We start from the raw sequence: 72,089 nt of genomic DNA on the forward strand, positions 1-72,089 counted from the left end.
ACGGCAAAAGAGGTTAGGATCATCAGTCTGCAGATGTTCTGCACTGAAGTACCATGACGACCAAACAAGTACATGCATATTTTCATTGGAAACTTGTTCTTTTAATTAAAGCAAGAGAGGTCATCACCTGGGCATGCGTGGAAATTGAGTCCCAAGCGACGATAACATGCTCTAAAAACCCAAAGGCTCATGGGTAGACGCTTGTTAGTAAACAGTGTCATGCTATGGCCATCCGACGCTTTCAATTTTTACACAAGCAAGGACCAGGCTTCTAGCCAGCCATCTGTCTGTCATTTTAGACAGGTACTCCACAAATTCCATTTGACAGGTAAACCTGTCTTTTTAGTAAGTTTCCTATAATATCAAAATAACCATAAATATTCAACAATATGGCTGCAGACCAGCAACTGCTATTTTTTATTTCGATATAAAGTTTCAAGAAAAGCACCAACCCTGGCACGGACTTTTTCAAATTTGGACAAAGTTCACATTTACATGCCTAGATGAGTAGATCACATAAACAATAGCATTTTAAAAGTTTGGTTGAAACCAATTCCAAGCACATGTCTAATTATAACTAAACCTATCTAATCACAGTAGCATATCAGTGGATGACAAGATACACATGTAACAAATTTTCTTAAAAATAGAAAAACAAAATATTTTTTTTTTATCTGGGCACAGAAAAAAAAAATACAGAAAAGCTTTCCAAACACCAAGAGATTTTCTCCATTAGGTGATCATTGCTTGAGCAAACGTATCCAGGTTTCTGTACATTACAGAGTGATTTTAAAGTTTTACTTTTGTAAAGTGGAAAATAGCATATCCCGATTCATACATATTAATTTATTATACATTAATATATTTGTCTTCGTGCAGGTTGTAAACTGCTATGCAGAGAGTAAATCAGTGCAGTTGTATTCATATGCAGAGTGTCAAGACAACCGTACATAACAAGACTTGTGTGATAATAGCGGTAACAATGGGAGGAATGATCTGGGTTAGTTTCAAACTGACGTGTGCGATGATGAGAAGAAATATCCCATTATTTTCTGACCTTGCATATCCTGTTTGTACCCTATTTCAGAAAACATGAATGAAATACATCATAAAAAATACAATACAGTTACCGTAGCGTGTTTACATTTGTGCAAAATATATACTTTATATAATGCTTAAATAGTTATTGATGTGTGTACTAGCATGGAATTTCACTACAACAAAAAATTAACTTTGAACATTTCCACACTGTCAATATTTTCAGTCTCTTTTCTTACTTTCAAAAATTCTAATGAAATAGGCAATCCAGCATGCAAAGTATAAAATGCGTTATTTCGGTTTCTCGCTATATTAGTATTTCTCTGAATGATGTTATCAGTTGATGTGAGAAATCTTTCATATTCGTTGAAGAGAAAACATTCATGACCTGCGTTTTTAAAGTTCTTCTCGCATTCCTCATCTTCAAGTGTTCCTATCTGATGTTTCAAGCTAAAGTTATTTTCATATTGTTGAACATGTAGAGGCTCGTCCTCAGTATTATGATGCGTTTGTACATGTCGTTTGAATGTACATGATCGAATAAAGCTCTTCTGACATTGTAAGCATTGGAATGGCTTCTTACCAGTATGTGTTACCATGTGCTTTTTTAGTTGACTTGACCAGCTAAAACTCATCTTACACAGCTGACAATGATGAGGTTTCACACCAGTATGTACTCGCATATGTTGTTTTAATGTATGCGATCGAATAAAGCTTTTCTGACATTGTAAGCACTGAAATGGATTCTTACCAGTATGTGTTACCATGTGCTCTTTTAATTGACTTGACCAGCTAAAACTCATCTTGCACAGCTGACAATGATGAGGTTTATCACCAGTATGTACTCGCATATGTTGTTTTAATGTATGCGATCGATTAAAGCTCTTCTGACATTGTAAGCACTGAAATGGATTCTTACCAGTATGTGTTACCATGTGCTCTTTTAGTTGACTTGACCAGCTAAAACTCATCTTGCACAGCTGACAATGATGAGGTTTATCACCAGTATGTACTCGCATATGTTGTTTTAATGTATGCAATCTAATAAAACACTTCTGACATTCTTGGCAATGAAATGGTTTATCTCTAGTATGTGATGTCATGTGTTCCTTCAGCAGACTTGGCCAGCTAAAACTCTTTTCACACTGTTGGCATTGAAAAGGTGTATCACCTGTGTGCAATCGCATGTGCTGGCCTAGTTGACCTGACTCTCTGAATCTCCTCTCACATAGCTGGCAATGAAAGGGTTTTTCACCTGTATGTGTTCGCATGTGTTGTTTTAGCTGATCCGACCTGCTAAAACTCTTCTTGCACTGTTGGCATTGAAAAGGTTTATCACCTGTGTGCAATTGCATGTGCTGGCCTAGTTGACCTGACTGCCTGAATCTCCTCTCACATAGCTGGCAATGAAAAGGTTTTTCACCTGTATGTGTTCGCATGTGCTGTTTTAGCTGACTTGGCAAACAAAACCTCTTGTCACATAATTGGCAATGAAATGGTGTATCACCGGTATGTGTTCGCATGTGCATTTTTAAACCACTTAACCAGCTAAATCTCTTCTCGCATAGCTGGCAATTAAAAAGTTTTTCTCCTTTATGTCTTTGTATGTGATTTTTTAGATGACTTGGTCTGGCAAAACTCTTTCCACATTGCTGGCAATGAAAAGCTTTTACGCCTTTATGTATTTGCATATGTTGTTTTAGATAACCTGGCAAGCTGAATCTCATTTCACATAGCGGGCAATGAAAAGGTCGATCACCTGTATCTTGTGGGCGTGATACAGTGGTTAGCATATTTTCCATGTTTGATCCCTGCAGACTACGGCTTCATTCTCTCATAAAAACTGGCGCTTTCACTGTAATTCTTGTTGGGTTCTTTGCTTGTTGATCTAAGTAATCAATAAATGAATTAGTGTTTCTCTAGAATGCTTGAACACTTGTACAGCTATATTTCGTACCATTGAATATTTATCCTTTAGCTAAAACTACTCTTGACTGTTTTAATCAATGTACCAATCTATTCCATCACATGTTGATACAATTAACGGGTTGTGAAGGAGTTCTATTCTTGATACAGACTTTCATCACCATCTCTATTGGCTTGTACGATTAGATCAATACGACTTTAACATCATAAACCTTCACATCATTTCTCTGGCTCGGTTTGTTTAAATTTTTCTTACAGTTCAAATTATTTTGCCTGATCCTGTAAAAAAATACACAAGTGTCCAATAAGTAAACAAGTCATTGTCAATGACGCGTCCCTGTTCCGTTCATATTTGAGTGACATATACATTCAAAGCAGATCATGACCGAAATGCACCTGCATATGTACAACACATTGTACTAAATCTGAACAAAATCCATCCATGCATGACTGAGATCTATTTGTGACATGATGTACCATGTGTGTGTCAAGTTTGAACTTGATCAATCCAGACATGTCTTGGATACAGATTCTTTAAAACAAAATGGCCGCCAGTCGACCATTTCGAACTTGATCCGGGAAAAAAAAATGATGAGCATCAAGGTCCTATTATATTTAATGTATGTACCAAATTTGAACAAAATCCGTCCATGCATAACTGAGATCCGGGTTCGGAATGGTGAAAATGTGCGATTTCAATGCATTTTCGACCTTAAAGAGGTCGCCATTTGGCTATCGTTAATGAAATCATGAAACAAATGCACATACATATTTGTGACATGATGTACCTTGTGTGTGTGAAGTTTGAACTTGATCAATCCAGACATGTCTCTGATACGGATCCAGAACTGAATTCTTTAAAACAAAATGGCCGCCAGTCGGCCATTTCGAACTTGATCCGGAAAAAAAAATAACGTGCATCAAGGTCCTATTATGTTTAATGTATGTACCAAATTTGAACAAAATCCGTCCATGCATAACTGAGATCCGGGTCCGGAATGGTGAAAATGTGCGATTTCAATGCATTTTCGGCACACACACGCCTGACAGAATGATGTAGTTTTTCACTTCCCCCGATGATTTTTTGGCGGTACCAATCAAATTGCAGGAACGTCAGATAGTGACAGCTACCAAAGAGTAGCCATTCACAGCAGAGTTTATTTCTGCCCAATGTTTATCATCTTGTTGTGAGTTTTGCTAACAATGCAAACATGGCTTTTGGTGTTGAAATAAATATTCATTGAAACTCATTGCAAAAAGGCGTGAACATTGTGAATTCGCAGTTCACTTTTGTATTGATCTTGCAGAGGAAACATGCACTATTCTGTCAGGCGTTATTAATAGGGTCTGATGTTGTTTGGCCAGCAAGGGCACCACTCACGCCTACATGTCAAGCCTGTCCTGACCTAGCCTGATCCTGATTTTATTGTTGAGTGTTGTAAACCTGATTTTTTCCCTAAGCCAATTGGGCTGCTCCTGGCATCAATGTCCAAAGACTGTCCCTATATGTTCGAGGTGGGGTGTAGTTGGGGCATAGGTATGTTATCATTGACATACATACATACACGATGTATAAGTAAATGGCCGTGTGGTTGAAACTGGGTCATGGCGTGACAGTGAGGAAGACATCATTAAACACTCACAAAATCACAATAAAACGGGGAAGTGGTTGTATATTACGGCGTAGCCAACATGGGAAATGAAAAATCGCCCAATACAAACGACATGGGTTCGAATCCCACTACATACACACTCACCGGAACAGAAGCAATCAGAAACCAGCAATCGTTTTGGCTTTCCCGTTCAATTCATCGGAACATTGAAGTAGTTAACAAAATGAACACCACTCAACGACCAACGTTGTGGCGTGGTAAACAAGCGTGCCATCGAGATAAAACAAAATTAGCTTGAAAAGGCAGTGGGTTCGAGTCCCTCTCAGAGCTAACGTAAAAACGTAAATCAAATAAACTAAAATCCCTCAAACCGTAACAGGTAAACAAAGAACGTCGCGAAAAATAATAAACCCCACGTAACTCCACCACGCAAAACTGAATGAATAAATAATAATAAAATAACTTGCGTCTTAAAAACTGGAAGACGCGTAATTTGTCCAACAGTTTCCAGATTGTGACAAGAGATAAACAAGACCCAAGTCAAGGTAAGTTTTGTTAAAGTGTCGGTGGCGTTCCCTATATTACGAAAACAATTCAGGCAACAGACGAATATCTTCTGTGGTATTGTGGAATTTATACTGTGTCTGCGGAATTGTTGATTGAGGGTCAGCAGTTAACATTTTGTTAGAAAGTTTCACAATTAAATCAAATATCCAATGATACCAGTATATTTATTTCATTATTTTAACAACTTGCAATGGTGTAAGTTGACCAAACACGAGTTCTTACACCTAAATAAGTATCAAATATTTGTCCACACATTTATTCTATCAATTTAACAACCTTGTAGAGGTGGAAATTAATTAAACGACAGGTAATTACTCACAAATATATGGTCAATATTTGTCCACACATTTATTCAATTTAACAACTTGTAATTGTGAGAATTAATCAAACGCGACTTGTCTACACCAAAATAAATTTCAAATATTTGTCCACACATTTATTTTCACAATTTAACAACTTGTAATGGTGGGAATTAATCAAACGTGACTTGTTTACATCAAAATAAGTATTAAATATTTGTTGAGACATTTATTCTCTCAATTTAACAACTTGTAATTGTGGGAATTAATCAAACGCGACTTGTCTACACCAAAATAAGTTTCAAATATTTTTCCACTCATTTATTTTCACAATTTAACAATTTGTAATGGTGGAACACAGTCCCTCTAACCCCGGTCTAGAAACGGTCATTGTATTAGGTGTGAATTGGTCTCCTTCCCTGGCAAAGGCGCATTGCGGGTGTGGGCAAAGCATTGTCACGTGATCAGTACGTGATTTGACATCGTCCGAGTTATGTATTTTTTTTACAACTTAGTTGTTTATTATAGAATTCGTACTTTTTCACATAATTTTTTAATCAGGATATCTGTATAAGGTCATATTTTAGCCGGCGAGTAGTTCTTTAATTCATCTATTTTACCAGCAACGACACATTTTCGCAACAAATTTTCATACCTTTACCCAGATATTTGTCGTTTTTGATTTTGGGGTGATTGAAATTAACTCAATTTTATTTACCATACTTCTCGGCGCGAAACCAATATTTGTCTTCGATTTTGACATTTTATAATCGAAACATATCATTAAAAATTGGTGGGCTGATTTGTTATTTGTCACACCGCATTTTATTAATGTTAAATTGAGCGACTTTTATGGATGCTTTTTAGATCGTAAATGCAAATGGCGACGTTTTGAAATGGCAATGTACTCAATTCTGTGCTAAAAAAATCATTTATATACAAACATTGAAGCATTGTTATATACTTTTACATAGAATAAAGTCATTAGTTGTTGTACAGTTGACTTGAACTGTTATGAACCCCCCAAGAATCAGAAATATCACAGGTTTTTCGATCGACTACATTAACATGAACGACGCCATTTTGACAAGAATTTTTTAGCGATGTCAGCATGTTGGCACGCGAAGTTTTTTCCTTATTAAAACGAGAACATTAACATAATTCCCGATATTAATCTTTGAATTGCAGGAACTGGATGTTTATGAGTTGGTAGGTTGGTGGTGATGCGTATCAGGGTTCAAAAAACCCAAATTTCATAGTGATAATTTTGTTTACATGTTTGTTTACGTTTTGGTTGCCCGAATTTGAAGTCAAAGTGAAGTCATACAATGAGGTATCGCTTTGCATGAGGGTAACTTTTGAAGGTATTGTAATCTGTCTGACTTCCTGACTCCCTCGGCCCGCGTGTGAACGGTTTGTTTACCCGCACTGCGGTTCGAGACAAAAGAACGCTAGTCGTTTCCAGACCGGGGATAGAGGGACTGTGGGTGGAAGTTAATTAAACGTGACTTGCCTACACCAAAATAAGTCTCAAATATATGTCCATACTTGTTTAAGCAGTTGACATCAATGCAACTTAACTGCAGACAGTGTACAACAGAGTATCAGTATTGAGCTACAATTATTAACAGGAACATGTCTTGGCATTAGGGTTAGGGTGAAGTCAGGTATGAGCAACGGAATTATTAACAGGAACGTGTCTTGGCATTAGGGTTAGGGTCAGGTCATGTATGGGCAACGGAATTATTAACAGGAACATGTCTTGGCATTAGGGTTAGGGTTAGGTCAGGTATGGGCAACGGAATTATTAACAGGAACGTGTCTTGGCATTAGGGTTAGGTCAGGTATGGGCAACGGAATTATTAACAGGAACGTGTCTTGGCATTAGGGTTAGGTCAGGTATGGGCAACGGAATTATTAACAGGAACGTGTCTTGGCATTAGGGTTAGGTCAGGTCAGGTATGGGCAACGGAATTATTAATAGGAACATGTCTTGGCATTAGGGTTAGGTCAGGTATGGGCAACGGAATTATTAACAGGAACGTGTCTTGGCATTAGGGTTAGGTCAGGTATGGGCAACGGAATTATTAACAGGAACGTGTCTTGGCATTAGGGTTAGGTCAGGTATGGGCAACTGAATTATTAATAGGAACATGTCTTGGCATTAGGGTTAGGTCAGGTCAGGTATGGACAACGGAATTATTAACAGGAACGTGTCTTGGCATTAGGGTTAGGGTCGGGTCAGGTATGGGCAACGAATTTATTAACAGGAACATGTCTTGGCATTAGGGTTAGGGTCGGGTCAGGTATGGGCAACGGAATTATTAACAGGAACGTGTCTTGGCATTAGGGTTAGGGTCGGGTCATGTATGGGCAACGGAATTATTAACAGGAACGTGTCTTGGCATTAGGGTTAGGGTCGGGTCATGTATGGGCAACGGAATTATTAACAGGAACGTGTCTTGGCATTAGGGTTAGGGTCAGGTCAGGTATGGGCAACGAATTTATTAACAGGAACATGTCTTGGCATTAGGGTTAGGGTCGGGTCATGTATGGGCAACGTAATTATTAACAGGAACGTGTCTTGGCATTAGGGTTAGGGTCAGGTCAGGTATGGGCAACGAATTTATTAACAGGAACATGTCTTGGCATTAGGGTTAGGGTCGGGTCAGGTATGGGCAACGGAATTATTAACAGGAACGTGTCTTGGCATTAGGGTTAGGGTCGGGTCATGTATGGGCAACGGAATTATTAACAGGAACGTGTCTTGGCATTAGGGTTAGGGTCAGGTCAGGTATGGACAACTGAATTATTAATAGGAACATGTCTTGGCATTAGGGTTAGGGTCAGGTCAGGTATGGGCAACTGAATTATTAATAGGAACATGTCTTGGCATTAGGGTTAGGGTCAGGTCAGGTATGGGCAATGGAATTATTAACAGGAACATGTCTTGGCATTAGGGTTAGGGTCGGGTCAGGTATGGGCAACGGAATTATTAACAGGAACATGTCTTGGCATTAGGGTTAGGGTCGGGTCAGGTATGGGCAACGGAATTATTAACAGGAACATGTCTTGGCATTAGGGTTAGGGTCGGGTCAGGTATGGGCAACGGAATTATTAACAGGAACGTGTCTTGGCATTAGGGTTAGGGTCAGGTCAGGTATGGACAACTGAATTATTAATAGGAACATGTCTTGGCATTAGGGTCAGGTCAGGTCAGGTATGGGCAACGGAATTATTAACAGGAACATGTCTTGGCATTAGGGTTAGGGTCGGGTCAGGTATGGGCAACGGAATTATTAACAGGAACTTGTCTTGGCATTAGGGTTAGGGTCGGGTCAGGTATGGGCAACGGAATTATTAACAGGAACGTGTCTTGGCATTAGGGTTAGGGTCGGGTCAGGTATGGGCAACGGAATTATTAACAGGAACATGTCTTGGCATTAGGGTTAGGGTCGGGTCAGGTATGGACAACGGAATTATTAACAGGAACGTGTCTTGGCATTAGGGTTAGGGTCGGGTCATGTATGGGCAACGGAATTATTAACAGGAACGTGTCTTGGCATTAGGGTTAGGGTCAGGTCAGGTATGGGCAACGAATTTATTAACAGGAACATGTCTTGGCATTAGGGTTAGGGTCGGGTCATGTATGGGCAACGTAATTATTAACAGGAACGTGTCTTGGCATTAGGGTTAGGGTCAGGTCAGGTATGGGCAACGAATTTATTAACAGGAACATGTCTTGGCATTAGGGTTAGGGTCGGGTCAGGTATGGGCAACGGAATTATTAACAGGAACGTGTCTTGGCATTAGGGTTAGGGTCGGGTCATGTATGGGCAACGGAATTATTAACAGGAACGTGTCTTGGCATTAGGGTTAGGGTCAGGTCAGGTATGGACAACTGAATTATTAATAGGAACATGTCTTGGCATTAGGGTTAGGGTCAGGTCAGGTATGGGCAACTGAATTATTAATAGGAACATGTCTTGGCATTAGGGTTAGGGTCAGGTCAGGTATGGGCAATGGAATTATTAACAGGAACATGTCTTGGCATTAGGGTTAGGGTCGGGTCAGGTATGGGCAACGGAATTATTAACAGGAACATGTCTTGGCATTAGGGTTAGGGTCGGGTCAGGTATGGGCAACGGAATTATTAACAGGAACATGTCTTGGCATTAGGGTTAGGGTCGGGTCAGGTATGGGCAACGGAATTATTAACAGGAACGTGTCTTGGCATTAGGGTTAGGGTCAGGTCAGGTATGGACAACTGAATTATTAATAGGAACATGTCTTGGCATTAGGGTCAGGTCAGGTCAGGTATGGGCAACGGAATTATTAACAGGAACATGTCTTGGCATTAGGGTTAGGGTCGGGTCAGGTATGGGCAACGGAATTATTAACAGGAACTTGTCTTGGCATTAGGGTTAGGGTCGGGTCAGGTATGGGCAACGGAATTATTAACAGGAACGTGTCTTGGCATTAGGGTTAGGGTCGGGTCAGGTATGGGCAACGGAATTATTAACAGGAACATGTCTTGGCATTAGGGTTAGGGTCGGGTCAGGTATGGACAACGGAATTATTAACAGGAACGTGTCTTGGCATTAGGGTTAGGGTCGGGTCATGTATGGGCAACGGAATTATTAACAGGAACGTGTCTTGGCATTAGGGTTAGGGTCAGGTCAGGTATGGACAACTGAATTATTAATAGGAACATGTCTTGGCATTAGGGTTAGGGTCAGGTCAGGTATGGGCAACGGAATTATTAACAGGAACGTGTCTTGGCATTAGGGTTAGGGTCGGGTCAGGTATGGGCAATGGAATTATTAACAGGAACGTGTCTTGGCATTAGGGTTAGGGTCAGGTCAGGTATGGACAACTGAATTATTAACAGGAACGTGTCTTGGCATTAGGGTTAGGGTCGGGTCAGGTATGGGCAACGGAATTATTAACAGGAACGTGTCTTGGCATTAGGGTTAGGGTCAGGTCAGGTATGGACAACGGAATTATTAACAGGAACGTGTCTTGGCATTAGGGTTAGGGTCGGGTCAGGTATGGGCAATGGAATTATTAACAGGAACATGTCTTGGCATTAGGGTTAGGGTCAGGTCAGGTATGGACAACTGAATTATTAACAGGAACGTGTCTTGGCATTAGGGTTAGGGTCAGGTCAGGTATGGACAACGGAATTATTAACAGGAACATGTCTTGGCATTAGGGTTAGGGTCAGGTCAGGTATGGACAACTGAATTATTAACAGGAACGTGTCTTGGCATTAGGGTTAGGGTCGGGTCAGGTATGGGCAATGGAATTATTAACAGGAACATGTCTTGGCATTAGGGTTAGGGTCAGGTCAGGTATGGACAACTGAATTATTAACAGGAACGTGTCTTGGCATTAGGGTTAGGGTCGGGTCAGGTATGGGCAATGGAATTATTAACAGGAACATGTCTTGGCATTAGGGTTAGGGTCAGGTCAGGTATGGACAACTGAATTATTAACAGGAACGTGTCTTGGCATTAGGGTTAGGGTCGGGTCAGGTATGGGCAACGCAAATGGAAAACACCAAATTGGAAAGATGTACACTAGTGATGTACACATAGTGATCAGAACTCAAAGATTGCTCAAAGATTGCAAGTTCGAATCACGGACTGGACACTCTATAAGACAAGATAAGAAAGACGTTAAAAACATAAACAGCAGCTTCAGTAATCAAGAACTCAAGAATACTACCTCGCATGGAAGCAAGTACGAACACAGATGACAGCTGACGGTCACATGCAACAACAGAAACGAAGATCATTGATCCAAATGGGTTCCAATCCTAAGGATTGCTAATTCCCCCTTTCTTACTCTTGCCCCCAAAATTAATATATCACCTCTTTTAGAGTGTATTGACCCACACATTAATGAATATTCAGAACTACTACGTCATGAATAAATTAGCATAATTTTTTAAAAATGTGCATAAAGTGTAGGTACGTCTTTTGGAGTCCTGCCCGGACAAACGCCATCGTGACTTCGAAGACGCTACCACAAATCAACCTACGATTATTTGCATATTTATGCTCAATTTATGGTTACTAGTAAAGTCATTCTCCTGTCATTCAACTCACCTGCTTTGAATTACTTCAAATCGAAACAGTACCTTGTCAACTTTTGAGCTACGACCACATACGACCAAAGAATACAAAATTCGCGATTGAAAGAAGCGCCCTCAACTGGTGACCCACACAACCGGTTTTTACTCTTTAGGTCTCATGCCACTAATTAACCAATGGCTGCTCGTAGCCCTCAATTTAAATGCCCAGCAAGAACCAATGAAATTTTTTAAATATTATTTTTCTCAGGTGCTCCCTGTTTGAGGGCGTAATCACCTGGGTCAGAGGTGAGACCAACATGTGGTCTTTTGTTTACTACTTAGCGGCTGTGTACCTGTGGGTTTATTCTGTGTGTTAATGGATGTTCTAATCTTGGTGTTTTTCCAGTGATTTCTCTTGGTGCAATCCAAATACAGTAGGTGTGTCTTGTTTACCTGAGATTTGCAAGAGTTTGAGCTGGCCAACATGTTAGTTTTTTTCATATGGTTGATTACTGGCATGTTGATTTCCCATTTTTGAGCCATATTTTCAACTTTCTTCGTCATTTTCATATAGCAATCTCGTCATATGTTAACATTGTCGTCTATGGAAATTCAATTAGTGGTATGAGCCCTTTACACAGCCGGTTCGCTGGTTCCCGGCGTCCTTTGCGAATGGCAGGTAGGTACGCCATGACACTTGAGGAACCAGCCAATCGGCAGAGTGGAGTGGTTTATCTCAACAAAGACTCAGATCGGTGTTGAGAGGGCGCCAACCTCAGTGCAGCATCATATCAAGGCCAATCGTTTCAAAACAGGGGTTTGGAGGATTGTGTTTTTCAAATATTTTTCTACTTATATGCTACAATTCATGATTTTATTCAATTGTAATATTGTGTTTGAATAATATTAGTTTTACATTTTTGGAAACAAATCTATATTTAGCATGAATTTTAGGGTTGTTCTCCTTCCCAGGATATTGGATATTCAGGAAATTTGGATAAAATTTTTATGCAAATTAAAATCATGTATTTCTACCGGGTATTTTATTGTTTGATTTATTGTTTATTGTCTTTTAGGCCACAGGCCCATATGACTATACATAACAAAAAAAACAAAAGAATACACAAGCACTGGAGAATGTACAGAAATTGTAAAATACATATATATATATAACAAAATTATTATACCGATAGTAACGAAAACTCCCTTCTAAGGTTGAATGCTTTATGTAGAAATTTACCAAGATTACGTAGTACCTTTGCTGATTTTGAGCGCATTAGACTGTAATATTTTTCTGGATTGGGAAGATGCCAAAAATACTCAGGAATTAACTGTTTTCGCATAGAGTGAAATAATGGGCAAATAAGAACAAAATGGTATTCGTCCTCTACATTAGATAAACAAAACTCGCATATTCTTTCATCAATTTCCAACCCTGTATAGCGCCCCTCTTCAATGCGCAATCTATGACTAGAACAGCGAATACGTGCTAGAGCATGTCTGTGTTTAGCCTCTGTGACTACAAAAAGATATCTTTCTGGTTCAAGCATGGTTTTAAAATTACAATATGACCTTAGTTTGGCAGTGCAACATATTTCACTGTACCAATCCTGCCTATGAATATCAATTACCCGCTGCTTGAACTGTACCAAGAACAGGTTTACATCCCCCACGCCCTGGGATATCCAAACCATACCAAAGCCGTACATATGAAGTATATTTTTAATTTCAGTGGCCCATGATGTCCTTCCATTTTTATCTATTTTATACATTAGTCTGTAAGCATGCTTTACAACCCTCCCTTCAGGAAGTTCTGTGACTCGTAACCAGTATTTTATACATTTTAACAAGGAGTTTACAAAAATGGGTAACCGCCCACATTCCCCAAGTACGGCTTCAGTACATGTTTTGTCACCAACCCCAAGAAAATGTTTACAAAATTTCAACTGTACTCTTTCAGCCTGAATATATTGCTTAAACCCCCAAATTTCTGCCCCGTACAAAAGAATTGGTAAAATTAAAGCATCGAATAGTCTGAAATAAACATCATAATTAAGTATTTCTACCGGGTATTTTAAATACCCTGTGTGTTTTTAATTTATTACCATTGTTTTAATTCTTTAATTTGGACTATTATTCGGATGTTCCTTCCATGACTGAATTTATTCATTTATTAATTTTGTTTTTAACACATTTTGAGTTTCCTATGCTATTTATGTTATGACAATTCACTGTATTTGTGCCAGAATGACCTAAGATTTATGAATATGTTTTGTCCAATGTGAGTTCTGTGATTCTGATTCAAGTGCACACTTGTAAGCAGCGTAATTGAAGCGCCACAGCCACTACGCATCGTCCTGTTCAATGTGGGACTCATAGCAACGTATACAACGCGTGAAAAATACATTGTTTGTTTATACCATGACGAAATTCGAACACGCGTTGCACGACCACAGTGCCAGTTTCAGTATTTAATTTGAACAATTATTGCCAAGTGCCGGTGTCGCTTATGGGGTGCCGTTCAGTTTGTGCTTTTATTTATATAGCGATTTTTAAGTATTTAAACCTATTATAAAACAATAACATGTAAAAATTTGTAATTTTCCGTTATTAATAAATATTGATAATTCAAATCAATTAAATATAAATAACCAGTTAACGTAATGGTTTAGTTTATAAATAATCCGATTCGCTATATAAATAAATGCACAAACGGCATCTCATAGTCACTGGTTACATGTTTTTTCCAAATTATTATTGTCATTAGCTAATTCATTGGCCAAAATTTCACAGTATGAAAGAAATGAGTTGTCAATTAAGGGTATATCATCTCACTTACACACCGATACCGGCTCAGTGTTTGCCAATCACGGTGCAAGCAGCCAATCAGCAATAGCGTTACAGTCGGTGATTTCCCGAAATAATAAAATACAAATCATGGTGTTACTGGCAACAGTCAGGATTATATATATATATATACAAACATCAATAGCAAATTATTTACCGCAAATGATAGTTTCATTGTTAACAGTCTCGGAAAATTTGTTCATCAAATTATAATGTCTAACAATATCTAAATTTTACTTTTGTTTCTTATTACTTGTACTACTAATATTTTTTTTTTTTATTTCTTTGCTCACTTATTGTTTTATTTGTTATTGATGTTTGTTACTTGTTGTTGTATGTTTATTGACCATAGATAATGTAATTCAATGCATTCTTTCGTGCCAAATAAAATACACTATACTATACTATATTTGTAACAATGCAATTCACTCTCTTTATTCACATACTTACACAATTTGAAATGATCATACATGGTTTGAGAAAGTATTGGTTGTTGGGAGAACGACCCCTTAGTAAGGTCGAGTCTTCGGCGCAAGGTTGGTGAGCAGATCTCGCCCTCCCCGTGCCAAATTCCGTGCCGCCGCCTCTGCTAAGTTACCTGTTATGAAAATAAACACGCATTACACAATAAACATATACATACCTAAATAATAAATAACTTGAATTCTCCGCACTAAAACTGATAATTCAATGATATATTACTTCCGATAACTAGTTACGGGGCAACGATGTTCCTTTCAGATTTGGTGTGTCAAACGGTACCTTTACTATAATGTTGTTGCTACAGCAACCAAAGCCGGAAATCGGGACCCAGCACGCTACGCATGCGCATAAGTGCATTCACAATGGCGGGTACTGCTATGAAAACTTGACGTGAGAGTGAGAATTTTTTGTTTCTTTTGCTGTTTTTGAATACAAGCATTACTGTTGTTGCACATGAGCTTACTGTAATATAACATTGATCCGAACTTTCGCAATTCTACGTAGAATATTGAAGATCTACGTTTTAACAAACGCCACAAAGTTGCCGAGGTCGAAGGCTGGACACTTCCCCTTTCCATCGCCTTGGAGTTGAAGGTACGCGATGACAACTAAAACAAGAACTCCGCGATCGGCGATGGACCCGCTAGCTTCGCTCCGAGAACCGACGTTTCCGACGGAGCGCACGGCACAGTCTGTGAAGAAAACACACGACCCGTCGTCTTTGACATCTGACAACTTTAAAACTCACAAAATGAAGAACTATATGAGTACGTGGACCCCAATCTTGCACAAGCCGTCGAACGACCAGGTAAGTTAGCGAGTCGGGACAACAGTACATATTTGCTTTTGTTGTCACCAAATGTCAAATGTCAAAGTGTGGAGACTGTGTTTATATCAAACACCACGATAACTAAGGCAGGGCGATTGAATTTCTCGCTGCTTTGTTGATAAAACATGGTCGTTTATTTTGATATTGGTAATCGTGAAGTTGCCGTTATATATTCACAGTGGTTGACCGTTGATGTGTGTCAATAAACACATCATTATTGCCACGTCTATAAGAACATGGGCCTGTATAGTTCAAAATAAGATGGCATTGTATCACCTGTTTGACTTGTCTTCACGCCATGTATTCTAGTTTAATATAATAATTATTTTGTTTGTAACTCCAATCTCATACTACTAGTCAATCTTATTTTCGTGGTTAGAAATAGGGGGAGGTGCATTTATTTATTTATTTTTATTTATTTATTTTGGGGGGGATCACTATTTAAATAAATAAATAGGAGCTGCATAACGTACAAATCAAATGTGGCATTACGTAACAAGTTAAACAACAAAAAATAAATCAAATGTTAGATTTAGCAACAAAAAAAACTATCTATTTGTTTATTAATTCTAATGTATGACTATGTGATTTAAATGCCAATTAATTACATATACTTTTTTTATGTTTAGATTTTTGTAGAACGAAGAGATCTTGTTGCTCATTGGGTAAGTTGAAACAACTTATGTACTAGTTTAGTTATTTTTTTTAGAATGTTGATCTAAAATTGTGCAACATTGGGGTAGCCTGACCTTGAGCAGAAGCAGTCATATTTTTATGATAGTGCTTAATCGATCCGGTAGTCAGAGTACTGAAATTGTTACAATCTGATAGCATTTGTAAACACTCATACACTGCTGTTGTCATATTTACATATTTGTATCTATTATCTACAGGAGACATTGTGTTTATTATAAAATAATTTATTACTTCAATTATTAAAATTAATTAATTGCAAGATTAATTTTCATTATTATACTTTCCTGTTATACACATTACTAATGATGTTGGTGTTTTACCGTACAATAACTGATTATTGAATGCGAGTCTACCTTTGACCTTTATGTGTGCTATTGTACTCCATTCCTTTTACCTGATATAGTAAGTCATGAGAAAATGAAATTATGGAGGAATTGGAAATAAAAAATAAGACAATTGAATAAAAAAAATTACTTAGTAAAGATAATTGAAGAACAACAATGTCTGATGGAAACAATTGCCATATTGGGAAAACAATTGCCTCAGTAAAGAGGTTACAAATTGCCCAGTGGAAATAATTAGGGAAATAAATTGTTCAATAAAGAGTATTGATTAAAAGCAAGCAGTCTTGCTACCCCAGGACTTCAAAGTAATGTTTTTAATTAAATATATTTTTTTATCATTCTAGTTTGATTTGTGGACTGACAGTCAGCGAAAAAGATTTCTAGGATATATATTCCAGCATTGTAAGAAATCTCAGCTACTTTTTGTTCAAGAATGGTTTGCTAACAAGGTACCATTAAGCAAGTCAGATTTCACTGTGGTCTTACCAAAGATTTTAGCTTTATATGTCTTCTCATTTCTTGATCCACGGAGTTTGTCAAGAGCTTCTATGGTGTGCTGGCATTGGAAGTTTCTAACAGAGCAAGTGAGTTTTGTTTTTTTAATTTCAAATTTTTAAATAGTAGTCCTTCTGCTTTTACAGTTGGATTTTTATGGGTTAATGTTGTTGGGATATGTAAATGTTTTTCATTGGTTGCTATGGTGAGCGTTTTCTTTCACATGTAAAAATATTACTTAGTGGTATGGGTTGAAAAAGTCATATGTAATCATGGATAAAAATTGTAAACATTTAAAAAAAATGATGTTTCATTTATTGAATTTCTAGCATAATAATCTATTTCTATTACGGTATATAGAATGTAGAGGTTTCTTCCATAATGCAATGCTCAGAAACTTTTGAAACTTTTTTTAGATATTTGTGTTCACTTCTGTAGGATGAATTATGGATGCCAAAGTGCGTGAAGTTTGGTTGGTTCTTACCTTACTCACCTGATAAGAATGAATATGGTGCATGGAAAAGACATTATATAGCGTGTCTTCAAACATTGGACGTAGTGCAACCATCAAAAGGGGTTTGTAATATATTATTATTTAAACATATCCTGAATATCATACAGTTTAGGCTCAGCAGTTAAAAAATTTGTCATTGTAGATAAAGGCCAAGGTATGTGAGGGGAAATCGTCTGTCCTTGTTGTTGTTGTCATTGTCGTTGACTTTGTCGTAAAACTTATTCTTGCGGTTACATCACTCAAATAGTTTTTATCATGGGACGCATTTGAGTCTTGCTGAATGTATCATTGTTTAATACTTTCAGAACTCTTTTTATGGTACACTGAGTGATGGTTTAGGAGTTTCTGGTGAAGGGAAAAAGAAGAAAAAAAGAACAGGTATGAAGTAGATCAATAAACACTGTACATTGCAAAACTATTAAATTTTTTTTGCCTCAAATTTCTGTAACTTGAAGGGTACTATTCGAGAGGGCTTAATTTGATAAAAGTTTTCCTGCCTTGAAACTATATGAAATTACACAATGATGTAATTCTGTTTGTTATTGCTAGGTTTTACCGTAAACCCTAAAAAAAGGTTTTAGGGTCTGTGGTTTTACATTATTCTCCAGTACTATATATGCAGTGATTGGTTGGCAATAACCTGTCTTTCTCACATGGTTGTATACCATTGTTCACTCAGTGCTATTATTAAATATACATGAATGTGTCCTGGTTCATAAAACATTGTTTCGACAACTATGACAAGTTACTGCTAATTCATGTTGCATATTTGTGCCCATACTACCGGTAGTTAGTAAACATGAATGTGCTGGGCTATTTGTTTTATTAGAAAACATTGTTTTTCACAGTTCCAACTGATGACAGACCACCATGGTTGAATAATGATCCAAAACCCAATGATTTAGAGAACTCCCATCGTGCTATGATGTCATCAGTGAATCCTAACGATCCAGCCCTCCCCACGTCTGCTTACCTGTATGCTGGACGATTTGGAATCAATCAAAAGGGGAGACCTAGTCAGAAATTAAGCAAGTCATGGTCTGGTGGCTTAACAGAGTTGGAATATGGAATAGAAACTAATGAGAGACGACAAAAACATAGAGCAGTTACAGTAAGTTATCTTTAAAATCTGAATGAGTTATTCATTATTTATTGAGCTTCAACAGGATAGACCCAGACAGGTGTACATTTACCAGTAGTTGTCTGGTATTCCACTACTCAAAATCTGAAAACAGACTGCTTTGTCCATACATCTGTGCATCCATCCTGAGCCATTTCTCAGACACATATACAACTGCTGGTAATTTCTGATACAAGGACATTGTATGATGTCATTCATATGCACTTCAAGTTATTTATTGATGAAAAAATGGCCAACTGGCAGGCATTTTTTCTGATAATCAGCCTATATAAATATCTAATACTGTTCACATCTCTTGAATGACTTGGTCAATTCCAATTCAAATCTCACCTGATGTCATGGTGGTAAATTGCCAAGACTTTCCGAACTTGGTGACTTCATAGTTTCAGATTTCAGATGTCAAAACACTAAATTATTTATGGTGACGTAACACTGACTTGTTGTAAATGATATCATTATATTACAATTTTGTTGCTAGGATACCATTTGATGTCTATTTTGTCAGTTACTATCTAAAGTAAACACAGCTAGATATCTTTGTATCGTGCCCTTTGGTTAATATCTGATATGACCCCAACTCAAAGATCATGTTATTGTTTAAACCCACATTCTTTTATTCCTTCACCCAACAATAAAAAAATCAAATTTGTTGTTCAATTTATTGTATTTGCTTTATTAGAATCACATCTCCAATAGAAGTGCATATAAACCAAAAAACCCATTTGTTGTATAGCGAATCATTAAAATATTACTTATTTTGATCATAGCACTGTAAGCTTGATTTACTATAAAAACTGTTTTTCTGCTAAAAATTGATATTTTAAGAGCAATCGCCATGGCAAATAGTCATGAAAATGACATATGTTGTGCAATAAGCACTGCAACAAAATATGATATTACTTGAATTTACAGATATTTGCATCTTGTGAAATTAAAACAATTAACAGTGTTAGAATAATATCACTTTTGTAAAAACTGAAAAAAATATTTTACGCATACATGCTCTAATAACTCCCAGGGAGGGATGGTGATGGGAAGGAAACACATGTAAAGTGGTAGGTGACAAAAGTAAACCCTTTCCAACTAAAACTAAATTAACTTGCAATATCAAAACCATCAATCAGCAGATATTCAAACAACGATATTTTCAAACAATGCCGAACATGCTGTAGCTCTATGAAAGTCAACTCTACTTTTACAACTTTATTCCAATTTTTGGTTTTGAACTATTGATAGTTGAAAGTATATGTGTATTTATTATTTATAAATACAATTATATATTTGAATACTGTTGACACAACAAACCCATTCCCTTGATTTTCATAAATACATATTAATTGTAAATTCAGTTGAATCAAACCAGCAAATTAACGAGCGTTGTGCCTAATAGTGCTATTTAAAATTTGGTCCAATATTATTTCATTTGCCAATAGAAATCTGTCTTTTAAATTTGAATTGTGAAATCGATAAATATTTATAAAAATCAAGGGTATGGATTTGTTGCGTCACCAGCACAAATTATGTAAGTCCATGTATTTATTTAATTATTAAATAATTATTTATTTATTCATCTATATAGAGTGGAGAGGACATTTATGGTAAAACAAAGGGTACCTTATCACATAGTATTGCTATGGAAGCATACCGTGACACTGGAGTAGCTATGGAACAGCCCTGGGAGACCCCACAGAAAAGACCTGTATCTAGAAGGTAATGTACAATGTTTTTAAACACATTGAAACCTAGTGCCTAAGCAAACAAAAGTGTTTAAAGATGTTTATAGAGGTATATGTTATGGAAAAACAATAAAAATTATATCATATCAGCATTTTAATTACCCAAATAGTAGTTCAGATTTTACAAGAACTATGTATGTGAATTACTTTATCAGAATTACACAAACAAGACCAAAATAAATGATTGCTATCTGCAGTGGTTCACTCAGAAACAGGAATTTAATCTAAAATCACTGTATGCTACTTCCAGGGACCAATTTCATTCTATCATAGTTACAAGTACATGTAGAATGTTCTGGGTGCTGTTTCACATTTGTATCTAGTTTCTTATGGTATACCCATGGCGGTGGTTATTATTGCCTCAATTTACTTATTGAAGTTTTAATTAGACCTAAAATTTGTTTAAACTTATAACTCGCTAATGTTGTTCAATATTATACTGACCGGTTGTGTTGAAGTGAAAACTGCATACAACGTATTTTGATATCTTTGGTTGCTGTAGGTATATTCTTGAATACTGTAAATCATAAATGTAAATTTTTGCTGCGAGAATTTTTTATGATTTGATGGTGTTCATGGAGATAAAATTCTCTGAAAGTTGGTGTAAGGATCCCAGTAAAATTGTCCATGATGCAAAAATTGATGATTTTCTTTGGATCCTGAAATTCTTGAAAGTTTGTCTCTCATAAAATTATGTTTACAGAACATTTAATTACAAAATGTGTTCAATATTTTATTAATTTTTAACAGGAAAGATTTATCAGGTGGATATGGTGATTATCCTCAGACACATAAATCTAAGAATGTCGCTGACTTAAGTCAGTTAAGTCAGAATTATCCCAGTCATGCTAATCCAAGGATTATCTTCATCTCATCTAGAATACCAGCATGTGAGGTAATTTACTTAAGCCTGTTGAGCTGAATTCAAATTTTGCACTACTGAGCATGTTACTGCACATATGTGCAATGTATTGTGGGAATTACATTCAAATTTTGCACTACTGAGCATGTTACTGCACATATGTGCAATGTATTGTGGGAATTACATTCAAATTTTGCACTACTGAGCATGTTACTGCACATATGTGCAATGTATTGTGGGAATTACATTCAAATTTTGCACTACTGAGCATGTTACTGCACATATATGCAATGTATTGTGCGAATTACATTCAAATTTTGCACTACTGAGCATGTTACTGCACATATGTGCAATGTATTGTGGGAATTATATTCAAATTTTGCACTACTGAGCATGTTACTGCACATATATGCAATGTATTGTGGGAATTACATTCAAATTTTGCACTACTGAGCATGTTACTGCACATATATGCAATGTATTGTGGGAATTACATTCAAATTTTGCACTACTGAGCATGTTACTGCACATATATGCAATGTATTGTGGGAATTACATTCAAATTTTGCACTACTGAGCATGTTACTGCACATATATGCAATGTATTGTGGGAATTACATTCAAATTTTGCACTACTGAGCATGTTACTGCACATATATGCAATGTATTGTGGGAATTACATTCAAATTTTGCACTACTGAGCATGTTACTGCACATATGTGCAATGTATTGTGGGAATTACATTCAAATTTTGCACTACTAAGCATGTTACTGCACATATATGCAATGTATTGTGCGAATTACATTCAAATTTTGCACTACTGAGCATGTTACTGCACATATGTGCAATGTATTGTGGGAATTATATTCAAATTTTGCACTACTGAGCATGTTACTGCACATATATGCAATGTATTGTGGGAATTACATTCAAATTTTGCACTACTGAGCATGTTACTGCACATATATGCAATGTATTGTGGGAATTACATTCAAATTTTGCACTACTGAGCATGTTACTGCACAAATATGCAATGTATTGTGGGAATTATATTCAAATTTTGCACTACTGAGCATGTTACTGCACATATATGCAATGTATTGTGGGAATTACATTCAAATTTTGCACTACTGAGCATGTTACTGCACATATGTGCAATGTATTGTGGGAATTACATTCAAATTTTGCACTACTAAGCATGTTACTGCACATATATGCAATGTATTGTGGGAATTACATTCAAATTTTGCACTACTAAGCATGTTACTGCACATATATGCAATGTATTGTGGGAATTACATTCAAATTTTGCACTACTGAGCATGTTACTGCACATATATGCAATGTATTGTGGGAATTACATTCAAATTTTGCACTACTGAGCATGTTACTGCACATATGTGCAATGTATTGTGGGAATTACATTCAAATTTTGCACTACTGAGCATGTTACTGCACATATATGCAATGTATTGTGGGAATTACATTCAAATTTTGCACTACTGAGCATGTTACTGCATATATATGCAATGTATTGTGGGAATTACATTCAAATTTTGCACTACTGAGCATGTTACTGCACATATATACAATGTATTGTGGGAATTACATTCAAATTTTGCACTACTGAGCATGTTACTGCACATATGCAATGTATTGTGGGAATTATATTCAAATTTTGCACTACTAAGCATGTTACTGCATATATATATGCAATGTATTGTGGGAATTACATTCAAATTTTGTACTACTGAGCATGTTACTGCACATATATGCAATGTATTGTGGGAATTACATTCAAATTTTGCATTACTGAGCATGTTACTGGATATATATGCAATGTATTGTGGGAATTATATTCAAATTTTGCACTACTAAGCATGTTACTGCATATATATGCAATGTATTGTGGGAATTACATTTAAATTTTGCACTACTAAGCATGTTACTGCATATATATGCAATGTATTGTGGGAATTATATTCAAATTTTGCACTACTAAGCATGTTACTGCATATATATGCAATGTATTGTGGGAATTATATTCAAACTTTGCACTACTGAGCATGTTACTGCACATATATGCAATGTATTGTGGGAATTACATTCAAATTTTGCACTACTGAGCATGTTACTGCACATATATGCAATGTATTGTGGGAATTACATTCAAATTTTGCACTACTGAGCATGTTACTACACATATATGCAATGTATTGTGGCAATTACATTCAAATTTTGCACTACTGAGCATGTTACTGCACATATATGCAATGTATTGTGGAAATTACATTCAAATTTTGCACTACTGAGCATGTTACTGCACATATATGCAATGTATTGTGGGAAATACATTATGGGTGATAACCTCCCATTGTATATGATGGAAAAATAATATCACCCTGATACTCACTAAATTATTGTATATGTAAATTTTTTGAAATGATTTCACAATGTTAGATTTCATATCAATAATAATACCAAGCAAAATTTTGAGATATGAATAAATAATTTCACCATGGAAACCAGTGTAAAAATGACAATTTTGACCATTTTTCATACTATTACAGACTCTTGTATCTCAAAAAATCTACTGATGACCCCAATTTTTTTTTTCATTTTCTGTGTTCTGATGGTATGAACTAATAATAACAAAAGTATGATGATGACGTTCAATCTTGAACTACATGGCTTATTGTAGTTATTGCACTCATATAGTAGTTATAGTTTGTTTTTTTGAAAGGTTGAGCAGCTGTACCTTCCCCATAGGCTTCAATTCTGATTCTAATAAGTGTTCTGATTCTGGAAACACCAAAGAGTTTCAGGTTATTATAAATATCAGCAATCAGCAATTGGTTCTGTAACTTACCCCACCTACATTTCCTCTAGATTACTTGTGTATTACCGGTATAACATTTTAAAACATAAACCGATCTGTTTCCAAACATGAAGGTGTCTCTTTCATGCAGAGTGTTTTTGTTTCCTAGATTGTATTGGATGCTGTATTATTTGGTGTTATACCAATAGTGTATGAATTTGAAGGCACTACCCTGGAATCTTTATTAGAGAGATTGGAAAGTGTACTGGCTGGTAGACATGCACGGTGAGTACTGTAAAATCTGTATTAGAACCTGTGGCTTCTATTAAAATTGTACAATGCTACAGAGAGGATGTGGCTTTTATTAGAGCATCAACACATATGAGAAATGGTGTTTGGTTCTTAATTGTTCAAAATAAATGAATGCAACTTATATTAGGGATGCAGCTTCTAATACAGATTTTACGGTAATATAAATAAAAAATATAGAAAAAGAAAATATTGAAATACCTAATCATAAATCATCATGTTGGTCTTAGCTTGACAGCACCTCTGTTTCATGTACAGACTTTGTTTAATGGGTGATAGATGTTCACAGAAAATGCATTCAACTTATTGGAGAGGCCTGTGTACTGCAACTCTTGTGATTGTCAAAATCAACTGTTGAGAATTAACCACATAATATTTGTTTTCTATAATTTTGAGAATGTATGCCCATATTAACAATATTAACAAAAATACATAAAAAAATGTGCAATCACAATTTTGGCAGGAAAATTGAGAACAACAAATTATTTGTGACTTTGCCATTCAAAGGATTAATGAAATATGCAATAATAGATCATAAATATTAACTTCACATTGTATTGTATTTTTTTTTTCATAGGAGTATTGGTTTATTTGTTGATGGATCTCCTGGGGAAGTTAAATTAGTCCAGTATTTTAAGACTAATCTCAAAACATTGGAAAATGATGAGATACGAAAGTTTTGGGAAACACTGTGTTGTCATGTATTACCAGCTGGCGTAGGTGGACATGTGGATATATTTCTACCTCTTGCGGCTAGTGGTATGTATACTATTAAATCTATGCCTTTATAGCAATTTTCACCTTATATGGCTTGACAATTAAAAAAAAAAAATTGGCTTATATTTCAAATAAAGACCACCTGCATATAGTGACTACTTTTAGGCAGTCTCAAGGCATAACATATATGAACAACCTATGTACATATCTTTTGTGACCAGTCTATGAGCAATATTTTTGCAGATTCTTCTTTATTTAGAGAAATTAATCTTTCATTCATAAAAACAACTTTTTATTTTAATTTTATATTTTTAGTCAAACCTATTTAATTTTAATATTGATCAATTCAACTAAAAGTTGCTGTAACAGTACCATCTCATTATTTTCAGAACAAATGTGTCATATGTATGAGATAAAAAAATAATCAAACCTCTATATAAAAGACCACTTGTCTATACACACTTTTAAGGGTGGTTGCTAAACGTATGTGGTTTGACTGTACTTATTACACATTACATACTCATGTACATGTCTAGTTTTTCCTGCAATCCAACACATAGAACTGTATAAAACTAAAACATGCACTTACAGATTTTCTAAACAAATTCTTTATGCAGTACTAGTACCGAATTCTGCCGTAAATTCGCCCATCCGAAAAATCGCCAATTTCAAGGCTGGTGGGCATTTATTTCTGGTTCAAAACATTGAAAAATTACCATAGCTCATTTAAATATGTTAATGTTATTGAACGCAATGCGGAAGATATTTCCGATGTTGTAGTACGATCTTTTGGCTTGGATTTTGATGGTAAAATGGCATGATTTTTTTTTTAACAGCTCATTGTCGAAGCAAAGCTCACCCATTCAGGCTAGTCACAATAAATATACTCTTGAATAAAAACTTAGTGGACTATTTTAGGCGTCAGGAACAATTAAAATGTCCGAAAAAATTACGTCAAAATATTTAAAAAAACAACTTCTATAACTGCCAAAAAATCGGCAAATTTACGGCAGAATCCGGTATACTGGAAGTGGTAGTTGGTAATCAGAGTCCTTTATGCAATTTACATATCTAACAACATTTTCAATGCTAACTGATATTATTGGTATTATTTCAGAGAGTGGAATGGAATTATTATTGCAGCTAGGAATATTAACAGGACTACAGTTTTCATCACCTACAGCTATAGTAGGATCTACTTATGCACACTGTAAGTTGAACACAGTTTATGTACTTATCTGTTGAGTCTGTCTAAAGACTGTACATACCTATATATCTGCAAATATCCCACTTAAAGGCTTCATTTGTCAAAGATTCAGGAATTGCTTTTTATTTTTTTAGGCGCAAATAAACATTTTGCTTCTGTCATTATGCTCATCATTTTGAAACATGTTTGTTGCCGTTTCCTGTACCATTGTAGTGCGCCACATGTAGAATGGGAAAATGTTTGTTTTCTGCTTCAGAGGATGTTTTCCATATAATGACGTTTATAATGCATGTCATTCACATGCCGTTGTATTGATAAGAGTGATATTGATTTAGTTCCATGTTTTTAGACTTTTTGTTACAAAACATGATAGACTGTCTGTATTCTTCTGCATCTAAGCTTTCAGAATATATATAAATTGTCATAGATACTTTCCAAGTATTTCTTTAAATGTGGTTGATGTACATTAGTTCATTATTCTAACCAGCTCAAAGTTTCATGACATTCTTATGAAAAATGGGTCTTCTTTTGTTACCATGTGCGTAATTGTTTGTAGTGGACAGTGAATGGTTGTTTTCACCCGATGGTATCACTCCACCAGCTCTGTACTTCAATGCTGACCAGTTAAAGGCTTGGATTAACACCGCAAATCTGGTCCAAGAAGCAATCAATGTGACAAAAAGAAGAGTTAAGTCTTATTTTGAGAAAGAACAGAAAGACTTGGCTGCTAAGGTTACGGGTAAGAATCAATTTCATCACATGTTAAAGTTGGTATTTGGAAACTCTTTCAATTTTGAGTGTAAACTTAGCCAAAAATACAATCTGAAAGTTAAAAACCTATAGTATTGTGCCATTTATCCACTAATGTTATTTATCATTTTCACTTCAATAAATCTCATCATACATTGCTGTTTTGAGTTCTGCTTCACACTAAACCCAGAAAAAGTATTTGATGTTTCTAGTCATCACATGCATCATTAAAGTTGTTTTGTTTTGTTTTATCTCAATTTTCCAAAAAAATAATAAAATCACAATTTTTAGTTAAAAAACAAATTAACCAGAAACTTTGTACCAGATTCGGCGGATACCCTGCCCTGGACGATCTTATGGAGGATTTGATTTTTTTTTAGAAAAATGTGGAGCAAAAGATCGCCCGGGCGATGTTATAGTAGATATTACGAAGCCCATCTTGTCCGGAAAAATAACCCTGCACTGATAAAAATGGTCTCAGAAAATGTTTAGAAAAATGATGTTTCGCATTGACCAAATATAATCATGCAAAGTATAAATTCAAAGTGTTTTAATACATTGGTGAGAGATTGCATTACGTGAACAAGAAGGAAAAGCAAGCCAAAGTCGAAACAGGGTGCAACCTTTTTCTTTCGTGCTCCGCGCATCGGTCGAGTAAAATTGTTATTATATCTGACGATACTGTAATCACATAACATGTCTGCAACTCTGGCTTTCAATATATCAACATCGTTTACTTGGTGCGCTGCTTTTTAAATGACGCAAATTTGTTTACAATATTGTACCGGCTCTGAATATTTCAACTTTGTAATGCTTTCATAATAATTACGCAAACTCAAGTAATTCATATTACAGACTTTATAATGCGTTGCACTCGTAATAATTACGCAAACATAAACATGGGCGCATTTAAATCATAGTAGTCAGGTGTCTTGTGATTCATCGATGTTCCCAATGGTGAAATATTTTATTCGAAATGAAGTGAATATGTAATATAATAAACTCTGGGCAGCGCACTTCGATCGCATTATTCACGTACATTTCGACTGAACTCTACTAACCACGAACGCGAGGAGTTTGCTGAAAGGGAACGCCTTTTTTGGACATAAAAATACACGTCAAATACAAGATTATGTGTGCAAAGTTAGATTTCTAGAACGTACACGACCGCTTAACTCTGTGTTTTTCAATAATCATGTCGCATGTGAAACGTAGGAGACATTTTAGTTCGCCAATTTCCTGTTTACCGATCTTGAACTTTTTGTCAGGAATGCGATACAGACAAAGATTAAACATTAACGATACCTACCGTTGTCAAATCAACCAAGAGGCTCGAATCAGGAAGGCTTGGGTATTTCAAATTTTATGAGTGTAATAAACGTAAGTGAAATGTATTCACGAACCATAATACTCGTACTTTCTAAAGTTACGACTTTTACTCTTGAAATTGGTGATAAATACTTGCATAAAATAAAAACATATACCATTTTTCATGCAACAACAATTTGTATACAGCATTGGATTTATTAGATTTTTACGTTTTTCGACTTCACAGTGAATTATTTTAGCGTCATATTTGAAATAGCGCGCTCGATGCAAGATGTCGGACGGGAAAATTGGGGTCTCTAAACATGTTTGTTGGTTCAGTTAGGCAATGTGTGGACCAAAACATCGCCCACTATTTGAAACATCGCCCATGGGCGGGGTTTAGGATGGGCGGGGTATCAGCCGAATCCAGTATATATAAGAGACAAATGAGTGAAAAACTTGAACATTTTTAGCCGTGAAAATTTCTCTGGAATCATATGACACAAGGTGTTAGCTACTTCTGTGGCAAATGCCAAAAAAATCCCCAAATAGCAAAAATTGTTAGCAGCAATATTTTTGAAATATACAGAGCCTGTGTATGTTGGCAATAGTGTCAAAATGACTTTTTTCTACCTTGCCAACCCTATTGTGAACTTTCTTTTAGTCACAATTGCTTATTATATAGTGGTTACCAGCATCTGTATATACATCTGTATTATTTCACGAGTCTTATCAGCCTTTGCAGACAGTTTTGAAGACATTGCATACAAGATCTGATCTGATCTGATTCGACCCGACCTGTGCTTGTAAAAAAAGATGCCAAAGATTCTGCCATCTCTGATGACTTTCTTGTTTTGTTCAAACTTCTTTTTTAAAATTTCTTACTGCAGGTGAGATTGTGTTTGATGCATTGAGTTTACGGAATATCAAAAAAACTAAAGAAATAACACCGATTCTGACACAAGCTATTGAAGCTATGGCTGAAGAGGAAAATGTAAGACATTCTTGTACTTTTATACATATACTGTGGAATACTTTATTTTCGCTGGAATTTATTTTCGCTGAAAAGGCTTTTTGGGCGTTTTGCTTGGAATTTATTTTCACTGATGTTTGATGAGATTAATGTAAAATATTGGAAAAAATGTATATTCACCGGATTTTATTTTCACGGAATCATCCCTTCAGCGAAAATAGCGAAAATAAATTCCAAGCGAAAATAAAGTATTCTACAGTACCTTTCAACCTTTTAAGTCTCTTAATTTTTTTACCAAACATTTGGTGCAACATTTTATAAAATTTTATCAATTTCTCTATAATTTATTTGATATTTGATAAGGTTAAACCGATTGATTTCATCGCCAATTACCTAAAAGAAGTTTCTGATGGTGGAAAACCAAAAAGTACGCTAGGAAATACTAAAGAAGATCCGTTGTATACTCCAAGACCTGAGAAGAAACGGACAATCCAAACCAATAAGAAGAAGAAACCTGTGATGATGAATGGTATTCAAGTGAGTTAGGTGGTCTTTCTTTACTTGAGTTAGGCAGGCTTTGTTTAGTTAAGTTGAATGTTTTTATGTATTTATTTTTAGTATGCTTAAGGTTCCAGTGTTTATTTTATGTAAGTTGAGGATGTCAGTGTTTCTTTTAAGTGAGTTAGGGTTTCTGTGTTTGTAAATTCCTAATTTTCGAGTTGTTAGCTTTCTACGGAATTCCGCTAGAGAGCGCATCCAAAATACCCGGATGACGAGCCTGAGTGGGGTTGTTTTTATTGAAGTTCTGTATTCTTACATGCATAAATCAATAGATTGGATAAGCAAAAAAAATCCAGAACTCCGCGAATTTCTTCAGGATCGTAGTATAACTTGCAGCTAAACTTTTTGAACTTTGAGTTAGGAAACGTGTTAAATGTTCGCCAAGAGTCAAACAATCGTCGTACTGTAAAACACGGTGAGTCGACGATAACTCTGGTAGATCTGTGTAACGTAAAATCTTGGCAAAAAAACCTTCATACTTTGCCTTTGTTTGAAATAGCTGATATGTTCGCATATTTGTTGCATCGAAGTGACTGGACAACAGCCAGACTGAAAGAATATCGACTTGATAATGGTTAATTACTTCATAATTTTCGTAAAGCTTCATCATGTGCAGAATACAGAATTTATTTTCATTATGTGTATTCGGCAATGATCCATGAAGGAAAATCCTTACAAGCCATGGTTTATTATTAAATCAAACTCTAAAATAGTTTCTGGTGTAACTGTGTAGAGTAAGTTTGATTTAATATTTTATTCACCAGGCGATCAGCAGATGCAATCATAAATGGACACACGTTTTTTCCTTCCGTAGTTATTTTAACTTCAAATTCGCAACAAATGCCATCATAAGGATTCTGAACAAGAAGATCGATGTGGGAATCGGCAACGAGCGAATTTTCCATCAAATCCGGCTCAATGTTTTCATTTGCGCTCGTCTCGGGAAGCTGACAGAGTCTTCGTTTTTCAATTGATGTATAACTGGGGTTGAAAGACGGCTGTCTCCAGTTATTGAACTAAAAAATACTGGCGCAGGATGGAAAATGCCGTGAACAAACCCGGGAATATAGCTTGGCGTCCACTCAGGTTCCCGACGACGCATTCGAATTCACTGGCGTTGAAGTATTGATTTCTTGGACGAAAGAAATGTATGAAAAGTTACGCCTTTCATCTCAGGATATTTCGCTGTTTTTTTTTTTAATTTTGATTTTAATTTTGTTTTTAATCGAACCCCGGGAATGGCCTTGGGCATTACAATACCAGTTAACCATTTTGACCAATTCTTGCAAAAAATAAGACTTCGGCAACAGTAACTACTAGTATATTGCTTACAGCAGACGCCGCTTAAATTTCAACCCCACCACGAACGTTGAACGGACTGTCATCCGGGTACTTTGAGAACGCCCTCTATCGAATTTCGTGCGAAAAATAGTAACTCGGAAATTAGGAATTGAGTTGAGAGGATCTAGTGTTCTGGGCCTATCACAGCCTGATTTCCTTTCCAGCCATTATAATTTTTCAGTTTTCCGTAATTTTCATTAAATTAAATAATAATTTGTAACCAAGGAGACAGCAGCTTGTAGATTATCATCAATTTTTTTATTCAATTTCTTCATCTTTTCTGGCAAATAGATTATGAAAAATATTTCTTTTTTTGTTAACTGTGGTCATGAACAGGCTAAGAGATTAGCATACTGATTGTCACCCAAACACCAAAATCTCATCTCATCTGTGTTGACTCCAATTTTCATAGTTTTGATTTTGATTTCTTAATATTGTATTACTAGCTCGGTAGCGACAATGAGTCAGAAGATTCAATCGAAGAGTCCATTGAGGATGAAATTGAGACGGAAGATGATCTTGTCATTGATGCAGATAAATACGAAGAGAAACCCAAGCAAAAACAAGTTGAGAAACTTGACTTGGAGGAGAAGAACACATATAAGGAATATCAGACAATGGACAAAAGTGGATTTGTAAAACTGGTGAGTACAGCCCCCATAGGAAGTAAAATACTCTCAGTTCATTGGTCAGTTTAGCTTATTAGCCATGCAAATATATTCACATGTCACATACTATGGGCTGTCAAATTTGAACCATGGGAAGTAAAATACTCTCAGTTCATTGGTCAGTTTAGCTTATTAGCCATGCAAATATATTCACATGTCACATACTATGGGCTGTCCAATCTGAACCATGGGAAGTAAAATACAAAACCAAACCCATGTGATCTCTTGATTAACAATAATTACAATGACAGCATTTTCAGTCAGCCAATCATTCTTTGACATTTGAGATTATGACTTTTTTAATTCTTTTTTTGTTTAATTTTTAGTCAACAGCACAGCTTGCTGACCATCCTGACAAACGGACGTCTATTGTATTTGAAATACTGGGAAGTGAAGTTAACTATAAACGTAGTCTTACCATTGTTAAAGATGTCTATGTATTACCGCTGAAAGCTGCTCTAAAGTCGAACAAAGCCATCATCAGTACACCTAACTTACAAACAATCTTTACTGATATTATGAATGTATTGGGACTGACTAGGTAAGTGAGATCATTTGATTGGTCAAATGTATTTGTGATGTCATCATTGCTAATTTACATATCTCAATGTTATTTTTCCATCTTAGAAATTAGATTAGAAATTTTTCAATTTTGATTTCTGTGTTCAAACACAGTTAAATTATTAGCCATTTTGTTATGTCATAATTGACAGTATGTCTCCCTTTATCTCTCAAATTTCTAGTATTGAAAAACAATGTTTGTCCAATAGCGCCCTCAAACATTAGACTGAAGTAAATGTTCTCTTTTGTTTTTACCATCTAAATATTTTAGGATGTTTTTTTAAAGATTTAATTAATTAATAATAATTTAAGTAAAATTATGAGTGAAAATAATGGATGTGTATTTTGTGGTCTAGCGCCATCTATGGCAAACTTCAGAAAATGTATTTGATTTCAGCTGTTTATGACACTTCTGTTGCGGAGAGTACTCTGTCAATTTTTTTTATAAATTGATATATAACTTGCACATTGATTGTGTTATCCAGGGAAATTGTACATGATTTGACTGACCGACTGGAAGACTGGGGACCTCATCAATGTTTAGCTGATATCTTTGTCAAGTTTTCATCTAAGTTAAAAGTGTACACCAACTTTTTAAATAATTATGCTGTAACTTTATCCACGATTGACAAGGTCAGTAATGATTTTATCCTTTTTCATACTTTCCAAAATGTTGGTGCAACATTTTTTCTGTTTTTTGGTACTTTTCTATATTAGTTTTGATCATTTTGGACCAGTCGTCGTCGTCAGCCTCCGTCCATCTAGGAAGACGATGGGTTGCGCCATGATGTGGTTGAACTTGAGCAGCGTCTGTGGTGGCTGTAGAGCCCAATCCTTAAGTGACAGTCCCTGCAGATGAAAACTGAATTGTCGAGTGAGCTGGTAGATGCTTTACTCCTCAGTCGCTGTCTTTCGTGTCTGTCCTCTTTCACGCCCTGGATGCCTTTGCTGACTGCTTGTCTCCATGCTGAGCGGTCATCGGCTGTTATCTCCAATGACTGTGTGTCTATGTGAGTAGCCTTGAGGTCTCTTTTACAGACGTCAAAGAACCTCAGGCCCGACTGGATTTTGGACCAAATAGACATATTTTCCTCCTGGCTACAAGTCTTGATCAAAATTTGGGAAAAATTATGAAAAAATTATGTGAGTTAAAAATTTGTGAATGGTGAAGAAAGTTGACTTTGGCGCTCAAGCGGTTCTCAAAATGCAGGAACATTCTCACTCATAAAATTTACCTGAATCAGAAAATTCTTTAAAATTAAGCAATTCACAGTATTCTACGTCAGAGCTGTCTTTGATCCATAAATTTACCTTGATAGCTTCAAAAATTATTATCATATTCATACACTATTTCTTAGCCAACTAAGTTTTGTCGACAATACAATTTTAATACCACAACAATTCTACTGTATGTGATACACTTCACTGGTGACTGGTACACGAATTTGCAAAAAAGAAATTCCTTATCCCTGAACACATGCGACTTGTTATTGGTCTAAATACATACCCAAACATAAGGTCAGTGATTCATTTGAATTTGTGATTTACATGTACAAATGACATGTTATATTTTTATTCTTTACCCTCTTGGCTTGGTGTACATTTAATAATTCTGAATAAAAATAGCCTTTCAATTGTTATGGTACACCAAAATATTAACTCATTGTGACGGTTTTTGTACAACATCCACAGTTCTGCTCTTTAATATTTTAGTTTCAGTCGCTTTTCTTTAATCCAGTTCACAAAGAAAGACATTTCTTTTAATATAACAAAGAAAGAGCAAGAATTGATTTCTGTATGGATTGCGTAAAAGGGTTTGTCGGCATCGTATAGATTTCCAATCACCTCTTCTATAGATACTTGTGTCTTAAAATACATCTCATTTAAGATAAATAAAAGTACTGCATATTTAGCTTGGCTCTTGTTCATTTCATGGATTCAGACTATAAAGAAACATTATGGATTTCCTATGGCATCCTTTCTATTGCATTTCCATACTGAATTCTGACTGTGTACCCTGTATACTTATGAATTCTTCCTCACATGTACCCGTTATTGAGGTTATCAAATTAGCATACTAGCATTTTGAAGCTGTATTTTGTTGCCAAGTTCACATTGTATAAAATTGTGAAATACAACTTGAAGTTAAAATGCAAAGTTTTATTTTGAAGATTGTATAATTTCTGTTTCACCAAATGTAAAAAATGTAAACATGTTTTCATTCCCTAAATGACTGCAGGAAATCATTTTTCAATCAATCAAAATATCAAAATTATTGCTTATGCTTTGCTCTAAAAGAATTAATATTGAATTGATATTTTAAAGTGGAAAGGATTATCTGATTACCCCCCCCCCCCCCCCCCCGGACACAGATGTGCCGAAATGAGGGCTTCGCTCGTGAAAGTATGGCCGCAGGATACACCGCATCACTTGTGAAAATAACTTCCATACGCAACGAAAGCCACGGGGAGGGTGTGGGGTTCTGTCATAGTATTCACTTGTAATGATTTACAATTAAACTAATTATTTATAATTATAATTTATACCTTTATTACACTTATTAACCAAACTTAAAATTAAATGTATTGATTCTTTGCGGTAGTATTAAAGACTTATTTTATCTTATCTTATGTGAATAATATATGTCATCCACCATGGGGCCAATTTATACCATGGTGAATGTTTAGCGTATTCATTTCTTTTCAGTGTAAAGAACAACATCCTCGATTTAGAGCGTTTCTACGTCGTTACGACAGAAAACCAGATACCAAGATGTTGACTTTACAAGAACTGTTCTTGCCGCCAACTAGACGTATAGCAGAGTATGTTTCGTTACTGCTAGCTTTGGAAAGATACACACCAATTGATCATGCAGATAGACAGGACATATCAACTGCTATTATGAAATTCACTGAGTTACAGAAATATATTGATGGTGTAAGTATTGTAGTTCAATGAGCGTATTTTGTTACCTGGTATGATTAACCAGTTATACTCCACTATGGAATGATTATGCAAAGTGAAATTTCCATAACTGACGAATGAGAGATAAGTATTTTGTCACCTGGTATGATTCACAAATTATACTCCACTATGGAATGATTATGCAAAGTGAAATTTCCATCACTGACGAATGAGAGATAAGTATTTTGTCACCTGGTATAATTAACAAATTGTACTCTACTATGGAATGATTATGCAAAGTGAAATTTTCATCACTGACCAATGAGAGATAAGTATTTTGTCACCTGGTATGATTACCTAATTATGGAATGAATATGCAAAGTGAAATTTTCATCACTGACCAATGAGAGATAAGTATTTTGTCACCTGGTATGATTACCTACCAGTAATTATGGAATGAATATGCAAAGTGAAATTTTCATCACTGACCAATGAGAGATAAGTATTTTGTCACCTGGTATGATTAACAAATTGTACTCTACTATGGAATGATTATGCAAAGTGAAATTTTCATCACTGACCAATGAGAGATTAGTATTTTGTCACCTGGTATGATTACCTAATTATGGAATGAATATGCAAAGTGAAATTTTCATCACTGACCAATGAGAGAGAAGTATTTTGTTACCTGGTATGATTAACAAATTATATTCCACTATGGAATGAATATGCAAAATGAAATTTCCATCACTGACCAATGAGATATAAGTATTTTGTCACCTGGTATGATTACCTAATTATGGAATGAATATGCAAAGTGAAATTTTCATCACTGGACCAATAAAAGATAAGTATTTTGTTACCTGGTATGATTAACAAATTATATTCCACTATGGAATGAATATGCAAAATGAAATTTCCATCACTGACCAATGAGATGTAAGTATTTTGTCACCTGGTATGTTTACCTAATTATGGAATGAATATGCAAAGTGAAATTTTCATCACTGGACCAATAAAAGATAAGTATTTTGTTTCCTGGTATGATTAACAAATTATATTCCACTATGGAATGAATATGCAAAATGAAATTTCCATCACTGACCAATGAGATACAAGTATTTTGTCACCTGGTATGATTACCTAATTATGGAATGAATATGCAAAGTGAAATTTTCATCACTGGACCAATAAAAAATAAGTATTTTGTTTCCTGGTATGATTAACAAATTATATTCCACTATGAAATGAATATATGCAAAAGGGCAATTTTCATCTAACATATGTGTTACATGCAAATATAATCAGTCAGTGGTAAGTTACGTAAACAACATTTATTTTTTGTTTACAGTGTAAGTTACGTGCAGAAAGAGAAAGAAAACTGATCCAGTTACAGAAAATAATACTGAATTGTCCTGTGTTATTAGAAGCAAATCGTTATTTGATAAAACATGACAACGTGGCACATTTAGTTGCACAAGCAGATAATATTAAATCTGAATACAAGTAAGTAACCCCTCTCAGTTTTGGATAACCAATAACCAATTTTTAAGTTGGATTGAGCATTTGTGTCATTGAATATTTGTGCATATATATAAATGTATATATCACAGTTTTCACTTTATAAAAAGACGGGAGAAGGAAATTTCAAATTATCATGAATAATCAAAATAAAATTACTGTAGTTGTCCAATACACCGCATATCCAAAACCTCACCCATGGGCGATGTTTCAGCAGGTGGGTGACCTTTTAGAAAATATCTAGTGCAGATCAAAGTTTCAGAAATGTGCCATAAATTCATAATTTTTTTGATTTGGGAGTCATTTTTATAACATTTTAGTCTATATGGCACCTAAATTAGAGTTTTTAATTCACGTATTTCGTAGTCGCTGATGACATTATTCTTGATATCCTGCAACCCTTGTTAACCCTTGTCACATTTAGGTTATAATGGATTAAAATAGTAATACTCACTCAAAATACTCACCCAAAAATATAACCTATCCATTCAAAATATTGCCCATATTGGTCGGTATCAGGCGAAAACCATTATGAAGTATGTTTTATGACAATTTTAAAATAAAAATAAAAAAAACTAATTAGCCTGCATCGATTTTGCAACACAAATTAACAAGTGAAATTTTTTTTAATCACTAGTTTCCTCTTTTCATGAAAAATTCACAAAATACTAGTAGTTCCATAAATAGTCTGCTCTTCCCTTCAGAAGAATGGGATTGACCCTTTAACCTTTTCATCACATGTTCTCTTTTTTCATCACAAATTCACAAAATAGTCCCATTTATAGTCTGCACTTTCCTTAAGAAGAATGGGACAAAAATAGCCAAATTTTTTGAGTACAAACTGAAAATTGACTCAGATTTTGTAGTATTCATTGTCAAATTTCATCAACATTTCGTGTGTTTTGTTCGTTTCAGGATGTATCAGCACATAGAAGATCTGGGTTTATTTTTGTTCAACGATGCGTTAGTGGTGACTATCCGCACAATCAAACATTTCCCGTATGAGAGGTCTGTGGAAGAGAAATTCAAATTCTATGCCTCTATTGGACTAATACGATTGAAAATAGATGACCTACCTGATACAAAATGTGAGTACCCATAAATATTGTCTATTGTCTAAATACTGACAGTGAGTAAACCATCATTTTATTTAAATGAAGCCGAAGAATTCACAAAATTTCTATTTTGATGAAAGTGCTGGCCATGGATGAGAAATTGGTGTATGCATATTAATCACTTTTTAGTTCCGCTGTCATCATAGATGACAGAGCTGAGCTGCTCATATAAGTAATTGTCTGTCAATTGTACATCAATAATTGCATTTTTGACTTGTTCTTGAAAACTACTAGCTCAATTGCTTTAATACTTGGTGTGTAGGTGCCTTGGGTGCATCTCTGTCAGATTTGTTCATTTCATGACAATATCTTCAATTCTCTATTTTCGTAAATGAAAGCTCTTTTGAATCTTCCTTCTTGAAACTGTATTGTAAGAAAAACCAGGTTCCCCTAATCTAAACCTAGATCTCCCTGGTCTGTCTTTCTTTGTTCTGTTGTTTGTTTTCAGTGGAGGTGTTAATGTGATGTTAACCAGAGAGTGAGGTTCAGACTTACTGGTACTACAAATTTTCATTATGTAGGTCAAGTTGGTCTGAATAAGAGCTGGAAAGAGCTTAACCTAGGTTCATACAAAGTTTGTGGTGTCACAAACATAAAGTGAAAACTGTGATATGCAAATTTTTCTAACTTATGCATGTGATGACCACATGGTGTTTTTTTTTTGGGGGGGGGGCTTGTAATAATAACAACCTTTATTGATATCGTATCCCTTCTGGGATCTAGATTAGAATACAATAAGGTTATAAGGAACAATAAAATACATAAGTAATAATAATAATAAAAAAGAAATAAATAGTAATACTGTGAAAATATTATTATATAAATATTTTTTTGGTGTTATTTTGAGGCAGCTGGTAAATTGCTTTTCATGAAATTCTCTCTTTTATTGAAACAGTCGCTGATAAACTTGGCAATTGCTTGGACGGTTTCAGAATTTTTGTTATTGAGAAGTGCTTTCAGATTACCGGATAAGTTTACGTTTTCAAACAAAGCATCTCTTTCAAATTTGTACTGGTTACAATTGAAGAGGAAGTGTTCTTCATCTTCAATTTCATTGGAGTCACAGACAGGGCATGTTCTATTTAAGACATCTATGTTGTGATATCGCCCAACTTCAATCTGAAGTATGTGGGCACTTATCCTCAGTTTAGTCATAGATGATCTGTGGATGGGGTTTTTAATAATTTCAAGGTATTTTTCAAGTGCAAAATCAGTTTTCAGCTGTCTGTAGGTACGAAGTTTATTTTTGTGATTGTATTACAATAAGTTTAATTTCAATAAAACCCCAAAAAGTCAAATCATGTTCGAGAATTGATGCTTGAACAGATAATTATTGATTCCTGACGACTTGTTATCTGATTTCAGACATACGACATGGATTTGCCTTGACGACACCAAAAAGAAATATGATCTGTTCGGCTGATTCATATGAAGATAAACTGTGTTTTATAACCGCTGTAGAGAAAGCTATACAGACTGCAGTGGAATCAGATTAAATCATTCTTAATCACTTATTAATTAATTAATCAATCATCTTTAAACTTACATCGACTGCAGGCTAGAAAAGCACAGCTTAACTATGATACAAATACAATTTCTTTATCAGTATTAATTGAATTGTAAATTATTTATGATTAATCATGTGATTTTACTATTTTTATATTGATATGTCACAAATCTGCTTCACCCTTTTAGAAATTATGTATATATTATCAACAAATGTATAAATGTAAATAATCTAATATTTTTGACTGCTCTGTATAAAAAAAATTTCATAACAGAATTTTAGGTTTTACTCATGTAACAATGTATCACGACATTTGCAGAAGTCCTGTTGTCTCAAAAAAAGCTTAGGATATTTTGTCATAATAACAACTAACGTCATGGGACATTTCTAATCGTTTGCCATATTAAATGAAAATAATTTATTGTGCACTGAATTTTTAAAATGCTTGCTCATTATATTAAATAATGTCATTTTTTCTGTAATAGTGAACAATGCAGTGGTTGCTATGGTTCTAAAATGTACCCATCAATTTGATACTTTTCTGTTCATGCTACATGCTAGAAGCATGTTAATACCATATATGGTCATAAGTGCAGTGGTTGCTATGGTTATAAAATGTACCCATCAATTTGATACTTTTGTGTTCATGCTACATGCTAGAAACATGTTAATACCATATATGGTCATAAGTGCAGTGGTTGCTATGGCTCTAAAATGTACCCATCAATTTGATACTTTTGTGTTCATGCTACATGCTAGAAGCATGTTAATACCATATATGGTCATAAGTGCAGTGGTTGCTATGGCTCTAAAATGTACCCATCAATTTGATACTTTTGTGTTCATGCTACATGCTAGAAGCATGTTAATACCATATATGGTCATAAGTGCAGTGGTTGCTATGGCTCTAAAATGTCCCCATCAATTTGATACTTTTGTGTTCATGCTATATGCAATTTTTACACAAAATTGAAATAAATGCTGCACATGAAATGTGTCAGTTTTTAATCTTAACTTTTGTAACCTATTACAAAGTTTTTCAATATTTTTTTTCAGAAATGTGGATCAAGATTATCATGTCTATTTGGTCTGAATTAACAAAGTAACAAATAAATAAAAAATAAGCAATAATAATAATATGTATTACCGGTAATAATTTTCCATTGTCATGAATCTTTATTAAAAAAAATTGAAAGCATGATTGTAATGTAATACATTGCACCAATATTTATTTACATTCCAGTAACTGGTTACTGTTTTTCCAAGTTTTTTTTTATGATTCCTTTATATATTTATACATTAGTTGTTTTTCCCATTCCGTCCTTTTAAAACTAGTTACTGTTATTTTCACTGACATGTAATTTCACTATTTTGATGTTTTGAGCATATATTTACTGTGTTTTAATTTCACAAATTTGTCAAGGAAACAATGAGTTCCATTGTTATTTTACATGTTAACATGTATTTAATTTAGCAGATTTTACTTATTAATGAAAATAGAGAAATTAAAACCCAACAAATAATTAATGCCTTTACTGTAGTATAATTTCTTCTTCTGCATGATTTGTAAAATTTACTTTTTATTATTTTTAACATTAAATTTAAAAGGTTACTATTTTTATTATTATTGTAATTATCTATTTACATTTCAAAATTAAACATTTGCTAGTATAAACTAATTTTGTTGAAAGAAAAATCATATTTTGGTTTGCCTGTAATGAAATGGGATTAATATATATTGTTGAAAGAATTCTGTCCATGTTATCATTGTTGTTGTTGTTGTTGTTGTTAACAATCTTGTCACTGCAAAGGTTTATATGACAACCAGAACCAGGTCTCTCTACATTTAATGATGCGTGAAATGATACTTCTGACAATTCAACAAAAACCAAATGTACTTATAAATATATAAAGAAATTATTAATGAAAAGTCATTCTAAAAAATGGCAACCGGATCCACATCTCTGCCAAAATCCGATTGGTCTTCGTGTCAAAAATGGAATGGCATTTTCATGTCATTCATGGCTATCCGTACATGTTTTTTTTACCTTTAGGCTTGTTTAGATTATGTGTTTGTCATCTCTGGATATGTTGGGGTGGGGGGTTGATCAAATGATCAAGAACTTTGTTCTTTCATGCACTTGGGGAAAAATGAGAGACTGGAATGCTTAAATAATTGTGGTGTCTGCTTTGTGTTCAGATGAGGTTGCATTGTTGGTCATCACAGGTTGGTTCCTTAATTTGGGCTCCATTCTGTACTTTATTCAGCGCAGCTTGATTTTCAACAGTACACTTCTCGTTTTGTTACAGTCATACAGTCAGTCACATTTAGCACTGCCCTATCTGCCCTCACCAAACAGTCAGTTTACTACATCACCTACCAGAAAATCCGTGGAAATAATAAATTTCATTTATTACTCGTTGGGATTAATTACAGTTTGAATTCGCTTTGATTCTTGTTTTGGCCGGGTAAATTTGCTCATTTTTTCACGAACTCATTTCTAATCTTTTCTTAGATTGCATCATGCCTAAGTCATTAAAAAAGACCGAGAATGTGCTTGCTAGACCTACGGCACATAAGTCGTATTCATCTTGCCAAAACTGGTAAGCTAAAAAGGGGATGTGTCAGATTCAATGAGTGAAAAATCTCTCTCTCCCCTTTGGTGGCCGAGATGAAGCTTGCCTCCTATCGCAAACTGAAGAAGATCTAGAGTTGCCACGGTCGGACTCCCTCGTCAGTTTAGCAGGATCGACGACTGATGAAAGATTTTCACAGCCGTTCATCTCTGAGCTGACACAGGCGTTGGTCGCTACCTTGGAAGCACCGTTGGGTATTACCAAAGTGGGCATGCCTCGTTCCACGGCTCTTGCCAGGGGAATGGAGTTGCCAATCACTACGAGTACCGACACCGGAATACAGAGTGTTCCTACTGGGGCACTGACATCGATGCCGAGTACCAAGGTAGGATCAGTACAGCCATTGCGGGCTGAAAGACTTCATCGACACTTACGCAACCCGGGTTGGTTGCGCAAATACAGGGACAGACCTTGTTGTCTTCCCCTACCGATGTTAGTCAGGGTGAAAGGGGCTCCTCCCATGGTGATGACATGGCTTGGAAAGCCTGGATGTTTAACTTGGCATTCAAAGGGCGGTGCTCCCTGTACCCCCTTCGCCAGAATTTGGGTCAGATGTGATTGAGGAGGCTTTATTACCACTGCTTCACCTAGCCGTGCATAGTGCCCCTACTTGTTACTCTGTGAGAGGGGTATGCAGCCATTTGGGGGGCACAGCTACCACTTCCTCGGCAAGGGTGGGGGGGGGAGTGCTTTGTCGTCTCTTGTCCCTTCCTTGTTGAGACAAACACAGGCTACCCAGCCAACCGGAGCCTTTGGACTCTTTTTCATTGGCGCTCTCCTCTCCCACTGCCGACGTGGAGACCACGTCTGTTGGCCAACTCCACTGGACACCTTGTGTGGCCCAGGCTGTGGAAAGTGAATAGAGGGCAATGGAGGGGGGATGGTACCCTTCGGGAGACAAGGACAAGAAGACTGATCCTGAATTTGGGTCAGTCCTGTTCCATGCCTTCCGTTGGGGGAGCTGGTACCCCATCGGGGCTACAAAAACTGTCGACAGGTCCCTGGTTTGGGATACTCATGCAGTGCGACAGCCTTTTCTACTGGTTCTTCGCCCCAATTTCGGTACTCATGCCTTTGTTAAGGTGGGTGGGTGCGTGGATCGGGAAGGCCATGTTGCGTGGTCATTTGACCATCACAAGAGCCTGCAAGTGCATCAGGCACTGCAGGCAGAACTTAAACCCTCCTTTGCAGAATTGTTTTTTCTTGGTGTTAGAGCGGTTTGGTGGTTGCTGAGGACCAACGTATCAATAGGACCACTAAAAGTAATCATCCTTGTTGGCCAAGGTGGCTAGCCCTTCTGGCCAGCAGTTCAAACCAAACCACAGGGTGGTTCAGGCAATAAGTCCCCCACTAGGATCTAAGTGCTTTTGGGGCCAGGGAGCAGTGAAGTCTCTTTGAAGGCTTCATCTGCTGCCTGGCCATGGATGGTGGTGCGACTCTGGGTCCCCCTCTGGAGTTCTCGGCAGGAGAGTTTCCGACCCATGGACACTTGTAGTAGTGTCTCGGGGTGTATCAAATTCCTCTCCGGTCTCCTCTGACTCCTCATCCTTCCTCTGGTCTTCTGCTGAGGGACGAGGTCAAGGCAGAAATGGTACGGCAGGAAGTAGCCAGCCTTATGGAGTATACATGGACGATACACCTAGTGGAGAATCCCCTCATTTAGATCCATGGTTCTATTCTCACATCTTCCTTGTTCCCAATAGTTTGAGGGGTGGCATCCAGTTATTGACCTTAGTTGGCTGGAAACACCGGCTTTGGCACTTCTGTCAGTGCACTCAGGCGATTTGCTGGTGTCGCTGGCTTTGATTGATGCATATTTCCACATCGCCATTCACCACTCATGCAGCCACTATCTCAGATTCCCCTTAGAGGACGAAGTTTACGAGTTTACCGCCCTCCCTTTTGGTTTGTGCACAGCGCTGTACATCTCGACCAGGGTGCTAAGACTCAGCTGCTCTACCGGTCGTCGGTTTATCTGAACCCATACCTCAACAACTGGTTATTACACAACTGAGACAGGGAGGTGTTAGCGGAGCATGTGCAATTAACGCAAACGATCCTCCATGAGTTGGGTTTTTTAATAATATTCCTAAGTCCAACCCTATACAGTACCGCAACCTAGTTTCTGGGTATGCAGTTTGACACAGAGCAAGGGCTTGTCCGCCCCTTTCAGGCGCAGTGTGACATCTTGTGGAGCTCGCAAACCAACTCATGTCGACGGGATCGCCTTCTATGGGCGAACTGATGCGCCTTATTGGAAAAATGACTTCAGTTCATTATCTAGTTTCGTCAGCAGCTCTTCGGTCTCGTCTGATTCAGAGGTGCTTACTGGACCACAAGACCCACATGCGGAACCTGACATTCAGGGTTTAATTGTCGGACCAAGCTTTGGCGGCCCTTTGTGGAAGGACACCCGAAACTTGGAAAGGAGACTGCCCCTAAATCTGACAGCTCCCTCACTGACTTCTCCTTACAGATGCGTCGCTCCAAGGATGGTGCAGCCATCTGATGGACTTTCAAGTCCAAGGGACGTGGCAGACCACGTATGCAGGCCGCCACATCATTTGGCTGGAGTTTCAGACCATCCTTCTGTCTCTGAAACTTTTTAAGGAGATCACACACCACCACAGAGTCCCCCATGTTGTCAAAGCTAGCTGAGGAGATCCTCCTTTAGTGCCTGGAGAACCAAGTGGAGCTAACGGCTCACCACCTTCTGGGGATACACCACAGCTTTGCAGATACCCTCTTGAAACGTATTCGGTTTCAGAACACTGAGTGGCAGATCCCCCAGTGGGTGGCAGATCACCTTTTTCGTCTCTGAGATGAGCCCCAGAATGCCAATCTCCTGATGTACATGTCACTTCTCCCAGAGACGAGGATCTATCAATCTTTTGGAGTCACATGGACGCTTATGCCTTTCCATCCTTCCAACTGGTGCAACAAGTATTAGAGAATCTGTGACTCAAGCCCACCTGTCTTCTGACACTGGTGGTGCCCAATTTGCCTGTGAAGGTCCCAATGTTGCTGGACCGATCGCCATCCCAAACCTCACTAACATAGTTAGCACAGAGGACCATCAGGAACGGATTCTATGTCCTGTTCAAGCTCTGAGCTGGTACTTCGATCGTACCAAGGTGTCTTGAGGCAGCGAGAAGGGTATGTTTGTCTGCTAACAGCAGGGCAAGCAAGTCCGCCCTGCCTCGAATATCACCATTTCACAGTGGATTGTCGATACAGTCGTTGAAGAAGCCATTAAAGTGTGCACTTCCACGGCTGTATCAACAATCCACTGTGAAATGGTGATATTCGAGGCAGGGCGGCATTGCTTGCCCCACTCCTAGTTTGGAACATCACCAGGTGAGGGCACATGAAGTGTGCTGAGTAACCAACTCGTTGGCCTTGATGTCTGGTGCCTCTCTCGAACAGGTACTTCAAGCAGGGTTCTGGAGATCTCAGAATGTCTTCATTAAGTATTACCTGAGAGACCTTTGCTTGAGGAACAGAGGGTTGAGGAAGATTCTCTAACCACTGTCCAATATGGCACCTGTAAGTGCAAGTCCTGGCCATTCAGTTGGCATGGTGAACACAGGTGGTAACCCTGAGGGACAAGTGGCTGATGGTGAGTTTAGCAGATTCCCTGACTGCTGTCCAAGAAAGTGCAAGTGATCAGCCTAGCAGACTGGAAATACTCAAAGTTATACATGGTGTTGAGATAAGAGCTCAGCCTCAGGCCAAGAAGAATTATATGCAACACTTGTCTGTACCAAAATTTAAGACCCATGATTTTGTTGTGATCCGTGACAGTTTATGAAAATTACAATTACAGGACTTGAGCGTGAAACGGTCATTTAGGCATATTGCCGATAAACAGTGGTGGTGAATGGTAAGTTGAATATAACCATAGTTTCACAATATAATTTTTTTATTATACCAAAGCTGTCATTAGATTAGGTTTTATCATTATTGAAATTCCACCTGAATCTAAAGTTTACACTCATTGTCTTGAAAATTGAACACAATCAGTTGGCCTCAGCCAAGTTGCTACCAAAAAAAACAATGTCATTGCTACATAAAGTATATGAAAACTCTATCTTCATTTTTGTTTAATTCTGCATCATTCCATGCACCAAGTCTTGTGTCTTCGGGCGGAGCTACGTCACAAGACGTTCCTTGTTTCTAAGACGCGCACCGCTGTACCTTGTATTTCTATGGGCCCTGTGCTAGGTGCTGTGGAATGCCTGTCTAAGCTGGGAAAACAGCACAAACTCAACTTTGAAGTAATCCTGAACAACCAAATTTATATATGTTGCACATGCAGGTGTAACAGTTTGTCATATATGTGTTAGGTTACTGTAATATCTTCTGTTGTATTATTGGAACTGTTGTTTATTTCCAGCAGATTGTGTAGTGCTTTGGTCTGGGTGATGCTGCAACTCTTTGGATGTTTCTTTCTTGTTGTAGTGTTCTTTTGTGAGGTATATTCATTAGCTGGGATACTTAATTGCATGCTTTAGAATAGTACTACTGTGCCATGATTGGAGTGCAGATTCTCACTTGTAGATGTGTTTCTCGTGTTTATTATTTGAGAGCTTCATAGGAGATGCCACATTCAACAATTGTTGTTGATTGGCAGTGCTGTAACAAAGTCTTCTATTTATCCTAGCATTGAGAGAGATAATTTCTGATGATGCTCTTGGTTCCTATATTAATCCTGTACATCTTTCCTCTCCCTTCGATTTGTAATACTTTCTCTGGTATAATCAAAACTAGTTCTTGGTAACTCTGAGCGTGTTAAATAATTTGTGGTCACTTGATGAGCTGTCTTCCAGTTGAATCTTTAAGTAGTAAAACACGATTTGTTCACTCAATTAGCAGTCATTCTATCTCTGTTTTACTAATCACTCAGAGAAGTTAGGCTCCTTCAATCATGTGTGTAATAATTCCTTATTTCTATATTTGATGTTTTTTATCGCTCCAGTTGTTTTCTTGTCTGTTGTTGTTATTGTGTTGTGTTGACATTGGTGTTGATCCACTGTATCACAAATTCACCAATGCTTCATTTTCAAGGTGTTTAGTTTCCACCATTTTATTAATTCATTCTGATAATCACTCCTAGTATTGTATGACTTCTTATATACATGTACTAATTTAATGTGATCATCAGTATTTGTCTCATTGCATAAGATCTTAACATTCCCAGACATGTGGTATATGTTGACGTTCCCATTACTTTCCTTTCTAGTTCTTGTAAAGCTGATTCCAATCCTATCTCATCCCCTTTCTGTTCCTGGATAATGTCAGCATTCTTTATTCTATGTTTTTGTCATATTACCTCAAACCCTGCAAATAGAAGTGTGCATGGAATCATGGGAAAAAACGGTGTACATTGCTGTGTGATAGCTGTCATAAAGGTGATTGACATATCATACTTGTTTTCAACTCTGGAAGGACAGTGGGAATCTACCAGGTGTGCTTGTGATTTACACAGGAAAGACAATTGGAATCTACCAGTTGTGCTGTTATTTGAAAACAAAAGGTGTTTATGATCTACTGAGTTGCCTATGTGACACAGCTGCTAGCAAGATGACATTCTGATTGGCTCATGTGGAAACCCAGGTGGTGTACCTGTGTAACTGCCATTCTGCATCCTGGAGCTGCGAGTTATCGCCAATACACACTTCCTTAAGCAATCCCCTATTTTAGTGACTTTATTCATTGTATTTTTTTGTGCTTTGTTTCTTGTCATTATTTTGACAGGTATTAAAGCCAGAAGCTTTAACTCGATATTTTGGTGTATGTGTATTTCATTTCAGTACTATTGTCTTGTCTACCCCATTTTAGCAGTGAAAGAACCTCATGTCCAGTGTGAGTTCTGTGGGTGGCCCTCTCCATTGCAATAAGCAGACCTTTATGACAGATAGTATCTTGTAATAATTGTTTGTCATCTTTAAATCTAATTAAAGTTGAAGTTAGTTGATCACTACACTGGATGTGTGTATCTATTCGTGAGTTCGTGAAGTAGTACGGTTGCTACTGTTTGATCTTCTTTCATTTCAGTAAACTCTTGCTTCAAGACAGGGATTTCTTCTTTAGTTTCCATCCGTTTGGACTGGTTATCTTTTTTGGGAGGATCATTCTTTCTTTAACATATATATTATTGTTATAAAAATACAATTCAGAACTTGGAGGAATAAATTTGGCACTCAAAATTATTGACGTGATTTGTTAACTCGAATCAAAGTATGCTCTGAATCGTGTAGACTTGTTCTTGGATTTGTAAATTACCCATACGACTTTTGTCTATGGTATGATTAATTGATTTTCACTCTGAAATGTTCAACAGACCCCCCGAAATGGCAATACCTCCCACTGCAGCCCCAATGTTACCAGTGTTGGAACACACACCATCGATATTAACTACATGAACCATAAACCTGATGAATTGAAGCAGAATGTGGATTTGCACTTGAAGGAATATATTTCATATAAATTGTACAAGCGTGGAAAGCCGAACAATCTGTGTATACCGAAAGCAATGAAACTTGTTAAAGCGGCAATAGCTATGATTTGGGACATTTTTTGTTTGTTTAAAGGGCGGTGGTCGTCGCGCTGCGCATGTGCGACATTTGTGTTGATAAACATTGATTTTCCCACAATCCAATGCGCTCGTCTAATTGAAATCACAAGTATGCTGTTTGACCTGGATGCAACTTGTCCTAATTACCACCGGTGACTCCTTCGATACCTTCCAATCACTTGAAAATACCTGATTAAAGCTTAGTACGTCTCAGTTTGTACTCATTGATCTGCGAAAAGTCAAAGTCGCCATATTTGTTTATATGAAACCATATATCTCGCGCATGCGTGGCGTGGCGCGACGATTAACGCCTTACAAATATAATCTCATCTTTAAAAAAAGAAAACAAGACTAAAGTAACATAAAATGCGATGTGAAAGCTAAGGGTCGAGTAGATGGGAAGTATAGAAACATGACGCACAACGCACATAATTCTGGGAAATGGTCTATAAAATAATGAGTGAGAGGCCACCAGAGAGAGGCTGGCGACGTATTTGACATTTCGCCCACCTTTCTTAATCTTACACAATAGAAATCATAGCAGTTCGACAATTGGATAGTGACACCCTTTGTAATTATTTAATTTAATCACTGTGCTCGAATACAAAATAGCCGGTGATTATTATAAACATGATTGACGTTGATTACTCTAAATGCAAGAAGTTAGTGTGGTCGTCGCCCTACACACCATTATTTTGACGACACATCTTTTTAATACATTACAATAGAAGCTGTACCTTTGATAGGCTTTAAATTATAGTTTCAGCAAGGGATGTCCTCGAATTCTCGAAATTCGCCAAAATCATTTTTATATATGATCATGCACACACTTCACCATAAAGTAGGATATGGAATTATACTATCATCATACTTGACTGGGTTTGTTTTATATTCGGAAACATCGGAAAACAAAGGAACTATTTCATACATCTGTCTTAAAGGCGGTGGTCGTAAAACAGTGCTTCGAATTTCATGTAAAACAGTGCTTTCTAGCCAAATGGAATTATTATGACCACGAATATTTCACTTCACCGGCAGATAATGCAATAATAATCAAAATAGCGCAATTTAACCCAAAATTACGAAAATTTTGAAAATCACCACACAACTACGTATTGCAGTATCTTTGTTGTTGGGACCACTCGGAGATAATATTATCTCCCCTGTTGTTGGGACCACTCAGGGATGCTATTATCTCTCTTGTTGTTGGGACCACTCAGGAATAAGGGCAGGGATATTATTTGGTTTACAAGTTGTTCAATGGGATTGTTTATAGGTATATTTATAAGGTAATGGAAAACCATGTTCAGTATACTAGTAGACACATATACACGGTACTCGGTTACATTTTGTACGTTTAAGTTTTATTATAATACAGCAACCTGTTGAAACATCTTTGGTCACCATAGCACTAACAGCCTATGCCGACACTTGCTTCAGTTTGGTTGTGTTTTCTCTCTTATGCTGAGCGATTTTCGTAGATTGATCTGTCAAAATTAAAACGCATAAAATATATAATACAACTCAACTATGGACTTTTACAAAACTGGGTGTTATTTGCATCACCGTAGAAAAAATATTATCTCTCTGGTCCCATGTATTGTCGACAACTAGGGAGATAATATTATCTCATCTTCATCTTCCCGAGGTATTGGTCATCAAGGTCACGAGAAATGAAGGGATAATATTATTCCCGAGTGATCACAGCAACAAGGGAGATAATATTATCCTTCAGTGGTCCAGTGATAGTAATACAAGTTATGTAGTGAATACAAAAAATTGTGGTAATTTTAGTCAAATTGTGCTGTTTCCATTATTTTTGCATGTTCTCCTGGTGAAGTGAATTATTTACGGTCATAATAATACCATGTAGAAAGTAGTGTTGTAAATAAACAATGTTTTACACGCGTTGAGTCCCAAATCGAACAGGACGCGGCGCTACGACCACCGCCCTTTAATAAGAGATGAACAATTTAACAGATTTATGTTAAAATGGAAAATAAGGCTATCAGAAAATATCATAAAGCTCTAAATATTCAGGTTTGGCCACCTGAATGGAGTGGCTCTCCCCCGAAAACAAACAAACATTTTTAGCGAACTTCGACAATTTGAGAACACCCCTAAATCACCAAACAAAAGTAAATGTTGCACGCTGCTAATGTTGAACTGTCGAGCTGAATCGATTTCCGCTGTATCCTGTAATATTAATATTATATGTAATATTATATCTCAGACTGAATTCTCAACGTGTCTCAAGATGCGTAAATGCCAGTGTAAAGCCCATGGCGACAATGGCAGGTTATTTATGACCATAATAACACCACTTGCTCCAACAGTTTCAGTTTCGCCGAATCATACCTTCCAGAGGATATTTGTTGTCATTTAGAGAAGACTCCGTTGCCATGAGTACTAAATAGCATTTAAAAAAAAACTCGCACACACATTTACCGTTACAGAATGATGAATTGCGATTGATGTCGGGTAAGTCACTCACGTCGTCCTGTTCGGATGGCAGTGGTTTTCGTTTTCTATGTTTTTTTCCCGCATATAGTATATATTTGTATTCCGAATGACTAGCTTGGTGGACTAGTTGGTATAGTGAGGGTTTATATTGCATACGGCACATAAGTGTGTAATTATTCTTTTCGAAAACCCCGATATCACTTCATGTACTACGTGGTTGTCAAGCTTTTTGTTTTGTTATTGGATTTGTTGGTGGATTGTGTCATCGAATGGTGTAAGTAGTTTGTTTCATGTTTCTGGACTTGATAAACTTAATAGATTTACGGTTGGGTATGTTATTTCCACTTAAATAATCGTAAAGGTGCTTGGTCAGTCATCGCGACGCGATTATTATTGAGAAAACGCTAAATATCCATATGATAATGCATTTATGTGATAGTCGCAGTGTATCTAAACACATGCTTTATATCGGAAAAAAATAGACGCGAATTGTTCAAACGCATCTACCCACCGTAACAAAACGCGAAGAGACACTTGCTGAACACTTCAACAGTTACCATCAGAATATCACTCATATTCACAGGACTATCGTTCAAACACAATAGGGAATTACAATTAGCGATTGAAAATATAAGTATGTTATCAAAATTTTACCAGCGTTTCTCTCCAAATTAAGTGTTCCAACATCACTAAAAATGTACGTTACTATTGTATTGTCTGGAAATATCATCTATAATACTATCTAGTCACTGTTAGTGCGCGTATATTACAGGCCATATGAAACCACCCTTTTGGGCTGTTACCATGCCGTAATGAGGTACGCGTCTCCTTACAGTGGCTAGGCGCATTGCCACGGTCCATTGCGTGGTTATATAAGTTATATGTTCGTATAATGTGCGTGTAATTTATACTAATAGAAGAAAATAGTAAAAAGTGGAACAGTAGTACATTTCGAGTCTCCGATATGTGACATTTCAGAGATACGATATAATTCCTGTGTTCATACAATTGTTTAAACATGGCAGGTACATCAAATTTTAAAATGAATTTTCCGCCTTGTAAACTTCAAAAATGCGTGTAAAAATTCGAATTGTGTCTTTTTTGTTCAGATATTTTATTTATTAGATGTATTTATTATGCAAGAGGTTAGTATGTTCTAGAAATTTATGGCAGGTATGTTTAGCATATGCTATTAATTATTATCGTCGCATGAATTTGTTTTGTAAATAGGCTTTCATTGACTTTCATTTCCGGGTGATGGAGTTACTAACTGACGCAAAAACATCGACTCTATTTAAAGCTATACTGTGGATTTGTTTGTGTTTATTTTTCTTCGCATGAGCTGTGATGCAAAAAAAGGTTCAATTACATGCAGTTATGACATTGCTTGCTGTGTGCTGGACATATATATTTATTTCTTCAATGATTCTTTCCGCCGTATTTTCATTCTAACTGTTATACTCTTGTTGGCTCTATATTGTAACATTTTGTTTCAGTGTGTTGACAGCTACTGGACTATTTACCTCTTTAATTGGTAATTTATTTTAACCATTCAGATGCCTGACATATTTGAAGGCACTTATTTAGGTCTGATCCGCTTCTCTCAGCAGTCTCTCAGTTGTGAGTAGCTGATACCACAAATTAGTCTGTTCCTAATGCCAGTGAGTTATTTTTGTAAATGTAGCGAAATTACATGTTACAGCAAGGATCTTCAAATCAGATCTTTACTTGTCCAATAGTTCATTTGCTTCCTGGGTTCGAGTAAAGAAAACGTAATGCTTAACAATATATTACATTCTTTTTTTGTGTCAGCGCCCGCAGTCGATAAACGACCGACGGCAGATGAATACTTTCTGTACACCAGTGTTCTCATATGCATATATAATTTTTGCAGTGCTCCTATAAGCAGGATTTTGCTAGTATCTACAGATCATTTTCTGTGGGTGTACCATATACGGGAGCTTGACAGATCATATTGCAGTGTTGTTATCGATATAAGGTGTTCTTGAGTTAGTATTAAAACAAAAACTACATGTATAGTTGTGTCTAACAGAAGCCATCGAGATAATATACCCACACTTTCGGATACATTTCCTGTGTTCGACTTATTTGCTTACCCTGAGCAAAATCAACTCTGTGACATTATAAACCCCAAAAGTTGCTTCTTATCCTCGGCATGTCGTCACTTCTTTCCTTCTTCCTTCTTCTTCTTTCTTCCCTGATTCAACAAGTCCTGTTCATCCAGTTATTTACAACTTTACAACTATATTCTGTATCTCTGATTTACTGTCAGCGTTATACTTAGTGTTATTTTTCCTGTTACTTTCTCACAATTACCGTTATTACCGTTATTCTTTTATCACTGTTTCTGTTACTTTCTCCTACTTATGGTTTACGTAAATTATTGTTATCATCACTGTTCTTGTTCCGAATATTTACTCCAACTCATGCTTACCCCGTGTTTACTGTCCTTATAACTCACCGCTCTTGTTTCTGTTACTTACTCATAGTTATAGTTACCGTGTCTTATCGGTATACGCTGTCACTGCTATTGTAACTCACTGATTCTATTATGTTACTTTCTTCTACTCAAACATGCCATTCTTTCACGTGATTGTAGCTCGCTGTTCTTGTCCGGTTACTTATTCCTACTTATTGTTAGTATTATTGTAATTGTCACACGCAACGTAATATTACCGTAATTGGTATAGTACAGGTGTGATGGTTCAAATACCAAAATGGCAACAGTAACAGAAAGACTTCCCTGGCGGCGATGATAAAATACGAACACGGAGCCAACAGATGAGGTTTCAACTGGTACTGGTATTATTATACTCTGCAAACATCAAGTACAATAACTCGGTAAAACTCCAAACCTCCAATAACTAGATACTTAAACTCCACCACAATTCAACGAGATCTCCGATCTGATCTCAGTGCTGAACAACTCCCCTATATATACCCGCACTGTCTATAAATAGACCATTACATCAGCATACATAATGAGTCTTGAACTTACTACCAATTTCTAGAATGTTCCATTAACTTCCATTGCCTCCTACAGTGTTCTATTACCTATTCAACCATTTTCTAAAAAATATAGAATATTCCACCCAGACACAGTACGATTCTAGAACATTCTCAGTGACACGGAAGTGGTAAATAAGTCGTATGCGACAGTAATAGTTATCAATTGTTTCCTGTTCCTGTTACTTACTCCTGCGTATGCTTACAGCTACCTGTTGTTATTGACCCGCACACGCTCTGGATAACACTACGATAAAGACTTTCCGTTTTCGGCATTATGAAATACTTTCGGGAGAAAAAGAAAGATAATTTATAATTAAAGGGCGGTGGTCGTCGCAATGTGCATGTTCGACATTTGTGTTGATAAACATTGATTTCCCCACAATCCAATACACTCTTCTAATGGAAATCACAAGTATGAGGTTTGACCTGGGCGCGACTTGCCCTAATTATCGCCGTTGACTCCTTCGATACCTTCCAATCACCTAAAAAATACCTAATTACAGCTTGGTAACGTCTCAGTTTGTACTCGTTGATGTGCGTAACTGTCAAAGTCGCCATCTTTGTTGATATGAGAGCCATATGTACTGTATTTTTCTGCATAGAAACCAAAGAATTTCACGATGTCGAAAATAAAAAGTTTTTATCGCAGTGTTTAGATCCTGTAATTTACTCCAATTATTAACTAACTGATTTTATATTTTTTCGAGGTCAGAATTTCCATAACTGTACCACGACTAAAATGGCAAGAACACGTCGTGGCGTAATACGTGTAACAGGCAGCAAATAATACGTGGTTGCAGTGAAGTAATATACTAGAAATGAACAGAAAAATACATGGTTGTTGCGACGTATTACAAGTAATATACGACAATAGAAGATAACACGTGGTTAGTTACACTTATGAAAAATACTAGTAATGAGCAGAATACAATACATGTTGTATGGACACAATACATGTAACGTTTAACTTGTGCAGAAGAAATAATACATATATACCCAATATAAATCCTTGGTCAACGCAGTTAGGATACTGTTGCATCATTGGAGAATCTGGTCGGCAAGAAGTCAGTGAAGTATAATTAGGTTTCATACCAGAATTGGAATTTGTAAACAGGAAATGTGTTCCAGACTTTTATATGAGAAAACATTAGTTTTGTGATTGAAATTCCAGCGAAAACCATCTGGAGTGAGCAGTCATGATCAGTTGGATCAACCCGGGGATCAACCAGTGTAGTTGAATTGGCTTCAACTTGTGTATTTTCAACATTGTAATGGTGCTGTTAACAATTTGATTTTATAAACTATCACCCGTTTTAATTTTGTAAAATGTTGCTGCTTTACTTATTAGTTCTATGTGTGAAGTAGTCCTGCTCTTCAAGTTTATACATTGTCGTCCATGGGGAGTTTAATTAATTCTAATATAACGAGATACATGTAATGGGACAACTCGTCGTATTTCGTATTAAAACGGGCTAGTGTACTGTAAATCATTTACACATGCACGTGTGGCATATTGTGGCACAGAAAAATGAACGCCACTAACGGATCATACATTAATGACGTCATCATTTCGAGTAGTTACAGTTTCGGATGGGTCAATGCATGTAAAACGCTGATGGGTATTTTAGGCTTGTTTGGAAATGGTCTCGTGTGTCTCGTGATTTTACGAGTAAAGAAACTGCAAACCGTTACAAATGCGTTGATCTCAAGCTTGGCAGTGTCCGATTTCCTGACGTCAGTTTTCATGATCCCTTTCCCGCACCCAAATCGGATACCTTCGGGATTCGTCGGCGAGTTAGCCTGTCGACTGTATATATCCGGATTTTTGTTGTTTATGTGCTTTGTTGCTTTTGTGTTCAATCTTATAGCAGTAACTTACGAACGTTATTTAGCCGTGGTGCACCCTCTCAAATATAAAATTCACTTTACTACAGCAAAGCTAAAAATTATAATCCCGATAATATGGCTGCTGTCAATCGTTCCCCAGAGCTTCTGTTTTTATGTGTACCATGTACAGGACGGTATGTGTATTCTAGAATGGCCCATCAGTGTTCAGTTTCAAATATTTGTTGGAACTGGGCTTTTCTTTTCTACATATTTTTTACCATTGATGGCGATCTTCGCCGCTTATCTGCGCATGTTTAGCGTTATGAACGCGCGCGCCTTGGCGCAGAATAGGAACGAGATCGAGGCGAGCCTTCTGAAATCCCGCAGGAAGATGACCAAAATGTTATTAATTGTCGTTGTCACATTCACTCTGTGCTGGGCTCCGAATCAGTTTATGTTTTTGGCCTATAATTTCGGCATCACTATCGACTGGACGAGCTTTTATTACAATTTTGTGATTATAATTGCTTTTGCCAATTCTTGTATGAATCCATTCATATACGCGTTTAAAATGAAGCAGTTTCGGAAAGGATTTCGAAGTGTCATATGTTGCCGTCCTAGTATAGCAGTTGGGACTTTGCCCTCAATAAAAACGACTACTGCAACTGTATAGCTTTATATTAGTGGTAAATGCACTTTGTGTTGCTACTAAAAAAAGAAAAAAAGTTTAAAGCGGGGAGTCGTCACCTTCGCATGCGTCAGATGGCCATAGCGTGTCATTGTTTACAAACAAGCGTCTACCCATGAGCCTTTGGGTTTTTAGCGTGTGTTGTTATCGTCGCTTGGGACTCAATTCCCGCGCGTGCGCAGGTGACGACCTCTCGCTTTAAGGCGCTACAGTCGTCGCACCGCGTTGTGTTTGATATGGATTCCGCAAGACGTATACAACGCGGTAGAGTTGACTTTTCAGAGGCTCAGAAGTCAGAAGCCAAAAACTCAGAGGTTCAGAAATGTGTCTGTGTCTGTTTTATGGATTCTTGATTTCAAAACGTGACTGTACACCACATATACTTGAAGATTTATGCATGTGATGTTTCTATTTCGTCAGTAGCGGGCAGTAGCGGGGCTTGTCAACTGACGGCGAACCTTCTAGTGCGCCATCAGACGACAATCTCCTGTAGTGGTCAGTAGTAGTCATTGATGCCACTTGTTTTTTTTAATGATTGCTACTAGTAAATACTGACAAACTCTTAGTTGTATTTTGTTGTCTCTTCTAGAAATTGTACACGCCATTTAATGTGTTGTTGTACTAACACAAAATATTCTTTTGAATTTGCCGTTATGATATGACATACAAAAATAGTTCTTACATTGAAACTCCGGAGTTAAGACATAGGACAGATAGTATATAAATTATTTTAAAATGGTGTTGTTCCTTCTTTATTTATTTTTTTAGATATGTGTTGGATTGTAAATGAAATAAATAAATTCAGTATTTTTGATACAGGGATTTCAAGTAGGCAATGGCGTGTTTGCTATAGAAGTTTGTAAAACGTTTCAAAAATAATTAGCCGAATAACTAAACATATTCTGTTTATGTATGTCTAGTTGACATATAAAAGAATGTAATTCTACTTTCTAAGCTACAACACTAATGTGTGTTTACATCGACCCTCACAGTAGTTGTGTCCCATCTGTGCAAAAAATCTTTAAAATGAAGCAGAAATGGCACAGCATAAAAAATTGAGAAGATTCTTTTCAGTGATTTACTCAAACAAGCTCATAGATAAATGGGTGACAAGTCCTCTAAATAGCAAGAAAATAGATGGAACTGCATAAAATATGTATTCTATTACAATTTCTCATTTCCCCTATTTTTTTGTTGTCACTAAAAGCATCGTGAGATTACTGAAAACAGTTTGAGAATCAGTAATATGATATAATTTATTTTATTATTTGTTTTGATGACGTGGTATTGTACATTATACAAATACATTATATTTGTTGAAATTTAAACAGTGTTATTGTTATCAGAACTGTGTTAATTTTATATTCAAAAAAAGGAATGTATGTAAGAGTATATTTCACCCCTTGTTATTGCGTAATTGCGTCCAGACAGTGATATAAAGTGTAAACAAAATCTACTAAATGGTTATGTCTCCAGGCACTATGCATAAAGTAATTACAAACTTTATATGATTGCCTTGAAACTATGTTTGCAGCCAAAATTTTAATTTGACCAGGATTATTTATTTCGAAAATACTCAACAAAATACACCACATTGACTCTTAATTTATGGACAAATATGTTATCACATTGTATATTTTGAGATTACACATTTAAAATAATTATTCCCCGAAATTGCAAAACTGCCAAATATTCTCCCAGTATGCTGACACGCGCCCTCTGTGACTATAAAAACATGTAAGTTGCCAGTTTGTTTATCAACAACATTACACTTAATCTGATCATTCAAACTACGTACAGTAATCTGAATGCTAGTGATCAAATATTTTTTTATAATAATGTAGCCTACATAGTTTTCACCGAGTGGACACCGAGAAAGCAAGTGAGCAGTATCGTGACATATACGTGTAGAAATTACTCACACTGAATGAAATATGCATTTACAGCCATTTTGATTATAAAGAACCTGGCCTGTGTATTAGATGACTTTATTGACTTATATTTTGTAATTTTGTACAATTTATTTTCATTTCGTGTTTTGACTTCTGAGCTTCTGCAAATTCAACCCTATCTAATGTGTTCGCACACGCGCAATGAGTGAACACAGACTAAAGTTACAGGTTGTACGACGTGTATTTATGATACTAACATACACACTGCTATAAGTAAGTTTTTGTTCGAATACAAATTAGTTTTCCAGTTTATACGTGTTTATTTATTTGGTACGTACCACAAAATGTTATTTCCGATCAATACTCGAGCATTGACTAAAAAAGATCCAACAAAATGTCAAAAAACTCATTTTAGAGTCCCCTTGAGTACCATATGATGATATTATTGTTAACTATTTCAGACATCACACTTTCAACTTTATTGCGGGTAGATAGTGTAATGTTAGTTCATACATGATATGAGTAGGTTGTAAGTTACGTAATACATGTTCGATCTTCTCGAAGATTTTATCGGCCTAGGAAATAAAGCGTGTTTTGTTCTTATATTTAATATTATATTATATTAATAATAATATACTCTTGACGCGAAAAAGGCATTTCATCATATTCATAAATATTTATAAATTTCACAATTCAAACTGAAACGAGAGGTTTCTATTGGCCGCTTAAATAACATTTGGACGTTTTCAAATGACGTCGTTGCGCACTGTGCTCGTTGATTGGCTGCTTTGATTCAGCTGCCATTGAAATTTATAAAGATGCCCTTGTTGCGACAGTATATATTTGTCTTGTTATTTGTATATATATATATATATATATATATATATATATATATATATATATATATATATATATATATATATATATATATATATATATATATATATATATATATATTTTCAGTGAGTTATCGATTTTTAATTATCGCCACTATTTTCATGTTTTGGATGCTGTAATTAAAGAAAACTCAGGGTTTTTTTAATTTATTGTTAGACTTGGATTATTTTTTACAATAGTCGCCGGTGTTCAGACAACATTCTAGTGCGGACTAAAGGTGATCCTATGAGCACAGTCTCTCTATAGAGGTACTGTGCTATGAGTTTGCATATTGGCAAGACCAAGTTACGTCCACAGACCAAGGAACGACAAAGCTGACAAACAATATACTCAGTTCAGTAACCAAGGAGATATACATCTTAGCTATACGAGTGTAATACAATAACACTGCAAATGCAGAAAGTGCAAGTTGCAAAATGACAGGAATTGGTACAGATCAGATCAATCTCCCAGGCAGAGTTCTATTCCACGAATATATCTCTGCCACCACGCGATCTTATGCTTGTCATTGATTGGTCGATGCGTACTACTTTCAAAGACGCTTAACAAAACATTGCCACGGAAGTGTTCGATTTTTGAACTCGACGAATCTGTACGCGTTGTTTGCATATACTCACTGGTTGTTTTCAAAGTTAGAAGCATATTTTTTTCTTTCTGTAGCACAAACGGTGTGACAGTATGACTATTTAGTCGTCAATACCCCTAAGTGAAATCGTTTCTTTATATTTCTTTGTCTGGAAAACGACAGGACGGTCAGTTCGATGAACCGAGTAACACCTTAGTAACAGTTATTCCGCAATAGAATTATTTTCTTTTGTAAATTATAACTATTTCACCGTTTTCAGTGCGTTTGCAAAAAAATTATTATCAGCCATCGATAAAATATTTTGAAACTAGTTTATCAGTAGGAATAAATCAACACGAGATCTCTCTAATAACAAAAATACGCAAATAATACGCGTAGTAAAAGTCTTGTGGTGTTTCACCACAAAATGGCGGTGTGTGGTGGCAGAGATACTTTCGCATTCTCTACCATCGGTCCCAGTTACCGGATACTTTCGGTGATCTAACCGCAAGGAACTATGGGACGGAGAATGAGATCTGATTTTAGAAGCCTGGTCATTATTTTTGACACATTGGTCATAAATCGCATGACAATGTTCATTAGTTTATGATGTATAATCACGAAGCTAATGTCTCATGGTATAATGAAATAGCGTTATTTTGTGTGTTACAGTTATGCTTTTTGAGAAACGTGTCCTAATATTTTTTGAAAATTGCTATTTTTAGAACAATTCCATAGAACACAATGATAAAGAAAAATTTCATTTTTTGACACTTTTTAAAACCCAGATTTTCTAAATATTTCAGAACAAAAAGTACTCCATCATTAACATTTTTGCAGCCTATGTCACCAGGCTAGATTTTGAAATATTGCATAATATCTCCATAGGAACCTGAGGTAAAAGTGTTATAATAGTGTCAAAATACAACCATCAATTTCTCGAAAAAAAAAAGGCTGGTGACCCTAAACTTTTGTAGGTCAATATCTTTCTATTGCCTTAGAGTACAATTTATTGCAAAATGAATAAATTCTGGGTTTTTTTAATTTATGAGTAGGCTTCTACCTTAAAGCGCGGTGGTCGTCACGCAGCGCGTGCTTGAATTGTATGTAAACAAACAATGTATTTTACACGCGTTGTATACGTCGCTATGAGTCCCATATCGAACAGGATGCGACGCGACGACCACCACCCCTAAAACTTGTTGATTGTTGACTAATTCGCTGACAACTTTGGTTTCGACAAAGCAGATTTGACCAATGCAAGCAAGTGTTCATACTCTCACCAATGCAAGCAACAGGTGATTTTCCGTACAACTGCGAGATCTCGCGAGATGCATGAAAGACGCGCGTCGAACGTCTGCCCAAAAATCGAACGATTTGATTTTGAACTCGAATTTCTTTATTTCGTAGCTCACATCGACCGGACGATCTTTGACAGAGGAATATTGCAATCGAATATCCTCACTTAATCGAAATTGCCCATCATCAAATGTGTACAGCACATTATTGACATGGAAATATCCCCCAAAATATTTTCGCGTTTGTCGAATCTCACGCGATGTTTGACGCCACTACGACGCTATGACCTTTGTTTGTCCTGTTTTCACGTTCGATTTCACGCATAACGCGTGATTCTCGCAGTGAACGGAAAATGGTCTGTTGTGTATACTCTTCAGTCCTGTAAAATCTTATAAACTTATCTAAAATCATGTTTTTAAGATGACTAGCATTTGGTACTGACGGAGTGAAGGGTGACATTCTGATAAAATAAGATACAGGCTACAGAAGCAGGTGTTTAAACCGTAGCGTATACCTAAACACCTTCATTACCCCCCCCCCCCCCGCAGAGTGCTATTAATAAATTTGCAAGATAGCGCCCCCACCCGATGATTCCATGTATTTGACACATGTTCACATCTCCTGCGTGTAGAAATTGACACTGATGTAAAACAAAATGTGACAACTACTTAAGTATTCCATTTATTCCACATAAAATCACTAACACCTTTTTGGGAACGCTTGTTCATCTTTGTTGTGTTATTGAACACATTTGAAAATAGTGGAAATCAGAAATCTGAACCCCAGTTTATTTAAAATATAAAATTTAAAATAAACTATGAACTTGAAAATTATCTAAATGAAATAAATAACTTTAGCTTACGTACGTAGAATGTTATCAAAATTCAGGCTTAGTGATCACATTTTGGAAATTGAACTGGGGAGAAGGAGAAAACCAAAACTACCAGCAGCAGAAAGAGTCTGTAAAAAATGTGACCAAGGCGATATTGAGGATGAAAAACATTTTCTTTTGAGCTGCTCACATTTTGAGAATGAAAGAAAAATCCTCCTGAAAAACTGCGAAATTACCCCAAGTGAAAAGAACAAAGACATAATGTTCTCAAAAATTATGGAAAATAACATTGCTCTGTCTCTATATCTTAAAAATACCATATACAAAGCATCGCCTGTGTAAACCCCTGGGTAGGGAGAACCTTTACCTTTACTTTATTTACTGTGTTTTTATTACTTTCTGATTTGTTGTAGTTATTAGAACTTAAATTTGTAGTTATCCTTAGTTGCTTTATTTTATACTATTTTTTACTATTTTTGTAGTTATTTTTATTTGTTTTATTTTACACTATTTTTACCTTACTGTATCCACAGCAGATTACAGTTGCGTAATAAACTATTATTATTATTATTATTATTATTATTATTATTATTATTATATTGATATAAATTCTGAATACCGATCATCAGCTTTCATTCAAATTGAAATATTCATTAGCGTTTGGCTCAAAAACTCAACTGCGACAACTCACTAATTCAAAATGAAACACTTGCTGATTGTATGAAGTTGAATTAAGTTGTATTGCTTAGATCTTACGATGGAGTTACAATACCATTTCTGATTGGTCAATTCGACTCAGAAATCTAACAGCTATCATCATTTATATATAAAATTCCCGTATTGTCCCCAGCTTTCTGTCCTTCATTGTAGTATCGACGCACCCCTACCCCTAAGTATTTAAATATTTATAAACTTCAACAACACTTGTGTCGGTCTTTAGACTTTTTCGTGGTATTTTAGTCATTTCTGGTATATTTTCTGTCATTAAATTGTTTATTTTCAGATATAAGGATTTTTAATCTTATTTTCTAAAAATAGCAAACGTAATGACACCAAAAGTATCACAAATAACTAAAATACCATCACAAAGACGAAAGACTGACACAAGAAGAGCTATGGACCCACAACAGCCAAACCTCTTGTTTCAGTTTGAATTTTGTAATTGGTGAATATTTATAAAATAGAAATAGAAACCGGTGTGTTGTATCATAGACCCTCACATTTTTCTAGCTGCCGAAAATCATACCTCAAAATACAAAATACCTTGTCCAAACCAGTTACGAGTACTTACAAGACACTGGACTATCGCAAAATGTTGCCCGATTACATATTAATCATATATTTTTCCAGATTGTACGTATTTATGACGAAATTTGACAATTTCTATTCCCTGTGATACCAGCCTTTCAGGTTGTGTAAATCTGCGCATTTATTATTTTGAGCAAGGACAAGGTCCTGTACCGGGACATAGTCGCTCGGTCCCATAGACGTCCATGCATTGAGACGAATAGATCGTCAGGCCCCTGTGGTAAGAACAACTTAAAGTGGTGACTTTTTTCGGGAAAACTAAAAAAAACTAGAAGCTCGAGCGACCCCACTATTACTGGTGGCGGCTTTTGCAAAAGAAAGTGCGACACCGGTGTGCACGCTAAAAGTTTAGTAGGTACCAGTCCCATAACAGCCTAAATACTGACAAGCGCTGACAACTGAATGACAAGGAGAATTCGCCCACTGTAACAAAAACAGGGTGTATTTTTTACAATTTGTTGTTAATTCTAAACAAATAAACAAAATAAACTAGTGACACGTTTCACGGGTGAACAGGATTTGAATTGAGACAAGTCGCGTTTCCTTACGTTGCCTCTAGCAAAATGGTGAAATAAAATTCCCTTCCCCTGTAAACCCAACACAGATTGTGTTTTACTTGATTTTGGAAATCACTGTCTGTCGCCATCAACGTGCAAGAATTTAGACTTAGTTTTAAGTAATGCCATATCGCCCTCTATTGAGAGTTTTGGGTGAGTTTTTGACCTATCAATTTTGTCAAGGCCACATATTAATAATTCCAACGCAAGTAGTTCGGACACTGTCTGTGAGTCATATTGCAGTTTTCCAGACAGTTTTATTAGTCTTTCACTCAATAACCTTATACATAATAACCTACAGTGTCCGGTTATAATACTACAAAAGGAATTTTTGTCTTAATATGATATCGAGGTCCGGTGATATTGGAGGTAATTGCACCATCAGTGTAAAATAAATAAACAATAGCATATTTTTAATAAGCAGAAAAAAATCTTTCTGCCCATAAATGACATTTGCATCCTTCACCTTGCATGATTTTTTTTATTTGTGGTTGGGAAGACCTTTTTTATGAAGTGACTTGCATTATAATAATCATTAATCATTTTTTCCAATGTTAAAGCAATAATTTTTATATTTATAGAATTTGTTTAGAAGTTTAGACATTATATATGCCTGCAGAGTAAGGGTGATGTAACCATGGAACAATGTTTTAGCGCGTGAAACAGATCAACTGTGGGCAACGTGCGCAGACGATATAGATCTTCCACCCCCAACTGTGTTACTTCGTTGTGGCTTTTCAGTGATTTGTTGTCTATTCCAAGGAAGTTTTCTGCCTGAACAAAGCCTTTGAAACATTATTTTGATGCCATCAACATTGTAAACATGTCTGGTATTCTACTTTTTGTTTACTAATTTGTCTATTAATAAATTTGCCTTCATTATTAAATAATGAGACATCATAATCCTAAGTGGTTAAATAAGCAATCTTATTGTATATTGAGATTTCTCTAGCTATTTAAACTATTCGTTAAAAAAAATGGGATACTTTTATTTATTTTAAAAGATGAGCTATGTTATTCACCACTGTTTTTCATATTTTTGATCAAAGTTATACTGAGCTCAAATTAATTTTGTGGTACTGTAATATACTGTATTTTAGGTGGAATTATTTTTTACTGATTACATTTTGAGTGTCTTGAATATAGGAAAAAGGGTATATTGGCTTTATTATCACTATATCACTATATCATTCCTTTGGCGAAAATAACAAAAATAAATTCCAAGCAAAAATAAAGTACTGTAGAAGGGTTAATTATTCACTGGGTTTTAATTTCGCTCTGACTGGAAAATGCGCTAAATTAAAACCCAGTGAATATGTAAAATTTAGCATAGAACACATTATCTAAATGATAAAACCGTGAATTTAAAACCCAATGAATAGGCCTGAAATGGTAAATTAGCGAAATTTAAACCCAGTGAAAATTAGTCATTTTACAGTATTTTACAGTACCACTTGATGAGTAAACACGTTGTGATATGTCTTGTAACAAGGCTTATTTATTAGTAGCATGCAAATAACTGGAAAATGAATTTTAGGTTAATTATACATTCATTTTCCAGCTGTCTAGGTGACGTTTCCATATGGTTAGACATGAACATTCTAGCATTTTACTTCATGTGAATGCATTTGGTCATTTTTCAGAGGTCATTTTGGTTCAATATTACATGAAGTATGAAAAAAAAAATGCAGATTTTGCCCTTTTAACTTGTCACTCTGACTGAGATATATTTATATGTATTTTTTTTTTATTCAGAAGTTTCCATATAAGACTGGAGAATTTCTTCTGTGGGTGGTTATGATGGAGTATTTGTAAAAGAGAGAAATTAAGAAATGTGCATGATTACCATATAATGTAAAGAAGTGGGATAAACAATACTGTAATGCATAGGGGAATACAAAAATGAAAAAAAAAATCCTCCGTTCCATCCCAGATTTCATGCTATACAAGTGACCCTTGCCATTGAAAACAAAATAGATCATATTTACTACATACTTAAGTATCGTTACCTACTCTTATGAACAGTGAATATAATATTAGGTCTTGAACACAAATATTCGAAGGCATCCAATTTCAGGTCCGAACATTTCTAAAAAATGCTTTGAGTGATTGATATTGTTGAGGAAATATTTGTATTTTTTGAAGGCCGTCAATGCATTCAGGTGGGGCATTCATGGCAATTCCCTCCATGGTCACCATGTATTTCAGTTGGAAGGGGAGACTGGAGGATTGTGAGAAAACAAAACAAGAGAAGATCATTGTATAATGTTAAAACAGGAGCAAAAATGGATTTTTTTTGTAATTTTTCAATTTTTGCTTTTCCCAAGTTTTTTAATGGGTATCTCTAAATAATAGTAAGTAGAAATCTATTTTGCCTCACAAAATTGCATGATTAACACAGTGACTAGTTCACAGTATTTTGTGATAATGTTGCCTTTTTGTTTTACTGACTACTGGCTACCATAGTTGGATAGTTTGTAATCCATTGTAATATTTGGTAGTCCAATGGTTTATTGGTACTTGCACATGCACAAACATGTCCCTTTTAGTTTGAATTTGTTTTTTTTTAGAAAACAAAGAACAATTTTCTGAAAATGGCTTAAGTAGTCCAGTTGGACTACTAAATTTAAAAATGTCTGTGTGCCTTGGGCTACTGGTAATTTTGAGTGGTTATGTATATTTAAAAACAGCACCAAAATAATGCTTATATGTTATCAAGTTCCTGCCACAATATCACTGCAAAGGTACAAGCAATACGTAAACAAGTGCCCCTATATACAAATGTTATTGTCACCCTTAAAATTGTAAACATTGAGTTACTCAACTGCAAACTAAAATCATGACTTCAATAATGATGATTCTTCAAATTTAATGAGAATAAACAACTCTCATATGTAAAATGACAATTGTAATTCATAAAGTGTTAATGATGGGAAATTATAATATTAAATATTAAAATTCATATCAGGTAAATTATTAATGGTTTCCCTTATTGAAGTTAGTATTCTGAGCAAATCACTTAGTCATCTTAACTGCCATTTATTTTTTACAATTCATACAAGTACAAATATATGTTATTTTTTAAAAATTTTAAGTATACATTTGTTAGACAGGAAAGACCTTGCTTGCTTGATTTGATGAACCGTCTCATGGAGTTGCATCAACTAAACTCAACATTTTTAATTGCCTATTAAAATACAAAAAAATAACATTATATATAATTCTATATATATTCTTTACCAGGTACCTATTTTTTAATTACTGTATCTTTTAATGAAAAATTGTAGTTGCTAATTAAAAATCTGACACAAATGACAAAGGTCAAATTTGTCTGCTGTGTAATTGTCTTGTATGACCGAAGGAGATATTTTTTAAGGTGGTTGTCGGCTGTTACAAGAGATCTGCTGCAGTGTACTTTGATTTTTTTTCTGTTTCTTTCCACTGTAAAACAAAAAAGCATGTCCACTGATTATTTAAAAAAAAAAAAGTCACACATCCATATAACAAAATGTGGTGAAATATTTTTGCCCTATTTTATAGGTTGAATGCGAGGGAACAACCTTATACAAGTACTTTGAGGCCGATGAGTAACATTGAAGTCATCAGTTCTGAGTAAGTGGATCAGACATTACACAATTGTTGTTGATTTTGTAATTATTTGGTATGAGTCAAACATGGATTCTAGTAATCGAAAAACAAACATTACTAACATGTGATCTTTTGTAATTTTGCTATAATAATAATTTATTTTATGCTATTATATGACTAAATAATAAAATACAATGATTACCATATTTACTTTATTGAAAATGCATACATAAATACCCTATTAATATTGCTGGCATTAATAGATCAGTTCGAGTTAAGATCCAACCTGGAATCTACTGGAAATGTGTGTCTGATAGAGCAAATATAGTATCGTTGATTGGTACATTACAAGCTTAGCTACTTACTGGTACTAAATTCATTAATGAATAAACTTAATAAAATTGTATGTTATTTTATTTAATGATGAAGCTAACAAATGTGTGATATTTACAAAAATATTGCTGGATTTCATGAGCAAAGAAATTGTTCAATGTCATGTAGATATTCAGAAACAGAAGTAATTTCCTCTCAAAAAACGGTGAATTGAAATTATTTTGTTGATTCACAACAATTTTTTTTTTGATATCATGAAATCCATATTTGATTGTATCGCATCCATGCAGCAAGGTGACAACTTTCTGTGTTTCACTTCCTCTCCAGAACAAAACTAGGTACTTGGTTACAAAATTGCTTACAAATTAGATATCAAATTCTGATTTTATCATCACTTAAACAATTTCCAATTTCCTGAAAATATTTGCTGTGCATTTTCAACACTTTTATTGTGTATATTGAATGCCTGTTAACACTATGTGGAAATAATCAGGTTATTTGAACTAGTGTTCATAGCACTAATGGATTTGTGTTTTTTGAAACATTATATCATTGAAAAGTTGTTTTGATGCCAAAATATGAGATTATTATCAACTTGACATGTGTTTGGATTGTGGTAGGTGCTGTGGCAACTCAGCTTTTATCCACCTTGAAGAATCTGATTCTAGTGAACACCTTGCTAAACACCTGCATGACTCCATGTCTTCTGCTGGGTCATCCCATATTGAACCAGAGTTCAAAAATTCAGATTTCCAGTACATATCTCGCAACCATGTTACCCATACCCACTGTTTGTCTACTTATTTTGATGAACAGAAGATGTCTGCAGGGCTTGAACTTCAGAGTTGATAGCTGGGCACTCATTTTCAAGGTCAAAATTTATAAAATAATTTTAGCATTTAGGAATACCATAGGGAATGTTGACGGTTACCAAGTCAATGATGCTTCCAAGTTCAAGCCGAGTGTCAGTCAGTGCACAACTATAATTTTCCACTTTTGGCAATTGATGTACTGCGGACATACCGGTATTACTTTCTCAAGCTGCTTGCAGTATGACAGATTGTTGCTGGGGAGGCATGCGGATGACACTGATCATAACACTGTGAGTGTGGTCATTTCGTCAACATGTTGGACATGTTGGCCACAGAGTGCCACCTCACATACTGTGGTTTGTGATCTTTGTGAGTCAAAAGTGAAAAAAAAGAAGTTTGAGTGAGTACATTTGGTGTTCAATGGTACATAGCAGTGTTACACATTACGTAGGAACATTTTTTGTGTTGATTTGTCAAGTGCTGGAGAAGAGTATGAAGTTAGATGTCTGTTTTTCAGTGGTTTAGGTGACATTTGGTGCCATCTATAAACATTAATAAATAAATTAATACAATTGCAGTATGATATGTTACTGAATCATGAGAAAGTTTTTTTTTTTTTCATGAGTCATGTTTTTTGATTACATCCATGATGTGTCAAAAATCACTATTTCTTGTTGCATCACATGAATCCCCTTTGTCTGACACATCAACACGACTTAAAGGCTTGGTCGCCTCAATGATACAATGTGTTATCATGCACTTCAGACAAGATTTTTTTCCACCACGCTCTCTCATGCATCATGTGAGACTGATATAGGTCCACATACATGTGAGTGTAGCCCTTATCTTCTTGAATTTTATTTCTGAAATGTAAATTTCAATGCCTCTGGGAGATCTAGGATGCTGGTATCGAAGCCTGTACGCAGCAAGCATGACAAGTGAGTTAAACTAAGCAAGTTATTTTCCCACAGTCTCAATGTCCCTGTTGCTCACCAACAACAAATGTGTACTCCACAGTGGGAAAGTCTAGTATCTGAACAATTAAAATTGTCCTGTACCACACCATTGGCAACTCCTGATCCTGAAAAAATTATATGGTCATGTGACCTCATTAATATAGCTTGAAAACTAGCAGATAGGCATGTTAGTGCAATCTGTGCTATAATTGAGGAATCTTTCAGACAAGAGATATGACTAACATATCAGATGCCTACATATGGTCATATGACTTCATTAGTATGCAAAAACGAATGCAGATAAGTGAGTGTAACCAAAACGTTGGACAAGAGATGACCAATATATCCATAGATGACTATACCTCGTCACTATGCATAACTAATATCTCAAACACTGCAACCAGTGGCAATTCAACCTGCAATAATGTCTAGTCTGTTATTAACCAATCAGAATGCTGTATTGTACTGATGTAATTTTCTGGGAATTTATGAATAATGATAATTTCCTTAACGCAATGAGGGACTGAATTACAGATGTTGAAATATGATCTGTTGGTACTGATTTTGATGAAAAATGTGAGGTGTGTACTAGGTACCTTGGGTTGACCTCTGTTAGATTTGTTTATTTCATGACGTAATCATAAATTCTTTATTTTTGGCGAATATTTTTGTCATTTTTGGTAAAAAATGCTATTTCCGACTTCTCAGTCAAAAGTACAAGCTCAATTCTTTGATACTCGGTTTGTAGGTACCCTAGGTAAAACTCTGTAAGGTTTGTTTATTTCATGACGATATCATCAATTCTTAATTTTTGGCGAATATTTTTGTAATTTTTGGTAAAAAATGTTAATTGCGACTTCTCCGTCAAAAGTACAAGCTCAATTCTTTGATACTCGGTTTGTAGGTACCCTAGGTAAAACTCTGTTAGATTTGTTTATTTCATGACGATATCATCAATTCTTTATTTTTGGCGAATATTTTTGTCATTTTTGGTAAAAAATGCTATTTCCGACTTCTCCGTCAAAAGTACAAGCTCAATTCTTTGATACTCGGATTGTAGATACCCTAGGTAAACCTCTGTAAGGTTTGTTCATTTCATGATGATATTTTATATTTTCTGTTTTTTTGGCAAATAGTTTTGTAATTTTTGGTGAAAAATGATATTTTTGAATTCTTCTTATTGATATTTGAGGTGTACATTATTTTTGTGAAAATTTTTTTTTATGAGGTTAAGTTAACATGTTCTCCACAGCCATAACCAAACTACAACAGCACCTTAGTCTGATTTGACTTTTCCTAGACTTTTTTTTTTTTTTATATCCTTTTCATCTCTTCTTCCGTTATGTGTTAATAAAATTAATATTAATTATTATTGAAGACATATTGTCTATTGCAGAATGTTTGTATAAGTGAAATTTGAATTTATCATCCACAAAAATACAGAAAAATGAAATACGGTAGACCCATTTCATACCCTTGGCTAGAAATGTTTGTGGCATTATAAATGTGGGTTGAAATGTCTGTGATTTCATAATTTTATAGAATTTGTGAGGACATTGTGATTTCTATGACTTGTGGAATTTGTGAAAATGTGTCTCACAAAGTGGCGTATGCTACTCAAGTTAAAGCTAATTTTTAGTTAAAAATAAATGACCGTGTATGCACTATACATGTTTTGTTAGCAAAAGGTTTTGGTAGAGATTAATATCTATGGCATTACACTATCTTCTTTAAAATATAGTGTAGCAGTCAATTTGGATCAGTAATATAATAACTAAAATTGTGTTATTTGTAAATAGAATAGATACTTAATACTTGAATGTACTGGGTGATTATAATAATTTTCCTGATTACAAATACAATTCTCACCATCTGTTCTGTTTTAGTTCATTCTGTATGCTGCAGATGAGCCATTACCCAAGGTTTTCTAATCTCTGAACTGAATCATGATTTCCCTGAATTTAATTGCTATTCAAGTCTATTCCCAATGATAATACAATTGGCCTTGCAGGTTATCACTCAAATTTAAAGTTCACTGATTTTAGTAAACCTTGACAGTCAGTATGGATAATCTCCCTCTTTTAACAGTTATGAAGTT

General features: G+C 35.8%; 2 protein-coding genes across 2 annotated transcripts; one reads left to right on the top strand and one right to left on the bottom strand.

The window, feature by feature from the left end:
- Nucleotides 1-380: 380 nt before the first annotated feature.
- On the bottom strand, nucleotides 381-12,100 carry LOC100369161 (uncharacterized). The gene is made up of 2 exons (XM_085505744.1): nucleotides 11,557-12,100; nucleotides 381-3,243 (listed from the first exon to the last, which is right to left on the bottom strand). Exon 2 carries the CDS (start codon nucleotides 2,838-2,840, stop codon nucleotides 1,215-1,217), a length of 1,626 nt encoding a protein of 541 aa, XP_085361870.1. The 5' UTR covers nucleotides 2,841-3,243; nucleotides 11,557-12,100; the 3' UTR covers nucleotides 381-1,214.
- Nucleotides 12,101-15,020: 2,920 nt separating this feature from the next.
- On the top strand, nucleotides 15,021-41,480 carry LOC100369302 (epithelial cell-transforming sequence 2 oncogene-like). Its single transcript, XM_085505186.1, has 21 exons — nucleotides 15,021-15,660; nucleotides 16,311-16,346; nucleotides 17,066-17,305; nucleotides 17,655-17,792; nucleotides 18,036-18,108; nucleotides 18,579-18,841; nucleotides 20,451-20,581; nucleotides 21,358-21,502; nucleotides 24,458-24,573; nucleotides 25,175-25,356; nucleotides 26,432-26,524; nucleotides 27,078-27,260; nucleotides 29,470-29,573; nucleotides 29,916-30,089; nucleotides 31,901-32,098; nucleotides 32,449-32,663; nucleotides 33,169-33,316; nucleotides 35,390-35,620; nucleotides 36,939-37,093; nucleotides 38,024-38,196; nucleotides 39,589-41,480. The coding sequence occupies exons 1-21, from the start codon at nucleotides 15,454-15,456 to the stop codon at nucleotides 39,717-39,719; spliced, it is 3,336 nt and encodes a 1,111-aa protein (XP_085361312.1). The 5' UTR covers nucleotides 15,021-15,453; the 3' UTR covers nucleotides 39,720-41,480.
- Nucleotides 41,481-72,089: the final 30,609 nt, after the last annotated feature.

The sequence above is a fragment of the Saccoglossus kowalevskii genome, chromosome 11, assembly GCF_978046115.1.
Source record: "Saccoglossus kowalevskii chromosome 11, keSacKowa6.1, whole genome shotgun sequence".
NCBI classification, from domain to species: Eukaryota; Metazoa; Hemichordata; class Enteropneusta; family Harrimaniidae; genus Saccoglossus; species Saccoglossus kowalevskii.

What these genes read in the sequence shown, in the direction of transcription:
- LOC100369161 (XM_085505744.1), bottom strand. Translation starts at nt 2,840, where the DNA reads ATGGAAAATATGCTAACCACTGTATCACGCCCACAAGATACAGGTGAT.
- LOC100369302 (XM_085505186.1), top strand. Translation starts at nt 15,454, where the DNA reads ATGACAACTAAAACAAGAACTCCGCGATCGGCGATGGACCCGCTAGCT. An exon ending in TAGTGCAACCATCAAAAGGG is followed by an intron (nt 17,793 to 18,035) that starts GTTTGTAATATA and finishes TAATACTTTCAG; the next exon opens with AACTCTTTTTATGGTACACT. An exon ending in CTTTATCCACGATTGACAAG is followed by an intron (nt 33,317 to 35,389) that starts GTCAGTAATGAT and finishes ATTTCTTTTCAG; the next exon opens with TGTAAAGAACAACATCCTCG.